A 72,089-nucleotide genomic window follows, 5' to 3' on the forward strand; every position below is an offset into this window, starting at 1 on the left:
CAGAGGAAAAACAAGAGGACATGCAATGAAACTCAAAAAGGACAACTACAGAAGAGACCTGAAAAAGAACAGCTTCCCACACAGAGTGATAGATATATGGAACAAATTGGACGAAAAAATAGTGTGTGCAAACACAATACAAGAATTTAAGAAGAAACTTGATCTTGCGAGATACAAAAACAGATCACAAGCACAGCTCCACTTCCCGCAAAGTGCAACTAGGTAAATACATGCCTGGGGGCCACATTGGCAGTATTTGGATACAAATACCATCCCCCCTCACCACTAAGAAGCAGAATGAAGTCAGGAGACGACCAGTGAAGCCCTGCCCCCCTCACCACTTCTGCGAACTGCTGGATATTCTTTATTACAGTCACATCACTACACAGAAAGAGGAGATTTGCTGACTATCTACAGAATAATGAAAGGAATGGAAGTTTTAGACAGGAACGACTTGTTAGTGTGGGACAACGGTAAAACGAGACAGAAAAAAACTGAAAAAGGATAGTTATAGAAAAAACTTGAAAAGGAACAGTTTCCCACACAGAGCAATAAATACATGGAACAAATTAGACAACAAAACAGTATGTGCAAACACTATACAAGATTTTAAGATAAAACTTGATGCGGAGAGATACAAAGACAGGTCACAACGAGCATAGCTCCCCTCCCATATATTACAACTAGGTAAATACATCATCTAGCCTATCTGCTTCCACCATTCTCATTTGGAAGTCACTTGCACTTGGGCTTGCTAAGTTTCTCCCCACCAAAACAACCACCGATTTGTACTCTCTCATTGTTTCACTTACAGGTAGTTTAGGTATATCAGTTGTTCTTGTCCCCCTTTTCAGTCTCTCATTACCAAGATCTTCATTTCAAGAAGGAACATAAGATGATTTATTACTCCTTTATTGTCAGTAGTCACATTTGTTTAGCTATGGCACATTGCCATTAATGGTTGTTCTCTATGGCTTGCTATTAATTTTGTGTTGTATTTGTCCAATATACTAATAGATTTTCTTGTACTATTATACCATTGCAAACATTTTGAGCACCTCCTGGATCCAACCAAGAGACCGTTCCTAATAATATATACTCATATATTCCTGGATAGGCTGAGAGAACATAGTCCCTTTTTTTACCTTTACAGTTAGGTAGCCAATTCAAGGCACACACCTATTCCCATCCACCACCATTGTTTCCCTTTTATTTTAGCTCTTTGTAGATGAAGGGTCATTCCAGGCATCCATGTCTCCTTCCCACTGCCCAGGTCAGAAGCAGAGCAGCAAGATGCAGCACATACCCAGTAAGGCCACTTCACTTACACAGTGACCCTCCCTCCTTGTCCCCTCATACAAAAAATAGAGAAGACAGAAAGAAATCCTTTTAGGCTGCATCAAAATATCCCAAAGGGATTTCTTCCTGTCTTCTCTTTCTGAATGACCTAAGATGAGAGGGTGATGGATAGGAGTGAAATGGGTGGGAGTGTGTAGGTGCCTTTTTTGGCTACCTCCCTGATATGGGGAAAAAGCCCTTGGTACATAGACAGATGACCATTTCCCTAAGAGAAACAAAGGTTGGTGGATTGGAGTGGAATGGTTGGTGGATGGGAAGGAATGGGTGGTGGATGGGAATGAATGGGTGGAAGTGGGTGCATGCCTTGGCTGGCTATTTCCTTCATAGGGAGAAGAGACCCTTGGTATATAGAGAAATGAGTATAGGGAAATGATGAAAGAAAGTGTATATAAAAAAGGATTTATTTTGGTATCCAGTCATTCTTGACCCATTTATTCAAAATTTTTAAACAATTCCTACAGTCATCAATAACTGCAAGACCACATGGCAGGATAATACTACGATAGTCCTAGGTTCTTACATGTAAACAAAATGGGGTGTTATCTAAGACTGACTCACAAACAAAGTTGCAGATTATAAATAGGGTCATGCAATACCTGACACATCTATGGTAGTTTCTGATTGAGCTTTGTTGATTTCTTCTTTGAAATGGGCAATTGTTTCTTTGGCCAAGTTCAGCTTTTCTCTGAGATCAAGAATCTCAGCAGAAATTTTTTCTTTTCCATTTAAAAGATTGATCATTGTCTTTTCCTTTTTATCTTCAACTGAAAAATAAAGGATGGAAAGTAAAATTATTTTTTGTTTAAGAAAGCTCACATGATGAAAACATTGTACAATATTTCCTGTCTCAAATTTCACAAAGTGGACACCCTGCAGCCCTACAGTGCCTGGCAATTGTTTCAGTGCTTGTGAAGTGAGCGCTGAAACAATTGGCTGTTTCAAGAGAACATGAAATAACTTTATGGATAGGGATGATTTGATTTATGGAATTTTTGGCTCGAAGGCCAAGCGCCGGAGCCGGTAGGCCATTCAGCGCATATTTACCTTTTAGATAAAAATTCAAGTAAAACAGTTAAAACAATAAACATTCACGAACACACATCAACAACACTCACAAGCATTCATATACACAATTTTAAATTTCATAAAATAAATTTGTCTTTTAAAAACTTTAAAACATTCTTCACATGAGCTTCCTCCCCTAAAATGTCTTTAAAAGATAAATCAGTTAAAAAATTCGCCCTGCGCTTATTAGAGAATGCAGGGCACTGAATTAAAATGTGTCTTATTGTCAAAACTACTTGGCAAGTGGGACATTGGGGGGCCAGCCTTTCTGCTCCACTTGCCATTAAAAATTTATGAGTAATGTAGGAATGGCCAATTCTCAGTCTTGTCAAGACAATGCTTGACCTTCTGTCCAAAGGAGGACACTTCCAAGGGTTCACTAAGGGGTGAATCTCTTTTAATTTATAACTACCGTCCAGCCTTGTCCATTGCTCTTGCCACTTCTCCATTGTATAACAATGGATCACTTGTTTCAAGTCCGTATGTGGGACTTTTCGGTCTGTTATATGGCTGAGCCTAGTGGCGGCTTTGGCTGCAGCATTGGCCTTTTCATTTCCAGTGACACCCACATGAGACGGCACCCAGCAAAAGTTTACTTTTATCTTCTTTCTGTTGTTGATGAGAATCAACCATTCCTGTATTTCTTGGACTAAAAAATGATGAGGTAACAAATTATTTACAGAGGATAGAACGATCATGGAATCCGTAAAAACAACAATGTTCCTACCACACGGAACAGAATTAAAAACAAATTTGAGGGCGTTGCTAACTGCCAGCAGTTCAGCAGTAAAAACAGAGCTAAAATCAGGCAACTTTCTCTTTAAAACTGTGCTATCAGATACAACAGCACAACCAACACCATCTTGGGATTTTGATCCATCTGTATAAATAAAAATTGCATCGGCATGTACTGATAAATGTTCTATAAATTCACTTTTTAGCTCTACAGCAGTTCTATTTTTCTTCTTTTCAAGAGGACATATTTCAGTGGGGCATCGGTTCCAAGGAGGGAATCTGGGAGGCATGATCTCAGCAATTGTGTTAGGAACAAGTCCTACCTTCTCTGTCCCAACTTCACATCTCACTTCTAAAGGTTTCGGCAGAGTACTTTTCCTTGGAGCTCTGTCTACCGGCTGCTTTACAAATTTGAAGTTTGGATTCTGTTTGGATGTCAAGACACGAGATATATATCTAAGGCTTAATTCCTCCCTGCGAATATACAGGGGAGGAATTCCTGCGTCCACATACAAGCTATCCACTGGAGATGTTCTATAGGCTTCCGAACAGATCCGTAAAGCCATATTGTGGACTATATCAAGCTTCTTCAGTGAACTTTTACATGCCGATCCATAAATTTGACATCCGTAATCCATTTTGCTAAGGCAGAATGTTTGGTAAAGCCTTATTAAAGTTACACGATCTGCTCCCCAGTTGAAACGAGACACTACCTTTAGTATATTAAGTCACTGTTTAACAGTGTATACAACCTCGTTTATGTGATTTGTGAATGTCAACCTTTTATCCAAAACCAGACCCAAGTATTTTACTTCATCTTCATACGGTAATATGACACCCTCTAAGAATAGTGTTGGTATTTCTTCCTTGCGTCTTAGTCTGGAAAACCTTATGGTTTTGGTTTTTTCAACAGAGAATCTGAAGCCCCTGCAATTAGCCCATGCTGTTGCTAAGTTAATAACCTCTTGAATCTTTTGGCCCGTTTCTAATGTTGTCGATTTGCTGCACACAATAGCGAAGTCATCAGCATAAGCCAATCCATGAACTCCTGTGGGAACTTGCTCTAATAAACTATTAATGGCTATGCCGAAGAGTGTAGGACTCAGAACACTTCCTTGGGGAATCCCTTCCTCTTGGAGATGTGCACAAGAGAAAGAAGAGCCCACTCGGACTTTTAGATAACGGTCAGACAAGAAGTCCTTTAAACAAATGAACATATTACCCCCGATACCCCACTCTGCAACTTGCTTCAGAATGCCTCCCCACCAGGTAGTATCGTAGGCATTTTTCAAGTAAAAAAACACAGCAATGCTAGAGTTCTCAATTGCGAAGGCATTCTGGATCTCACAAGTGATAAAAAGTAAGGGGTCCAGAGTGCACTTATTTCTTCTAAATCCAAACTGACTGTTAGATAGCAGATTTATGGATTCCAAAAACCAAACTAAATGCGTATTAACCATTCTTTCATTGATCTTACAAATGCAGCTAGTGAGAGCAATAGGTCTGTAACTTTGTGGGTCATGAGAGTCTTTTCCTGCCTTTAAGATTCCTATGATGATTGAAGTCTTCCAAGATTTAGGAGAAGATCCAGAAGACCAAAAACCGTTCAGCACATGTAAAAGGAATTTCTTCGACGATATGGATAAGTGAGCAACCATGGAATAAAGAATGTCATCCACTCCAGGAGAGGTTGGGGAGGATAAAGATAAAGCATGATCCATTTCTTCCAAGGTGAAGAGAAGATTATATGCCTCCGAGTTCGTATTGGTAGGAGGAATAATCGTGGTCTTGGCTCTAATTCTTCTGAAATCATCTGACTAATGTAGTGGGCTTGAAATATCAGCATAATGTCTTCCAAAAGCCTCTGCTAATTCTCTTGTATCTGATATAAAAGTCATTTATCTTCAGAATGGGTAAAGGAGATGGAGTAAACTTTCCTTGTAATTTTCGAATCCTATTCCATACTAAGGTAGGGGAAGAGTCATATTTCAATTCGCTAATATATCTAATGAAGGATTCCCTCCTTGCTTTCTTGTAGATTTTCTTCTGCTTTGCTCGAGCTCTTCTGTACGTTATCTTATTGACTAAACAAGGGTATCTCCAATATCTCTTATAGCAAGTTCTTGTAATCTTTCTGCTTAAAGCACATTCATCGCTCCACCAGGGGACTACTGGAAGAGAAAGCACCAGAAAGTATCATGTCTACCAGGTAGTCATATGCATCACAGTTACTACCAAAATCACTAGTCTTATAATTAATCTCTGTGGATCTCCTAAATAATTCCCAATTAGCCTCTCCTGTCTTCCATTTAGGTAAGCAAGAGGAGGAAGTGTTCTTTAAATATTTGATATGGATAGCCCAGTGGTCGCTACCATGTAAATCTTCATCTATTGACCAACTGTAGTCTAATCTTAAGGCTGATGAACAAATAGTTAGGTCTATAGCAGAACCTGAGTTGTGAAAGACATCAAACCTAGTTTTGGAACAGTCATTCATCAAAATGACATCGTTATTATCAATAAATTCTTCAATTATATTGCCCCAGGGGTCACACCTTGATTCACCCCATAGAGGATGCTTGGCATTAAAGTCACCCATTAGAATAAAAGGCTCAGGGAGCTGGTCAACCAAAGATTGTAGGACATTTAACTCAAACTGACGGGGGTGGTTATATATGTCTACGAGTCGATCTTCCAGTTCAGGTTCCAAATACAAAGAACATAAAGTGATCCATTTAGTGGTAAAGATTTGTACTGCACAAGCCTGCAACACCGATTGTAGGTGGACACTTCTGTGGTTTACAGATTTCTTAACAATGATACCAGTACCTCCATGGGCACAGCCCCCAATCATAGGAGATCTGTAAAATGTATAATTAAGTCCAACATTAGGGGATAAATTGCCAAGCATAGTTTCTTGCAGACAAAAAACAGACACATCATGTTCTTTAAAGAGAATCCTAACCTGCTCTTGATGAGAATTAAAACCTTGAATATTCCATTGAATTATGGACATTATACTGTTTTCTTTTTCTTTTCTGGGTCTATTGGTCTGGTAAGAGAAGTCTGGGAGAGAGAGGGTTTACAAGGTGGTTTCTTTTTTAATTTCTTTGCTTTTGCGGGTGGCATCCTCCTCTCTGACAATGGTCCGACAGACGATGTAGAGTCTGGGTTATTAGTTTCTTTCTTAGATTGCTTATCACGATTTGGGGAAGAAGATGGAGATAAGGGTGGACTGTGGAGTCTTTTACTGTGCACAGCTTCAGACTCCATAGCTTTGATTCTGTGCGCCTCAACTGAGTGAGGCACATCAGTCCATGATCCCTTTATTGGGGGGCCCCCCCGAGTTTGGAAGTTTGACTGATTGAGAGGAGGCTTTATTAGAGGAACCCTGTGGGGTTTCAGCAATGAGAACTTTAGGTGCCCCTCTAGATGGGGCAGGAGACATTCCCTCAACTGGGGATGGGAGAACCTCCACAGAGGAGGGTTGAGGAGTACTACAATTTCCAAGTTGTGGAGAAGAACGATTTGGTCTAGTAGTGACTCTTTCATGTTGAGGCTTGGGTTCAGCATTTGGTTGATCCTCATTGCTTCTGTGCACCTCTACTGAGTGAGGCACACTAGTCAGCAATCCCTCTACTGGGGAGTCCCCCAAGTCTGGAAGAGAGATTGCCTGAGAGGAGGCTTCATTAGAAGAAGCCTGTGAGGTTTCTACAATAGAAACCTTAGGTGCCCCTCCAGATGGGGCAGGGGACACCCCTTCAACAAGGGGTGGGGAAACTTCCGCACAGGAGGGTTCAGAAGTATTACAAATTCCTAGTTGAGAAGACGATTAGGTTTCATAGTAACAGTTTTACACTGAGGCTTGGGTTTAGTTTTAACAGAAGAATTCATATTAGCATTTCTATTTCTATTGCCTTCTACAGTTGGCTGATCCACTTTACTATTTGTTTTAACAGCATCACCGTATCTTTTGGAATTACTTAATAGTCTTTTAGCATGTCCTACACTTATATGTTCTGCATGAGCTTTTAGTAGTACTTCCTGTTCCTTCTTATAAATTACACAGTTCTTATCTCTGGCATCATGCTCTTCTTTACAATTTATACAAACTGTTGGGCGGGAACAATCCCCATGCTCAGGCTGAGCACATATCAAACACACTTTGTCTCTTGCACATCTGCAGGAAGGATGGCCAAAACCATAGCAGTTAAAGCACTGAAGGGGACGGGGCTTATACTGCTTCACATAAACAATCTCTTTTTCTATCTCTACATAATGAGGTAGATCTTCACCAGAAAAACTTAGGTGATCATAGAAGAATGAGGGATTTTAGCAACCTTCCAAACATTAGTTGGGCACATTTCTACAATTTCTTCTTCATCAAAGTCATACAGATCTCTATTAAAGATTACCCCTTTGGTATAACTAAAGGTATAGTGGGGTTTGACTTCCTTAATGTCAGATTTCTGTTTCAAGTTAAGCACCATGGCAGCTTGTTCATAAGATTTTACATGAATTAAGAAGGAATTTCTTCCAAATCGTGATACCTGGGAGTTATTCAAATTACCAGAGCCAAGGTGACTCTTCAAGAATCTTCTAATCTCGAACAAGTTAGCACGTTCTTTTGCAAGAGTGACAATAAGCCACTTAGCTGGACTGGGAGGCCTCTGCACACTTTCCTTCCTTTCCTCTACCAGCTTTTCTGGATAAAAGATATCCAGGTTAGGTGGCGCTCTAGCAACAAGTTGGGCCGAAGATTCATTCTCATTGCAATTATTATAATCCAAGCAGGCAGCAGCTGCATCCTGATTAGAAAGAAATGAGATCCACACTAGCCAAGCTTTAAAGTTGTCAGTTAGTTTAACTCTGATCTCTTTAATTTGTCCAAATTTACGGAACTTTTCATACAAGTCTGTATAACTCTTATCAAGAGTTACATATCTTAAATGTAAGATTCTATGACTATTAGGGGCAGTATTTGATTGATTGATTTTACCGAAGTCCTTTTTCAAGCCGGAGTCATCAACTGGGGTTTTTATTTTTGCTGAGTCAATAGCATCAACATTAGGATTGGCAATATTAGGAGAGGGATCGGGGGGTTTAGGAGGAGGATCAGGTAGTGGTGGGGGTTTAGAATAGTCAGTTTGAACAGACGCCATGATCGTGTATATCTGAGGCCACACCATATATTAAGAAAGATTGGGAAATGCATAGAAGCAGATACTGCAGTTGCCTGATGCCACAAGCAATAAAAGAAAAGTCTTTGGAGAATCGGGAGGTTCCAGAAACGACTATTTACACATGCAGGGCCTCGGAGGTGAGTTGGAGACTTTGTCAACCCGGGGTTTGTCCTCTTTTGTTTTGTCCCATTTAGGATGGGTCCAACGTAGTCAATCTGCATGTGTACTGGATAGGGAGAAAGGAAGTCGGTAGCCTAGTACCTGCCTCACAAACATGCATTCCCCAGTCGGTGAGCTTTCGGCCCTCGCAGGGAGTAGTGACCTCGCAGTATACATCCCCACTTGACTGGGTTCAGACATGTAGCTTGGGAGGCACCAAGATACCAGAACCTTCCTTAACAAGTATTAGAGAAAGATAGTGAAAAAGGAGTAGGGTAGCAAATATGAAGAATAGGGATAGGGGAGTTCACAAAGCAAAAGGGTGAGGGACCCCCTATCTATTCACACACACACACACACACACACACACACACACACACACTTTCAACGAACGGACGGCTTGACGAACGCTCTGAAGAAAAGTGCAGATTGTGGATACCAACGCAAAGAGAAGTGCCTTTTTGTATTTGCAGGGGGGGGGGAAATTGCTCGTGAGGTAGTGGGAAAGTAAGGAAAGAGGAGAGGGGGAGGGATTGCTGGGGAAATGGAAGGAAATGAGGATGTGGAGGACTTGGCCCAGGCAGACGGGCGTAAGGTCAACATGAAACGACCACCGGACCAGCTCAGTGATGACGAAATGGCAAATAAAAATGTAAAGATTAGAAGTATAGAGAGGAGCAATACAGAAGAAAGTGACGAGAATATGTTTCAGGGATTTAAAGAGGGTGGGGGGGACACAACCCCCCCCCCCCCCCCCCCCCCGACTGATAAGACTAGAGGAGAGAGTTGATAAGGTGATCGAGGACTTGGAGCGTAAGTTAGGTAACGTAGACTCCATTTTCCAAAGAATTGAAAGGTTGGAACAACTAGAGAAGGCTAACAGAAACTTAACTGAAGAAATAGAGGACCTAAAAAGACAGTTAGGAAATGTAAAGGAGGAGAATGAGAAATTGAAGAAGAATAGTAATGAAAACAGAGAGAAAATAGCTACAGAAGCTAAAAATTGGAGAATAACTCAAGAAGGGAATAAGGTTTCATTCACTGACATAGTCAAACAGCAATTGAAAGAACATAATGAAGACTCAGTTATTAAAGTGATGAGACAGAAGGAGAATATAGTAAGAGAATTAGCTGACAAAAAGAAATGTATAATTATATTAGGAATGGAAGAGAAACATAACCCAGATAGAACCGCAAGAATCAAGGAGGAAAATGAAAGAGTAAGCAGTTTATTAAAATTAGTCCAGGAAGATGAACCAGAAATTATAAAGGAAATTGAGGAAAAATTCAGACTCGGAAAATATAGTACAGATAAGAACAGACCAATTAAGATTAAATTCAGGTCACAAACAACAGCAGAGAAAATTCTATCCAAGACAGGGAAACTAGCAACAAATGATCAATATAAAAAGGTATGGATAAAAAGAGAAATGAATAAGGAGGAAAGAGAGGCAGAAAAGCAGAAAAGAATTGAAGCTAAGGCAAAAAACGAGGAAAGAACGGAGTCAGAGAAAGAGAGATTCTATTGGAGAGTAGTGAACATGAAAATAAAGCAGTTCGACATACTAAAGAAAAACATAAGGGAAACAGAGAATACAATGGAAGTGGCAGAAAACTAAGAGTGTCTTACACAAATATAGATGGATTGATAACAGGATTGAATGAACTGAATGATTATTTGAAAGAAAAAGAACCGGACATAATGGGAATTGTAGAAACAAAATTAAAAGGCCCACTACCACCCAACAGTGTAGGACATGATACATACAATTATTGGATTAGAAACAGAGAGAAAAAACAAGGGGGTGGAGTTATGTTCCTGACTAAGAAGGATATAAACGTGAAAGGTGTCATATATGGAAAGAATACAGTAGAGATGATTATGATAGAAGTGGAAGACCGAGATAAGAAGAGCAGAAAATTTGTGATCAATTATGTGCCTCCGAAAACAGCCTCATGGGAGGAGAGTGAACATAAAAGTATGTTAGAGGACACAAAGATAGCATTAACTAAAATAATGGAAGACGGAGGAAGAATAGTTATGATGGGCGACTTTAATTGCAAAGAAATCTGCTGGGAAGAAATGACAGTAAAGAGTGGTGATGACTCATGGGGAAATGCTCTACTTGAGATGATTACTGACCATTCAATGACACAATGGATACAAGAGAACACTAGGTATAGAAATGAAGAAGAACCATCGAGGCTAGACTTAATAATTACATCTGAACCTAGAATAGTAGACAAGATTGAATATAAAACACCAATAGGTAAAAGTGACCACATATTGATTGAACTGGAACTTAATGAAGAAAAATATATGAAAAGAAATGAACAATATAGAAAAGGAAGAATGATGTATGAAAAAACAAACTTTGATAAAATAAGAGAATTCTTCCAACAAGAAAACTGGGAAGAAATATACAAAGAAGAAACAACAGTGGAAGAGAAATGGAATATTTTGACAAAAATTTACAAAAAAGGAGTGGAAAAGTATGTCCCAAGACAAAAACAAGAAAAAGAATATGTAAAATGCTGGTACAACAAAAGTTGTAGGGAGTTAAAGGACAAAAGAGACAAAGCCTGGAACAGATGGAAAAAAGACAGACCTGAAAAATGGAAAATATATACTGGTTATAGAAATGAATATGTACAAAAGTGCAGAGAGGAAAAAAGAAAATATGAAAAAGATGTTATAGAAAAGTGTAAAGATCAACCAAAACTATTCTACAGATTTGTAAACAATAAACTGAAAAACAAACAAGACTTAGAGAAATTAAGACAAGGAGGAGTTGAATACACTGAGGAAATGGAAATGGCAGAAATTATGAACAAACATTTTAAATCAGTGTTTACAAGGGAAAATATACAACCTGAAGAGATTGAGTGGAAGGAAAAAGTCCCCCCTATGGAAGAAATAGAAGTAACAAAGAATGAAATATTGACACACTTGGGTAATTTTGATGTCAGAAAATCGCATGGGCCAGATGAAATAGCAAACTGGATTCTGAAAGAATGCAGGAATGAACTGGCAGACAAAATACATAGCATAATAAGCAGTTCCTTAAAAGAAGGAAAAGTTCCAGAAGATTGGAAAAAAGCAAATATAGTACCTATATATAAAGGAGGAAATAAAGAAGAACCTACCAACTATAGACCAGTCTCTCTAACAAGTACAATAGCAAAAATATGTGAAAGAATTATCAAAAGTAGATGGGTAAAATACTTGGAAAAAAACAACGTACTAAATCCAAGGCAATTTGGATTCAGACAAGGACGATCATGCGTCACCAATTTAATATGTTTCTATTCAAGGCTAATAGATATAATACAAGAAAGAGATGGATGGGCTGATTGTGCATTTCTAGACCTAAAAAAAGCTTTTGACAAAGTACCACATAAGAAGTTGCTTAAGAAATTAGAATATGAAGGAGGAATACAAGGTAAATTGCTAAATTGGATGGAAGACTTTTTGCAAGAAAGAAAAATGAGAGTAGTGATAAGAGATCAGCACTCAAAATGGAATGAAGTAATAAGCGGTGTCCCGCAGGGAACAGTTCTGGCCCCAATAATGTTTGCTATATATATTAATGATATGGATGAAGGAATTGAAAGCTATATGAGCTTCTTTGCAGATGATGCAAAATTACTGAAAAGAGTGAAAACTGAAGAAGATTGTGAATCACTACAGAGAGATCTAAATAAAGTACAAGAATGGAGTAGGAAGTGGGAGATGGAGTTCAATACAAAAAAGTGTAGTATAATGGAATTTGGAAAAAGCAAAAACAGAATAACAGGATCATATAATTTGGGAGAAGAAGGAATAAAAAAAGTAGAAAATGAGAAGGACCTGGGAGTCATTGTTATGAATAATATGTCACCTGAGAAACATATAAATAAGATTTTTGGAGAAACTTATAATTTAATAAGAACAATCAAAGTGGCATTTACATACCTGGATGAAGAAATGGTGAGGAAAATCCTAATCACCCTGATAAGACCAAGATTGGAATATGCAGCAACGATATGGTCACCAAGTACAAAAAAATGTATAAAAAAACTTGAAAGAATACAAAGAGCAATTACAAAACTGGCACCAACACTCTCAAAACTATCATATGAAGAGAGACTACAAAAACTTAAACTACAGACACTAGAGCAAAGAAGAGAGAGAGGAGATTTGATAGCTATTTACAGAATCATGAAAGGCATAGAAATTACTGATAGAGAGAATCTGATAAAATGGGATGACAGAAATACAAGAGGACACGGAAAGAAAATAAAAAAAGACAGCTATAGAAGAGATTTTAAAAAGAACAGCTTTCCTCACAGAGCAATAGACAGTTGGAACAAGTTAGATGAGAAAGTGGTGTGTGCAAAATCAATACATGAATTTAAAAATAGTTTAGATAAAATGAGATATGAAGACGGGACCCCACGAGCATAGCTCCCCTTCCTGTAAAATACAACTAGGTAAATACAACTAGGTAAATACACACACACACCCCAAAAAAAAAAAAAAAAAAAAAAAAAAAACTTTTGGCTCAGTTTTCGTCTGGTAGCTCGGGGCTGACCTCTCCAGTATGGTTGCATCTAGCTGGCACAGCTCAGCCCGTCCTTACTACACGGAAGCCCCCCCACTACATCAAAGTACTGGGCCTCGGGGGGTGGATAGGGATGACAGGTGGTAACAGACATGGAACTGCCTGGTGTAGGCCTAATGGACTTTGGCAATCTCCTCAATTTCTATGTTCTTATGACCCTATTGATCTCTCTGGGAAGAAACCTTGGACTCTGCCTGTGTTGTATTAGTATGGAACTGTTTCTATATCACCAGTTGAAAGTGGCAGGGAGAGGGGAGCAGTCACTGGTTGTCAGCTCCCCATACATGATAAAAGTATACAGTTAAAGTTGATTGAGAGAAGAGCTTGGACCCAGTCTGAAGATCAAGAGTCAATTCCTCTGGGCTGCACCTCTTATTGAAGGTGAGGAGGTTAAAGAGTTTTGAAAATGGGCAATTTTGCTACCCATCTTGGAGGATCACCACATGCAGGTACCTGTCACTGGTCTTTTGAATGAGGAATGACTAGCAAAAAGAGTGTGGAAAGCATAAATAGGTGGAGTGAACTTTGGATGAAAACCAAGAATTAGGTGGATGGACAGGGTAATGAAGGCACTGGATCCAAGGGAAAGGTTTGTCAAGCAAGGAAAACTACAAAATAGGAGTGATTGGAGACAGATGGTGAGTGGATGCAGGAATAATGAGGCCCATAAGGATTTTCTTGCCTGTTCTGTAAATTTTGGGGGTAGATAAAGAGAGGGTTACCATATAAAAAAGTAGTGGATGGCCAGTTCCAGCAGTTAGATCCTGCCCTGGAGGCACTGCATCTCACTACATTGCTTTCGACATGGGCAGTTTGGTGGGGAATAGGGATGACTCTTCATCCACAAGGTGTTCAGATGGGTGGATGGATTATAATTGTTTTCATGGGTGGGGTGTGTGTGTATTTACCTAGTTGTATTATATGGGAAGGGAGCTATGCTCGTGGTGACCTGTCTGTGTATCTTTCAGCATCAAGTTTTTTCTTAAAATCTTGAATAGTGTTTGCACACACTGTTTCTTTGTCTGTGTGGGAAGCTATTTTTTTCAGATCTTTTCTGTAATTATCTTTTTTGAGTTTCTTTTCATGTCCTCTTGTTTTTCCATTGTCCCATTTCAATAAATCATTATCTAAGATTTCCATTCCTTTCATAATTTTATAGTTAGTAGGTCTCCTCTTTCCCTTCTTTGTTCCAGAGTTGATAATTCTAATTTGGACAGTCTTTGTTCATATGTCATTTTGGAAAGAATTGGTGCCAGTTTTGTTGTTGCTCTTTGTATTCTTTCTAGTTTTTTTTTATATTCTTTTTGGTACTGGGTGTCCAGTGTTGCTGCATACTAGAGTTTTGGTCTTATTAGTGTAGTTAATATTTTTTTTTTTTTATAATTTCCTCATCCAAATAGACAAATGCCACTTTTATTGACCTCAATAAATTGTAGGTTTCTCTATTTTATCAATATGTTTGTCTGGTGTCATGTCTTTGTTGATCATCACTCCAAGGTCTTTTTCCGAGTTTACTTTTTTGACCTCTTCTTCACCAATTTTATAATCTCTTGATATTCTGTTTTTACTTTTTTCCAAATTCAATTACACTACATTTCTTGATATTGAATTTCACTTCCCACTTTTGAATCCATTTCCAGATCTTGTCCAAGTCTTGTTGTAATGAGTTTCAATCCTCCTCCGTTTTTACTTTCTTTAGTATTTTTGCATTGTCTGCAAAGAAATTCATATAACACTCTACTCCTTCATCCATGTCATGTATGTGTATGGCAAACATGATCAGGGCCAGTACTGATCCCTGCAGGACACTTGTCATTTCTTCCTAATTTGAGAATTTATCTCTAATTACTACTCTCATTTTCCTCTCAGTCAGGAAGTCTTTCATCCCTTCCAATAATTTTCCTCTGATGCCACCTATTGACTTTATTTTCCTTATTAGTTTCTTGTATGGTACCTTATCAAATGCCTTTTGTAGGTCCAGAAAGGTACAGTCTGCCCAACCATCTCTCTCTTGTACTATCTATTAATCTCAAGTAGAAGCAGATCAAGTTTGTTGTACATGATCTTCTTTGTCTGAATCCAAATTAATTTGGAATCAGTAGTTTTTTCTTCCAAATGTTTAACCCATCTATTTTTGATGACCTTTTCACAAAGTTTTGCTATTGTGCTTGTCAGGGAGACCGGTCTATAATTTGATGGATCTTACTTGTTTCCTCCCTAATAAATCAGTACAATGTTTGCATTCTTCTAGTCCTGTGGCACCTTTCCTTCTTGAAGTGAGAATTTGATTATATTGTATATTTGATCTGTTAATTCCTCCATGCATTCTTTCAGTATCCAATTTGCAATTCCATCTGGACCATGTGATTTTCTGACATCAAGGGTTGATTTGGTCGCTGATTTCCTTCTGTTACAATTATTTCTTTCATTGAGGGGGATATCTTCCTCACAGTTAGGTGAGTTTTCTATTGTGAATACTGATTTGAAGTGATTTTTCATAATTTCAGCCATTTCCAGTTCTTCTGTATATTCGTATTTACCCTGGTGCAGCTTTTCTATTTCTTGTTTATTCTTCAGTTTACCATTTACATACCTGTAAAATAGCTTTGGTTCTTCCTTGCATTTTTTTTTTTTTTTTTTTTTTAGTTTCTCTTTTCATCTCTGCATATTTTTACATAATTATTTCTTAGTTTGATGTACATTAGCCTTTTACTTGTTTTCTTGTATTTTTTCCATTTCTTTCAAGCTTTGTCTCTTTTATTCTTAGCCTCACTACATTTTTTGTTGTACCAGGTTTTTATGTATGTTTTTTTTTTTTTTTAGGTACGTATTTATTCACTCCCCCATTATAAATTTCTTTTAGTATATTCCTCATTTCCTTCAATTTTCCTCAGTAATCCCTCCCCTTCTCTTTTTGCTTCACCTTCCCACTACACCATGAGTTTTTCCCCTTCCCTACTAATACAACATAGGTACTCCCTCATTGAGATCCACGAAAATTGTATTTTTTTTCTGGAGTCCAATTTTCGCTGTCACTTCAACTGTTGTGTGTGTGTGATGTGTGTTTTGAATCAGCCAACCTCTCTTATCAGGGGAAAAGGTCTTTTATTATGTCTGTATTGATTTCAGTAGTGGGAGGCGACTTGAGTGTAAGCAATACTGATGGCACCCACTCACAAGAGGTGGTCACACAATGAAATGAAGTTGGAAGTAGACCAATACTGTGCTGTGCACAGATAATACTACTATCTTTGTTCAGAGTACACCAAAAACCTCACCTTACTGGTAGCTGATCATTAGAACCATGTGTTCACTACCTAAATTGTTATGTAGACTAGATTCAATGACACCTACAGAAGAGAATAAAACTTTTTATATAACAATGCTTACAATCAGTATCATGTTTATACTCTCCCAAGGTGAGCTGACGGGTATTTGTGAGCAGTTGGTGCATCATGGCTGAAGGGTCCTGGAATATGAGCTCCTCATAAAATTCTGATACAAGTGGTTTCTTATTATCACCAGGAGGCAGAGAAGGCGCTCCACTTGGACCAGACTGGAATAACTTCAAGATGTGGTACAGAGTAACCTGCAAATAGCAATAAAAGCTACATTATCTACCTATATATATATATATATATATATATATATATATATATATATATATATATATATATATATATATATATATATATACATACAACAAAAAATAATAATATTATATTACATACATTAAAATTATATTACCAAGGGATTTTTCCTCCTTACAAAGTAGGTAGCAAGAGTCAAAGGCATAAATCCACTCCCACCTATTTCATCCACACACACCAGCAGTGGTTGAAATAGGACATCCGAAAGGAGCTCTGAAGCGCTACGCAGCACTTCGTTGACAGACAAATTTGAAACAGGTGCAAGTTGTGTTTACAAAAGCAGAAAGGGAGAAGTGTACAATGAGTGACCAAAATGCAATAGTCCTTGTGTCTTTATTTTTATTTATTTATTTATTTTTTTATTGATTACTCTAATGGAAGAAAATAATGGTGTTTTGAAGAAAAAAGAACCAACGAAGAGATGCCTAGATGCAAGTAGGGTGCAATCACCACTGGGGGTGATCCCCAAAAGAACATGCCTGAATGAAACCCTGAAGACGTACCAAAGGTTTGAAAAAAAATTATTTTCAGGTTTTGAGAGAGAAGGTGGAATTATGAATAGAGGGATATAGAGAGCCCAGATATAAAATTATAGTGAGAAATAAGAGAGATCAACGATTTATTAGATGAAATAATTGAACTAAAAAGTGAGCATAGGATGTACAGAGATAGCCCTACTAAGAAAGGCAAATGAAGAGACTAACAGGGAGCTAGACGATTTGAAAAAGGAACTAAATATGATCAAAGGAGAAAATGAAAGATTGAAAAATGAAGATATAGATAAAAATGAGGCATTAAAAAAGAAATGGACCAAATACAGGCAGTGACCGAGAAAGTGGAAGAGATAAAAGAAAAAGATTTCCAAGAAATAAAGAAACAGTGGAGAGTAGAACAGGATAATAAAAAACTATCTTTTAAAGAAATAGTAGAGCAACAAGTCATAGAAAATGCTAAGGAAAGGATAATTAAAGTAATTAGGGAAAAAGGAAATTTGGTCATGGACACAGATAAAAAAAAATGTGCATTGTAATCTATGGTATTAAAGAGAAACATGATGTACATAGATATCAGAGAGAAAGAGAGGAGAAAGAGATCGCTTAAGAAATTCTGAAAAAGATTCAAGAGGAGGGACAAGTTATAAAGAAAGAGGAAATGCATAGAATTGGAAAATACTCAAAAGAAAAACAATATAGGCCACTAAAAGTAAAACTTAGGTCTCAAATGATAGCAGAGGAAGTACTATCTGAAACAACAAAACTAGCAAATAGTGAACATTACAAGAATGTATGGATAAAAAAAGAAATGAGCAATGAAGAAAAAGAGAGAGAAAAGGAACTTAGAAATGAAGCAAATGAAAAAAATGAAAAGAGAATGGAGACTAAAAAGAATTATTTTTTGGGGGGAAGTGGTGGACCTGAGGCTGAGAAAATGGTATATCAAGAAAACAGATAAAAAGTAGATAAAAATGGACAAGAAAGGAAAAAAATTAAAGATAGCTTATACCAACATAGATGGAATGATTTCAGGACTGAATGAATTAAATGACTATCTGGCATTAGAAAAACCAGACATAATGGGAACTGTAGAATTGAAATTAAAAAATCCTCTACCACTGAATACTATGGGACAAGGTCTATACAACTATTGGATGAAAAATAGAAAGGAAAAACAGGGTGGGGGAGTATCATTTTTGGCTAGGAAAGACTTAAATGTGACAAAGTTAACAGAAGGAAAAAACACTGTGGAATCAATTATGATAAAAGTTGAAAACAGTGACATGAAAAGTAGAAAATTTGTAGTAATGAATGTGTACCCCAAAACAGTTTTGGACAGAAAGCAATCATTCCAAACTGTTGGAAGACACATAATATGAACTAACTAATTTACTGAAAGAGTTAATATAGTAATTATGGGTGATTTTAATTCAAAAGAAATTTGTTGGGAAGAAATGACACTGAAGGGTGGAGAAGACCTCTGGGGAAACATACTACTTGATATGACCATTCAATATACAATGACCCAGTGGGTAAGGGGAAATACTAGATACAGAAACAATTAGGAATCATCGTAACTAGATCTAATATTCATGTCAGAGCCTGAAATTGTGGAAAGAATTGATTAGAAAATTCCAATAGTAAAGAGTGACCATGTACTAATAGAATTCGAACTAAAAGAGCAAATTGGCTTGAGAAGAAATGGGAAACATAGAAAAGGAAGACTAATGTACAACAAAACGAATTTTGAGAAACTCAGACAATTCTTTCAAAATGCAAATTGGGATAACTTCCTAAATGAAGAAACAAAGATGGAAGATGGAATATACTTAAAAGAAATTTATGATGAGGGAGTGAACAAACAAAAGCAAGAAAGAGTATATATAAAAAGCTGGTACAACAAAAAATGTAGTGAGGCTAAGGATAAAAGAGATAAAGCTTGGAAAGGATGGAAAAAAGATAAGAAAAACAAAACAGTAAATGGCAAACATATATCAAACTAAGAAATGATTATTCAAAAATATGCAGAAATGAAAAGAGAAACTACAAAAGAGGTATAAGAGAAAAATGCAAGGAAGAACCTAAACTATTTTACAGGTATGTAAATGGTAAACTAAAAAACAATTAAGAAATAGAAAGACTGCACCAAGGGAATTACGAATATAAAGAAGTAGAAATGGCTGAAATTATGAACAATCATTTCAAAACAGTATTCACAATTGAAAGTTCAAACTGTGAGGAAATAGGGAGAGAGAAATACCCCCCAATGAAGGAAATAACTGTGACACAGAAGGAAATCTGACCAAATAAAAAACCTTGATGTCAGAAAATCACACAGTCCGGATGGAATTGCAAATTGGATACTGAAAGAATGCATAGAGGAGTTGAAGGACAAAATATACAAGATAATTAAATACTCACTCAAAGAAGGAAAAGTACCACAGGACTGGAAAATGCAAATGTTGTACTAATATACAAAGGAGGGAACAAGGAAAATCCAACCAACTACAAACTGGTCTCCCTTACAAGCACAATAGCAAAAATATGTGAAAAAGTTATCAAAAGTAGATGGGTTAAACATCTGGAAGAAAAAAATATACTGAATCCAAATCAATTTGGATTTAGACAAGGAAGATCATGGAAGGCAGAAGTGGAAGGAGTGAACATGAGGGGGCAACCTAGGATGAGATGGATGGATGGGGTAAAAGGGGCATTGGGAAAGACAGGAGAGGACAGAGGATAGGGGTGAATGGAGAATGGTTGTGTATGGATGATGCTGTGATGCATAAGGGGGAGTGGGAGGGTGAGGGGGGTGAGGGAGTGTGCGTGAAAAATAAATTGATGCATCCTGAAGGAATTTCTCCATGTCTTCTCCTTTTCTGCACGAGGGGATGGAGAGGGGGAGTTGCTGATTTAATGAAGTGGCCTTGCTGTGGATGTGCTGCGTCTTGCAACACTTATTCTGACCCAGGGCACTGGGTGAGATGCAGGGATGACCCATCAAGATAAGAGGGAGAGAAGGGAGTGTATGGGAGTGGAGTATGTTGGGGATGGAAAAGGTGGGAGTGGTTTTTGTGCCTTTGTTTTTTGGCTACATCCCTTGTAAGGAGGAAGGAGCCTTTGATATATGTATGTACCACAATAACAACAACAACAATAATATAATATTATTATCATTATTATAATATGATGATGATGATGGTGATGATGATGATGATAATGTGGGGAAATTTGGTATTCAGTAGTATGCTGTTGGTGAAATGTATTTTTGCTGTATTCAGTAATCAATCATGGTCATGGTTATATGAGTACATAGGACTAGTAGAATATGGTAGAAAAATATGTTATTTGCAGCACTTGGAAAGAGTTGTGCTGTAACAGTGACCAAGCTCTTTGACTCCAGCTCAGAGCAAACTTTGCTTTCTGTTTGGATGTGTCTTTGTAAGTGTAAGGGACCATTTATTTGTTTTTCTAGGCATTGATGATCTCAAATTAATAAATCAGAATATTACTCTAGGTGCTTTTGATAAGCTCTTTGAAGCTTGGAGCGAACTTTGTCTTTGTTTGGGTCCATTCTTTTTTTATTCAGTAATAATCTTAAAACTAATAAATCAGAATATTATTCTAGATGCTTTTTTAAAGTGATAAATCAACTCATAAATCATTACTCAACTTATGGTTCACCTCACTGTAAATTACTTTTTAAAGAACGCTATAACTGCCAAAATAGTATATAATTTTAAATATGTGGATATATCTAAAGACAACAGTTACTATATAATCAAAGGTTGAAACATGAGGGCTAAATGTACATGCATTCTAGCATATAGAGGCAAAAAGCTAGATGGCTGGCAGATTAAGTCTGCTACAATCAGTGGATGATGACAATAGGAGCATGTTGTCTCAAATCCCCAAGCTCCAGCAAAGGAATGTATGTGTACCCACCTCTAAAATGTTGAAAAAAAGACTAACACCTACTTACAGGTCTTTCATTTGGATCATGGAAAAATATCTTGATAACAATTTCAAATTCACCCCATCCAGTCTCTGTCACTTCATAAGGAGGGCTGGTCAACACACGATTCTGATCTGCAAAACTTTCATGCAGCTTGAGGTGAACCTGTATTGCAAGACCAAATGAGAATGAGGTAAATATTCATCTATGAACAATTTTTTTTAAGGATGACAGTAGTATCAGTAGAGAATCACAATAATCACTAAAAGAATATGTCAACAGCTTTTCTTATGGGAACAGGTGGAGAAAATATAATTTAAGTTGATACAGATTCCCAGCCCAGCCTGGGAATCAAGTGTCAATTGTTTGGGGCTGCATCTCCAGATAGAGGCAAAGGTGTTAATAACTTTTGAAGATGGGTACCAGGAAAATGATTCTATCTGACATCCATTTTGCAGGACTATTACTGTGACTACAGCGTACAAAAGTATCTCCAATTGTGAGAGGTATCATGATGTCATCAGTATTTATATCATGGTTCTGCTGATTCAATGCATTATATACTTCCCTATGCTCTACTTATATACTGGGTCAAACATTTTCACATCCACATACAGTAAAATCTCAAATATCCAGAATTCAGCTATACAAAATACCTAAGTAATCAGACCAATCAGAACAGCTGCATTTACCTAGTTGTATTTTGCAGAAGAAGAGCTATGCTCATAAGGACCTGCAGTTGTATCTTTCCACATCCAGTTCTTTCTTAAAGTCATGTATAATTTTAGCACTCACTGTTTTCTTTCAATTTATTCCATGTATCTATCACTCTATGTGGAAAGCTATTCTTTTTCAGATCTCTTCTGTAACTGTCCTGCTTAAGTTTCTTCTTGTGTCCCCTTGTATTTCTTCTGTCCCATTTAAGTGGATCATCCCTGTCAAGGATTTCCATCCCTTTCATAATTCTATATATGGATATCAAATCGCCTCTTTCTCTTCTTTGCTCCAGAGTTAATAAGTTTAGTTTGTCCAATTTTTTTTTCATATGTCAACATGCTGAGTGTTAGTGCTCTTTGAATTCCTTCATTTTTTTTTTTTTTTTTTGTACTGGGTGTCCACAGTGATGCTGCATACTCAAATTTTGGTCATCAGTGTAACTAGGATTTTCTTCACCATTTCCTCATCCATATAGTCAAAGGCTACTTTCATTGATCTTATTAAGTTGTTGGTTTCTCCAACTATTTTGTTTACATGCTTGTCTGGTGTCATGTCATTTGAAATGATCATTCCTAGGTGTCTCTCTGAATTTACTTTCTTAACTTCTTTTGTTCCAATTTTGTATTTACCAGATAATCTTTATTTGCTTTTCCCAAATTCCATTATACTCCATTTTCTAATGTGAAATTCACTTCAGTCTTTTTACTCCAATTTCAGACTTTGTCCAGATCTCCCTGAAAAGATTTAGTCTTCTTTGTTACCCATTTTCTTCAATAGTTTTGTATCATCTGCAAAGAAGTTTATGTAGCATTTCATTCCTTCATCCATGTTGTTTATATAAATAACAACCATTATCGGAGCCAATACAGTCTTGGGGTACTCCACTTACCATGTCTACCCATTTTGAGTTCTTTTCTCTAAGTATCCCTCTCATTTTCCTTCCTTTCAAGAAGTCTTCCATTTCAATAATTTTCCTATTAGTTAAATTTTTCTTAGTAGTTTTTTGTGCAGTACTTTGTTGAAAGCATTTTGTAGGTCCAGGAAGGCACAATCTACCCAGCCATCTCTTTCTTGTATTATGTCTAGCAATCTTGAGTACATGATATTCCATTTTTAAATCCAAATTGGTTGGGGTTTAATATTTTGTTCTTTTCCAAGTGTTTAGTCCATTTGTATATACACACACATATGGTAAAAGAATGAAAAAAATAATAATAAAACAAACCAAATAAACAGAGTAAAAATAAATACATGCATACCCATCTGGGGTATTGGCTGCATGTTATTGTGGCAGAGTAGCATGCAGTTGATACTTTAGGGTCTATATGGGCCGCCCCTACAGACCAGAGCCACACATAATTTTGTCTGTGATTGAGGAAAACTCTGTTCATAGAGAAATTATGACACTTTTATACTATGACTGTCCTTCTGTTATGCTCTCCCCCAACCCCTTTTCCTTTTTTTGCCTACCCTGTGGTGGGGAAAGAAAATGCTACCACCAAGTCTTTCCACTTGAGTCATAAGAGGCAACAAAAAATGGGACAGGGGATGGGATTAGGAGTCCTACAACCTGTAGCCCCAAAAGGGGATATTCCTAAAAAAGAAAGCAAAGGCATAAGAGGGTCTGGGAGTTTTTCAACCAGTACCCTAAGGTTTGGGTCTTTTAATGTGCATGGATGTGGTACAGATGAGAGTAAAAGGGAAGAGATAGGCAGTATGTTTGTGAGAAGAAAAATGGATGAGCTGGCTTTGAGTGAAACTAAAATGAAAGGGAAGGGCAAGTGTGAGTTTGGGAGTGTAGCTGGGAGGTAGTCAGGAGTGAGGAGGGGACGAGGGAGAGAAGTAAGCATGTAGTGGAGTGGAAGGAGGTTTCATCAAGGTTGATGTGGATGAAGGGGAAGCTGGGAAGGGAGATGTGGGTTTTTGTAAGTGTATATGGGCCTGGTAGTGAGAAGAGCATAGAGGAAAGGGAGGCTTTTTGGGTAGATATAAATGAGTGCATAGAGGGATTAGGAAGAAATGTCAATGTAGTTGTATTGGGAGACCTTAATGCTAGAGTAGGAAACGAATCAACAGACGGAGTGATTGGGAAGTATGGAGTTCCAGGTAAAAATTGTAGTGGAGAATTGATGGTGGAAATGTGTCTTGAAAGAGTTGATGATAGCAAATAGTGTTTAAGAAGAAAGTCGAGCATAAGTACACATGGGAGAGGGTGGTGGATGGAAGGGTGGTAGATAGAGCATTAATGGACTATATAGTGGTGACCAGGAGTATGATAGGAAGAGTTAAGGATGTACATGTTCTAAGGGGAGAGAGTGGGGGAATATCAGATCATTTTTTGGTGGAAGGTAAATTGAGAATGGAGAATAGGTGGAGAAAGAGGAAAAGGGCAGAAGGTAGGGAGGTACTTAGAGTGAACTGCTTAAATGAGAAAGAAAAGGAGGAGTATAAGAAGAAGCTGAGAGAGGAGTGGGAGGGAGTGAAGGATAGAGTAGAACTAGGAGTGGAGGAATGGGGATGGTTCAAGGAGGGAGTCATAAGGTGTGCAAAGATGGTGTGTGGAACAAGGAGGGCGGGAGGAAATAGAAGGAAGGATAGTGAGTGGTGGGATGAGGAAACAAAGAAGGGTGTAGAAGAGAAGAAACAGGCATTCATAGATTGGCTACAAATTAGGATGAGGGAATTGTATGAGAGGTACAAAGTAAAGAGAAGGGAAGTTAAGCATAAGATAAAGGAAGCAAAGAGGAGGGCAGTTGTGAAATGGGGTATGAGTATGACAGAAAATTTTGAAAGTAATAAAAAGATATTTTGGAAAGAAATCAAAAGAGGAAGAGGAGGCGAATCAAGTAGAGAAGAAAAGGTAAATGGTACAGATGGAGAAGTGATAATGGAAGAGAAGGCAGTTAGAGGAAAGTGGGCAGAGTATTTTAGGGAGTTGCTAAATGTGAAGGAGGATAGGGAGGGAAAGGTTGTTGCAGTGGGAAGCACTACAAAAATGAGAGTGATGAGTGAGGAAAATGGAGGAGAATTAGGGAAAGATGAAGTGAAAGTAGCTGTTAAGACAACGAGAGCAGGTAAGGCACCTGGGTTGGATAGATGCCATGCAGAATGTCTGAAAAGAGGAGGTACAATTATAGTGGACTGGCTGGTGAGGTTATTTAATGTTTGTTTAAGAGAGGGTAGAGTGCTGGAGGACTGGAGGAGTGCCTGTATAGTTTCCACTTTACAAGGGAAAGGGGGACAAGTGTGAGTGTAGTAGTTTCAGAGGGATCAGCTTGTTGAGTGTACAGTAGTTGGGAAGGCTTATGGGAGGTCTTGATTAAGAGACGAACAGAGGGAGTAATTGGTGAGGAACAGTGTGGTTTTAGGACAGGTAGGGGTTGTGTAGATCAGATTTTTGTGGTAAGACAGATATGTGAGAAAACTATAGGAAAAGGTAAGGATGTTTTTTGGGCTTTTATGGATCTGGAAAAGGCTTATGACATGGTAGACAGGTAGAAACTGTGGGAGGTACTGCAGATATATGGGATAGGAGGAAAGCTGTTAAGAGCAGTCAAGAGTTTTTACGAGAGTAGTAGACCTTGTGTTAGGATTAGAAATGGAGAGAGTGAATGGTTTGAGGTAAAGGTGGGACTTCGTCAGGGGCGTGTTATGTTGCCATGGCTATTAAGGAAGGACGAGAGAGGACAGAAGATAGGGGTGAATGGAGAAGGGTTGTGTATGGATGATGCTGTGATGCATGAGGGGGAGTGGGTGGGGGATGGGGATAAGTATTAATAAAAAAAAATAAAATAAAAAGTTTATTTTTCTCTACAAAATATTTTCCCATTCTGTAAATTTCTTCATATCCCTTCTCAAGTCCTTGTGGCTCCTCCTGTATTTCTTTTAGTATTTCCATCACTATTTTTTCCTCCTCTTTTTCCCTTTGGAACCTAATTAGTCCATGTTTCTCTTTGATACCATAGATTACAATACATTTTTTTGTCTCTTGTGTCTCTTACTCAATCTCTTTTTTCCTTTATTACTTCTACAAAGTATAAGGGGAGAGAGTGACAGCAGGCTGGAAGTGAGCATTAAGGGTGAGAGACTAGAGGAAGTGGATAGTTTTACATACTTGGGTGCGAATGTGGCAGGAAAGGGAGGAGTGGGGGTGGAGGTAGAATGTAGATTGAGAGAAACAAGTAAATGCCTTAGTGGATCAAAAAGTGTAATGAGAAATAGACATCTGGGAATGGATGCTAAGAGGTTATATGAAGGAGTGATTGTGCCAACAGCACTGTATGGGGCAGAAACATGGAACATAAGAGAGGAAGAGAGGAGTTTGAATGTGTTTGAGATGAAATGTTTGAGAAGTATGATAGGGGTTAATAGGCTAGATAGAGTGAGAAATGAGGAGGTGAGGAGGAGAACAGTGGGGGAAAGGGAGCTGGGAGATAGGGTTGATGAAAGAGTATTAGGATGGTTTAGACATATGGAAAGAATGAGTGAAGAAAGATTAGTAAAAGAGGTGTGGATGGCAGAGGTGGAAGGAGTGAATATGAGGGGGTGTCCTAGGATGAGATGGATGGATTGGGTAAAAGGGGCATTACAAAAGAGAGGAATGTCTGTTGAGGAAGGACAGAAGATAGGGGTGAATTCTGAAGGGTTGTGTATGGATGATGCTGTGATGCATGAAGGGAGTGGGTGGGGGATGGGGGGTGAGGAAGTATGAGAAAAAATGTGATGCAGCCCAAAGGGATTTCTCCCCGTCTTCTCCTTTTCTGCATGAGGGGACGGAGAGGGGGGGGTCGCCGAATTTATAAAGCAGCCTTGCTGTGGATGTGCTGTGTCTTGCGACACTGCTTCTGACCCAGGGCAGTGGACAGGATGCAGGGATGACCTGTCATCCAGGTGTCAAGCTAAGAGGGAGGGAGGAGGGTGGAGGGGAGTGGTATATATAGGGAATGAAATAGGTGGGAGTGGTTTCTATACCTTTTTCTTTTTGGTTACCCCCCCCCCCATGTAAGGGGGGGAAAGCCTTTGGTATATGTATGTATGAATTGTAATAATAAAAAAAAAATCATATTTATCATCAATAGATGAAAGTATGGTGCAGTGACACTGCTTCTGACCCAGGGCAGTGGACAGGATGCAGGGATGACCTGTCATCCAGGAGGTGCCAAGCTAAGAGGGAGGGAGGAGGGTGGAGGGGAGTGGTATATATAGGGAATGAAATAGGTGGGAGTGGTTTCTATACCTTTTTCTTTTTGGTTACCCCCCCCCCCCATGTAAGGGGGGGAAAGCCTTTGGTATATGTATGTATGAATTGTAATAAAAAAATATATATATATTTATCATCAATAGATGAAAGTATGGTGCAGTGAAATCAGTTATTGGAACATGCTTTACTGACATACATGATTGGTTTGATAAGAGTTAAGTCTGGGTCTAGAACAGGAGAGATCAACAATTGAAGAGATATGGAGAAAGTTATACACCCAAGTATTCCACATCTTTGAAGTTTTACTGTCATAGGAATAGGAGAGTTTCTACCAGTTGTCAACTCTCCTTATGTGAAGAGGTGGAGGGAATACAATTGAAGTTGATATAGAGAGCCTAAGTTTGGTCCAGTGACCAAGTGTCACCCCTTTGAGGCTGCACCTGAAGATGGAAGTGAGGGTGTTGATGGGTTTTGCAAATGAATGACAATGAGATTATTCTATCAAACATTATTCTTTCAGGAGCAGATACATATTGCTGGTCCCTACCATCTATCACTAATTGTACCAAAATACAAGAAATCACAACTTTTAACTTATGCTAGAGCTCTTTACATCATGCCACTCTTGCAGTAACATTTTTGAAGGATAGTGTTACTTATTAACTCTGATGTCAAAATACATGATCTCATACCTTCTTTACATAGGTGGACATATCCTCATTATGGTAAGGCTTCACATATACGGTCCACTCATGAGTGTGGCCGTCTTCCTCCCGCTTTTTGCCAAAATATCGAGCAATGTTGCCATATACAACAGGCTTAATGATGGTAAGACCCTGAAACAATACATCGTTCAAATGAATTTTCTTTTATATTCCACAACTGAGTTATCTCACAATGCTATAACAAATACTAATAAAAAAACAATTAAAATGTGCACAAAAGTCATCAACAAGGGATTATTAATTTAAACACCAATATAAATCATTGCAGGATGAAAAAAAAAAAAAAAAGATAGAAACAAAAAAGGTGATATCGATAACTCCTAACAATCACTGCATTACCTTTATTCTACCTCCACTATCTGGTCCAAAATCAGCTGTTTGCTGACTCTTTTGTTGTTGTTGTTGTGCTGTCTGTTGACTAAGAAGTTGCTGCTGATGATGCTGCTGCTGTTGGATCTGAGCTTGAGCCATTTTGAAGGCTCTAGCAGAGTTCTGGTTATAATAAAATATCAAAAAGAGGTTTTACTACTACACCATTACAAATATGTTTGCTTCCTATCATTCACATAAAATCCAATTTACGAATTAGGATTCAAAATGAAGATGGTAATCACCTTCGGGTACAATTTCAGAAACTGCTATGTTAAATCTAAGAATTCCAGCTACAAAAATAAATAAATCAATTAATAATAAAAAAGTGGAACTAATGGCATATATAAAACACTCAACACCTTGAAGAATGGAAGTAAACTAGATCACAAGACAAAAATGATGTTAAACTTCAAGACCAAAATATGTTAAATTAGATTAATATGCATGAAAAATCTTACACAAGAATACTAATTGTTCATAAGGGAGACAAAAAATAGCTAGGCAGCAAAAGAAATAAAACAGAGAAAAAAAGCAATTTCTTTTACACTCATCCAACCCTAAAGGCTTTCAAATTTACCTGAAGAGTTGCATCTTGAGAAAGCATGACATGGGTGGCCTTAAAGGCACTTTGCTGAATTGGATGAAAGATTTCCTGGTGGGAAGGCAAATGAGAACAATGATCAGAAGAAAAGAGAGTGGAAAGGGGTGACAGGTGGTGTGCCATACAGTGCTGGCATTAGTCATGTTCCTAGCCTATATCAACAACCTGGGGGTGGGAACAGACAGTAGTCATAAATACATATGATAATCATCCCAAGATATAAATATTAATAAAACATTATATGTCCAGAATAGTGTTACAATAGGATCAAAAGAAGAAATAACAATAGACTAAAAAATGTATGGAGCTTTCAACACCATCAAATACAGTCATGGAATCAGATACGATTAAATGAAAAGAAACCAGATGACCTGATGCTCCCAAAGTTTTCTTTCACTCATTACCAACCTATCGGCTCATAATTTTTTTTCTTTCATAAGGTCAGTACTCTGGTGCCTACTCTCCCTCATTCCTTTTAGCCCTTACACATATCATACATGCACAAAACCCCAAACTTTTCACATATCAAAATCAATGTGAAAACCACTGGCAAAATGTGATTTTCACAAAATCATAACCTAACCAGACCAACCTGAACTAACCTGATCCACCTTAACTAAACTTAGCATAACCTATCATGGGGAGCATGTTATCTAACTGGGTAGCTTTGTCCCCAGACCCCACAGTGGGGTATGTGCTACTCAGAACAGGGTCAGAATAAGGTCTGATTGATTAATCTAACCCTGAACAGTAGACAATACTATTGTCATCAATGGCAATTCCTATTACAAAATCCACTAGAAACATAAGTTATATGCTACAGTTTTGTTCCATCATGACCACAGCCTGGCAATCATGTTTGATCATGCTGTTTGTAAAACATGCAAAGTTTTGGAAGTTCCAATGATGAAATGTTCATGATTAGACTGAAAATATTTCTATTCCATGAGTGTTTTGACAAGCTTTTATCATTAAATTGTATAAATTGTAACTAGATTGACAGAACTACTTTGTTTTTATCTAACATGGGGCCACTAGAGCATCATCAATGGAGCTGGCTTTGAGGTAGTATAACCTATCCTATCCTGATCTAAAATAATCAAGCAAATATTACCAAAAAATTATACCTGGCCTTTCACCACCAAAAAACCAATGTTGTATGATGAAATTGCATTCCTCTATATGGTTACCTGGTATCATCCAGTGAAAACAGTTACTATGAATAAGAAAAAAAAGAGAATTTGATTATTAACCAAAAATAAAGCCTTTGACAAAGTCAATCATGGCAACTTCCTGCAGATTTGGGACAAAGGTATCATTGGTTCAGTGGTAAGATGGATACACAGTTTCCTGATGGCAAGAATTCAATGGGTCTGTCCACGGGGAGTTCTCAGAGGCAGGCAAATCCAGAGTAGTATGCCCCAGTTGATGGTTCTTGGTCAATTGCTCTTCATCCTAGATGTTAGTAACATTGACAACAACTTAGAAAGGTCCTGGTGTGGCAGCATCTTTGTTGCAGGACCACCCTCCAACCCCAAGAGTTGGGGCCAAACCAGCCACAGAATACCCTTCAATAGACTCGCACAGGGAAGAGAGTCAAAGAGAGTTGAAGGCTTCAGTGGAAAAAAAAAAAAAAAAAAAAAAAAAAAATCATCTTCTTTAACTATGCAATAAGAAAAATTGTGTCAGCACACAGATTGGACCACTAATAGACAATAATAACAAACATACCACAAACAAATAAGATATAGCAGAAGCTCTTAAAAAGTAATATGAAAAGAGCTTCAGCACACCAATGCAAAACAAGAAAGTTGATAACCTAGCATGCTTCTTTCTACCCAGTATGTTCGAAGATAGCAGAGAAATGATGGTAGACATTGACTTCACTATTGAGAATGTGTTATCAGGACTCAATACAATATCAGCAACAGGTCCTGATAGTATCCCAGCTATACTGCTTAAAAATTGGGGGAAAAAAAAAGGCAATTCTACTGCTCAAGATTTGGAGGACATCACTTAATGAAGGCATAGTCCTGGAATCCACATTACAGGCTCATCACTCCCATAAGGGTGGTAGCAGGAGTGATGTAACCAAATACTGACCTGTTGTGCTAACTTCCTCCATTATGAAAGTATTTGAACAGATAATCCGAAATAGACTAGTAGACTTTTTCCCCCACCATGGACTTTTCAACAATGGGCAAGATGGATTTTGCAAAGGAAGATTATGCCAGTCATAATTAATGACACATTACAAATTTCTATTGGACAATTTAGAAGAAGGAAACAATGTCAATGTCATCTACCTTGATTTTACTAAAGCATTCAACAAGGTAGATCACTGCTTACTGCTGCAAAAGGTATCAGCAATAGATGTCAGAGGCCAACTGGGGAAATGGATCCACAGATTTCTATATGGGCACATCTAGCAGGTGACAGTTAACCTCTTGAATACGATGATGTATATGTATGAGTTGTGAGCCAGCAATAGGCTATACAAGGATGTTGGTGTCAGCTTCCTGATTATATTTATTTTGTAGTTGTAGCCGAGTGACCCCTGTACTCTGTGAATAGGCCTGATTACATTTTCTGTGATGCTATATTTATACAGGGTGAAAGAGAATGAATATAACAGCAGTAACTTTATATTTTGCAATGTACATATTGTGATGCATCATTGTACATCAAGCAACCTGATGTGCATGAGAATATTTGACTTGTATTGAAAATGTTAATGGCAACCTGTCAGAAAGGTCCCCAGTAGCAAGTGGAGTTCCCCACCCCATTTCTTGCACTCATTTCTGACATTGACAAGGATGTTAAGCACTCCACCACTTCATCCCTTCCAGATAACACAAGAGCAGCCAGAAAAGTTAATATATAGGAAGATGTTGACTTTCATCAAGAAGCCCTCAACACTGTTTACACATGGGCAACTAATAGTAATATGTTCTTCGATGAAAGCAAATCTGAGGTTTTATGGTATGGAAATAGCAGCATAAAAGACCACACCAGCTATGAGACTACCCAAGGCATCATCAGTGTCAAGACCAATCTCTGAGATCTGGGGGGGGGGGCTGGTGATAGTAATCAGTGACTGCAAATTCACTCTTCACATACACAACATCACAAAATCTGTAAGGAAGATGTCTGGCAGGATACGGTATTTTTTTTTAGAAGTGAACACCTACGTGGTATAGCATTAGAAAATTAAATATCAATTTTATAAATTATAATATATCAATGCAATAAATATTTTTCTTGGCAGATATCAATATAAAAAACATTGCTAAAACCTATACAGAAATGAATGAAGTCACTTCGACTCCTTTAGATGCCATCTTTATTTTGATAGATTCGGAGGTCAGAGATGAAGAAAACAATCCTGATGACCTCTAGAATTACAAGTACTGCATTACTAAATGTAGGTTAGGTTAGGTAGGGTAGGATAGATTAGGTTAGAATAGACGAATTTATCATACTTTAATTTCTTCAGCCTCTGCCTCTACCAAAACAAAGATGGAGTCTCAGAAAACCAAAGCAGCTACATTTGTTTATATCTTTTAGCAACCTTTTCTATTATCAATTTCTGCCAAGAATAACGTATATTACACTGGTGTATTATAACTTACAAAATTACTATTTAATTTTCTATTGCTATATCACAAAGTGTGCACTTCTAAAAATTTACCCTGGATACTAAGAATTTTCAGTTTCAGAGAGGAAGTGCTTGATGACACTCTGGAAAAGTTTTATGTCGTCAAAAATGAAGTATTGCTGTAGGCTATGAAGTCCATCACCCACTAGAGAAATTGAGGGGCCAGAATCAGTACTAAGAAGCTTCAACAAAATTGCACTGATGACTGGCAAAAACTAATGGCAATGCTTGAAACACCTCAAGCTTTACTCCCTCCAGAAAAGAAGAGAGTGCTATAAAATTATCTACACCTGGATAATACTAGAGGCTTACATACCTTACATCAAGATAAAGCCAAACAGGATATGAGATCATGCTACATCAGAGGTCCCAAAACAAAATGCCAATCCTAAGATTAATCTGGGCTAGCAGCTTCAGTAGGATGTGACCAAAACTGTTCAACAGTCCTCCTCAATGTCTGAGAGACATGTCAGCTTGCAGCGTAAATAACTAAGGTAAATTTGTAGTTTCGACCATGGACGCAACATAGCAATAGAAAATTAATCATTAATTTTGTAAATTACAATGTATCAACATAATATGCAATTTCGTGAGCGAAAATGAAAAACAAAAAAGGTGCTAAAACAGATTTCATAAGTAACGAAGTCGTGTCAGACAAATGGTACGCCATGTTTGTTATGATAGATGCCGACATCAAAGAAATGAAAGGATGATAAATTTGTCTAAACTAAACTAACCTAACCTGTGTTTAATAAATCATCACCTGCAAATCAAATGTCATCCGGCTCATCCTCATCATCGTGAGAGACGTTGGTGGGCTTTTCAACCACTCTCTCAGCTTGCGGGGTATACAAAGTTCTTGCAGCTTGAAGGAATGCATATATCTCCGCTCCATAACATTCCTTCAAGAAAATGTAACTGGGGAGGGTACTGTTGGAAGTACAGAGGCCGTCAATTGACAGAAGACAAGATGGCGTCCCGATCCTATGCTACCGACTTCGTTCATTAGCATATTTGCTTGTAGTAAGGTATTTTTCATTTTCATTTCTGCCCACAAAATTGCATATTACATTGATACATTTTAATTCACAAAATTAATAATTAATTTTCTATTGCTATATTGTGCCCATGATCGAAACTATAAAAATAACGTAACTAAATGTGGTAAATTTTTAGTTTCGACCATGGGCGCAATATAGCAATAGAAAATCAATTATTAATTTTGAAAATTATAATGTATCAACATAATATGCAAATTTGTGAGTGGAAATAAAAAACAAAAAAGGTGCTAAAACAGATTTTGTAAGTAACGAAGTTGTGTCAGACAAATGGTACGCCATGTTTGTTATGATAGACGCTGACGTCGAAGAAATGAAATGATGATAAATTCATCTAACCTAACCTAACCAACCTGTGCTTAATAAATCATTACCTGCAAATTAAATGTCATCCAGCTCATCCTTGTCCTCACTCTCGTCGTCATGAGAGATGTTGGTGGGTTTTTCAACCACTCTCTCAGCTTGCAGGGTATAAAAAGTTCTTGCAGTTTGAAGGAATGCTTGTATCTCCGCTCCATAACATTCCTTCAAGAAAATGTACCTGGCGAGGTACTGTCGGAAGTACCGAGGCCATCAATTGACAGACGACAAGATGGTGTCCTGATCCTATGCTACCGACTTCGTTCATTAGCATATTTGCTTGTAGCAAGGTATTTTTTATTTTCATTTCCGCCCACAAAATTGCATATTACGTTGATACATTTTAATTTACAAAATTAATAATCAATTTTCTATTGCTATATTGCGCCCATGGTCGAAACTAAAAAAATACCCTAAATGTCTTCAAGGGACACTTAGACATGTTACTGCAGAAGATTAAAAGCTTGCCAACCAGTTTGGCCCATCGGCTACTTAACCACTTCCATATGGTGACGCCTACGTAGGCGTCATGAGGAGCAAGTGGGTATGCGATGATGCTGACATCGGCGTCTTGATTATATTTATTGTAGTCGTACCTACGTAACCTCCATTCTCTCTAAACTGGCTTCATCATTTTTTCTATGGCTATCAAATTTCACGGATGAAAGAGAACGAACGATTGAGCACTGACTTTATTTTTTATAATCCAATTATTATGACGCGACATCGCACATCAGGCAGCTAATGCTCTAGATGTGCGATGTGCCCCAGAGTGAGGGAGTTAAGACAACATCTTTGTTTTAATAGATGCAGAGGTCAAAGAAATTAAAGTATGATAAATCTAACCTACTCTTACCTAACCGTAGTGGGCTAACATGATTGAGTAGATGGACCAAATTGGCAAGGGACTGAGTTGACCTTACAGTTACACCAATAAAGGACACTCCTCTGCTGTCTTACCAGACCTGGCCCCACAACAAAAAATTAGACCATCGCATTTTGGCCTATCTTCAGGAGAGAGGAGGTTACAGCGGCAATTCTTATAATTGAGGCCGATCGGCCGAAATCTCCACAAGGTGAGGTAAGTGGCTTGACATGCCACCAGATGAACCACCCATACCAGGATACCCTAGCCTCCACCGCAACTCCCTGAAGCCACAAGAATGGCAGGGATGTCGAAAGCATCTTGAGTCAGTGGAAGTTTACCTCTGCTGTATCATTAATAGGGAAAACCTTCCAAAGTATCCAAATATAACAATCAATGAATGGATTATCATTGATGATTGTGGACATAGTTACTAGTATGATAAGTAGTAAGGTTTATATAATAAAAAGGCCAATACTTGTAAAACACTTACGTTAGCCTTGATGATTTCAGTTCAGACAATTTATCATGATCAATATTAGATCAGACTGGTCATATCATGAGTTACACTGTTAGAAGTGTGGATATTATCGCAAGTTATTGCTTTTGCTTTACTTTTGCTTGGAGTTGTACTTTTGATATGAAGCGTAAACATAAACACCGTATTTTCAACCTTTGTATCAGTTTTTCGCTGGAATTTTTACAGAAAGCGCTAGATAACTTTTTCTTGTCAAATTTGCGTTTAATTTATACATAAATCAGAGATAATATTAATACCATCGAGGAGGCGAATTATATTTTTCTATTCTGATATCATGTATTTCGTATTCGAATCTCTTACGATTTGTGACGAGAAAAATAGAAAGACATTACATTATGTTAGTAGTATGCTAGAATCACTGGTGGTAAAGATTCTATTCTCCCGGGAAGCAACATGTTATAATGATATTATAGTAAATCAAAGGAGGATATTCCAACGAAATAAAGAACATAATAGTGAGCTATAGGCAATGGGACCTTTCGCAGTCAGGCTCGTAGTTTCCTATTAGCGCTAGAATTTTCAATTGTGTGGGAATTCACGGGGCAAAGGGGTGACTTAGCTAATTTGGAAACCGATATGAAGAAAAAATACGACATAAATTGCTGCATAAATGTATTTAAAATTTAAAACATGACTCTTAATGTTATAATTTTTACTTACTGGTGTGTGATAAGGCTTTGTTAAATCTAATTATAAGATAAAACTAAAAATAGGTAATTATTTATACTGAAGTAAGTGTAAGCAGTAAAAATTAGAGGATGTCGATTTCGGTTTGTGGAATTTATCTAAGAGTGTCGAAAAATAATGGATATCACTGTCACGTCCTGTATATGAAGATAGTCAGTGAGATAAAATATAACAACAGTGGTGGCGGACGTACGAGTATTTGATGCGCTATGTATTGAAGCGATGAGTTGAAAAACGTCGCAGCGCTGCGCAGTGTGTCAACAGTTGAAGGAAAAGAAAGTACGCGCTCTGCTTCGCTCTTCTAGTTTCATACAATGGCACAAGCAACTTCCGCAAAGCCTTTCGAGTGGACGAAGACTATTATCTTACATTACATTAAGCTACTAAAGCAGTACCCAGCCATTTGGAATATCAAGTGCAAAGAATATAAGATGAGAATTTTAAAAAGTACAAACATCGAAAGCTGACTTCTTTTCTTTAACAAAATGTAATGTGCGGAATGAAAGACATTACCAAAAAACTTTCTACCCTGAAAACACAGTTTCACAGGGAAATGACTGCCATCAATGCATCAAAGAAGTCGGGTGTTGGCACGAAAAATGTATACACTCCAAAGCTGTGGTGTTTTAATGATTAAATGAGTAGAGCGTCGGCAGACATTCTCGTCCCGTGAAAGCCAAATGATGACTGAAATCTGGTTGTTCGCGTAAGGTATTCGCAGTGGTGCAGTTCGTCCGTACGTTAGATTTAAAGTATCAACACGACTACTGCATCAAATCGCTGATGCGTGATGGTACGTGTGGACGGGGCTTTAGTAATCGTACCGGAAAAAAGTCTTCGATACAAAAATATATTTTCTATACATTACATAGATTTGAGTATTGCTTGTGTGACGCCTATGGGGAAGGGCCAGGTTCAAAACTAGAGTTCTGTCTAAGAAATATTATTTCCTTAAAAAAAATAAAGATACAAATAAACAATGATCGAAAAATAGAAGTCGCCAAAACTAGCGAAAAGTACAATGTCCGTAACACGTAAATTCACAGAACATAAAAGGCTAGTATTGCCAAGACACGCAAATATACAAGTGTCGATCAAATATCGACAATCAATAACAATCAAAAATAGTCTTAAAGACAATAAGTGGTAAGGTCGAGAAATATCGACCATCAGAATGGAAACTAAGTCCTACGTAATAATTTACGTAAAGAAAATAGCAAAGTCGAGAAAATTTCTACGACTAAGTCCGACAAAATTGACACGAGCAATGAGGCTCTGATAAACAGAGTCCACAAAGATTCGAGAATAGAAAAAAATATTCTAAGTCCCAAAACGTAGGGGAACCAGTGCAATGGGGGGCTCTGAGAGGCAGAGTCTGGAATTCTGGAATTCAAGAAAAGACCACCTCGCCTGCGCGGGATCGGGTTTTGTGGGAGGGGAAGAACGTCTGTTAGAAAATGAAAAGATAGTAGTGTATAAAAGAGGGCTATTGCCACCGGGCGAATCGCGAGCAATTAGGGGCTAGATTGTTGTCATGGCATAGGAGGACTTGACCAGGAGCTTGGAGGGAAGCGCCCGACGCCGGAGGTTAGGAGGTTGGGATTACCAACGGGGTTAGGATTAGGATCACCAACGAAAGTTTAGAAAATGGTAGGAGGCGTAGTAGTAGAGAAAGGTGGAAAAACGGAAAAATCTTTAGTGGGAGGTAAACTGAAATGAGAAGATGTAGTAGAAGAGAAAGTTAGAAAGGAAGCGAATTTTAGTCGAAGAAAAAGTAAGTGTTTATGTTTGTGCGTGATTTGTGGCTCTGTTCGTGAGAGGTGTGTGTGTGTATCTTACGAGAAGTGAGTTGATTTCACTTTCCGCGTGTAGAGGGCGAACCTGATAAGCCACAGGTGGGGCGAGCGTCCCCTGATTATCCCCAGGTTTTGGGTTTGAAGTCCTTTTAGAGCTGATCAAGGGGCGGAGCGAGGGGGGGCAGACGGGTGGTGTACACCCGCCTGCCGACGTCAACGAGAGATCAGTGACCAGAACGGGAGCGGCAAGGAGATAACTCCCCGCCGCCACCGCTGGCGAGGGCGAACCTGATGAGCCACAGGTGGGGCGAGCGTTGTCTGTTTGTCCCCAGACTGGGTTTGGAATTCGGAAGAGCAGATTCAGTGGCGATGCGAGGAAGGGGCAGACGGGCGGGTGTTGTATGGTCTCTTTCCTTCCAATCACGACTCTGAAAACAGAGAATTACGCGATTGGGAATTGTGTGTAAATGTCAGAAGTGTAAACTCGCTCACCAGCGTCAGCGAGAGGCCAGCGTTTGGTTGCGGGCCGGTCGGACAGAAAGGTGTCCCAAGTCTCTCCGTCAACCAGCCTGCGGTCAGATTGGGCGTACTGAGAGAGACGATTGGACCTCTGCTTTGCTAGCGAGAAAGTGTGCATGTGCCTCTTTTCTTCCAAGCACTACTCTGAAAACAGAGATTTACGTGACTTGGGAAATGTGTGTGTGTATTTGTATTGGTGTAAACCCGCCTGCCGACGTCAGCGTAGAGGTCGGCCATGCCAGACCGGCGGCAGCCAGGAGATGTATCTCCCAGCCACCACCGGCCGGCGATGATACTTGGAGCTTGTTGAGAGAGCTGGTTGAAGAGACGTCCGACCTCTAGGAGCGCTGTGTTGAATCTCAGAGTTCTGGAATTCTGGAATTCAAGAAAAGACCACCTCGCTTGCGCGGGATCGGGTTTTGTGGGAGGGGAAGAACGTCTGTTAGAAAATGAAAAGATAGTAGTGTATAAAAGAGGGCTATTGCCACCGGGCGAATCGCGAGCAATTAGGGGCTAGATTGTTGTCATGGCATAGGAGGACTTGACCAGGAGCTTGGAGGGAAGCGCCCGACGCCGGAGGTTAGGAGGTTGGGATTACCAACGGGGTTACCAACGGGGTTAGGATCACCAACGAAAGTTGAGAAAATGGTAGGAGGCGTAGTAGTAGAGAAAGGGGGAAAAACGGAAAAATCTTTAGTGGGAGGTAAACTGAAATGAGAAGATGTAGTATAAGAGAAAGTGAGAAAGGAAGCGAATTTTAGTCGAAGAAAAAGGAAGTGTATATGTTTGTGCGTGGGATGCGGCTATGTTCGTGAGAGGTGTGTGTGTGTAATTTACGGTTAGTGAGTAGATTTCACTTCCCGCGTTTAGAGGGCGTTCCTGATTAGCCCCAGGTAAGGCATGAGGATTCCTGTTTTACCCCAGGTCAGGTTTGAGTAACGATATTATTATTATTATTATTATCATTATTACTACCATTACCATTATTATTATTACATTATCACCAGTCAAGCTGGTGAAGGGGTGTGTTACTTGTTGGTGCGGTTATACACGTTTTATCGTGTACACCGCACGTGGGACGGGCGCAGCTGACAGATAGTCTGTACGGTGTGGTCTAGGTGTAATATGTTGTATCAGATGTTTGTGTTTGGCGTGCAGTTTTTCTAGGTGTCTTGAGTGAAGTTTGTGTTTGTGTTGGTTGAGTGGACGGATGTTGGAAATTTGGTGTAGAGACTCAGTGGTTCTGAAGTCGCTCCATCGCGAGCCCGTGATGAACTGGACAGCGGCATTCTGAACCTTCTGATGCTCGTAGTTATTGGTGGCACATGTCAGCTGGCTTAGTCCCGGGGACTGGCACAGAATCGGTCTGACGAGGGCTAGGTACAATCGTCGTTTGGTTCTTAGTGTTGCAGTTTTGAAGCGTCTGAGCCTACCCAGCACAGCCCTAGCCTTCGCTCCCTGCTTGCGGAAGTGTGGGGTCCAGGTAAGGCCACTATCAAGTGTGCTACCCAGCACACGGGTATGGTCCTTCGCTGGGATGTTTGTGTTGTTTATTTTAAGAGGAGTGTTTGTGATTGTTCTGTTGGTTCGTTTGCAGCGGAAGTGTACAGCATTGCATTTCGACGCGTTGGTCTTAATGCGCCACTGTTGCTCCCACGCGTGTGCCCCGTCTAGGATGTTTTGCATTACGTGTAACGCTCCCTGCAGCGTTTTGTGTCTGCTTATGTGGTTAGTGTCGTCCGCATACGAGAGAGTTAGAGCCTGGTTGCGAGGATAAGCCGGCTCTGGCAGGTCATTCGTATATAGATTGTACAGAGTGGGGGCAAGGACTGACCCTTGCGGCACTCCAGCCTTCGGCACAAAAGGTTGGGACAGACAGCCCCGCCACTTTATTCTAATTGACCTGTCGTCCAGGTAGTTGCAGAGCAACCTTGTGAACGGCAGGGCAAAGTCGAAGTTGTGGTACAATTTGTACTTCAGGCCTTCGTGCCAGACAGCATCGAATGCCTTCTCCACATCCTTACAAACCAAAATGGCCTTACCAGGGCGACCGTCTGGCGGTCTTTGAACCCATTGAGTGATTATGGATATTACGTCTTCTGCACCGCGCCCCGGCCGAAAACCAAACTGGCAGTCCCTCAGCACATTCTCCGTCTCTAGGTACACGGTCAGGCGGCGGCTTAAGACGTGCTCGAACACCTTTCCAAAGTACTCCAGAAGGGAGATGGGCCGATATGAAAGGGGGGCGGAGGCGGGTTTCTGGGGTTTAGGAATGAGGATGGTATGGGAGGCCTTGAATAGTTGTGGGAAGTACCCAGAGGCTAGTGAGCTGTTATATAGTGTCGTCATGTGTGAGATTATGTTGTCTGGCATACGTTTGAGTATGTGTGCATCGATGCCTGAAGGGCCAGGGGATTTTAGTTTTAGTGCCGAGATAACCCCCTTTACCTCCTCCAAGACTATGGGGCAGATAAGGGGATCATCTTCATCTAACTGAGAGAGATCAACAGTCTCGTCGGGAATGAGGTCACTACAGCTGTTCATAAATGAGTTAACACTGTGCAAGGTGTCGCTGACCGTTACAAGCAATGACATATATATAGACTCTTCTCCGTCAGATCCGGAGAGTTGCCAAGTATCGCTAGACGCGACGATTAACAAGAGTGTTTAATTAAGAATATTTCCAAGTACATACACGGATATTCTTTACATCAATGAATAGATAATAATATTTGATGAAGTTACCTTGTCAATCTTAGATAAGCATAAACTTAATAGTTTTTATATGAATATCTATACGTACGTAAATGTAAGTTAGGGACGCAGTTGCCACAAAATTAGTTCACACGCCAATTTCTTTAGCGCGCGCTTAAGCTAGCATGCCCACAACGACGTTACAGCATCAGAAAACGACGAAAATGTGCAATTACTTTAATCCTACGTAAATCAAATCCTAAGATTGACAAGATAGATCCGCAAGGTAATACACATACATAAATTCATATGCAAAGTATGGAATAGTTTGTCAAAGCACAAAAAGGAACGAAATACAATCCGATGAATAGAAATCATCACTTTAAGAGTCTTCAGACGTGAATACACCTCACGTAGGCACAGAACTTTCTCACCGGAGTCCGAAGATTAAGAGAATATGTAATTTCTCTTATCTTACGTAAATCAACTCGTAAGATTGACAAGAGAGTTCCACAAGACAATAGACATACACAAATCTATATGTAATGTATAGAATTTGGTTAACAGTGTACAAAAGGAATGGAATACATCATATAAATATAATTCATCACTTTAACAGTACTCTTACAGTTGGATATCGAGAAGTCCACCAAGCCTTACCGTGGGAACGGCCGGCATAGTCCGAGTTACACATACGTACATGCGCTCATGTGCGTCTGAATAAAAATTTTCACTACGACGAGCCTGTAGTCGTAACTCTTGGTGCATTCAATTGAAAGTATATATCAGTATATGTCCATTGAAGTCGGTAGAAAATGACAAATTGCTTGGCTTGATACAATTATAGGCTGTTTTACGAATATCATCTGTAATTATAAATAGAGGCTCAAGCAATGCTATATGCCGTTTGCAATCATGAAATTAATTGACTTGAATTTTAGACACAATAATGTGCAACGATATACCTCTGTAAGTCTATAATACTTGCCCCCAAAAGTAATTATTTTTCGGCAAGAATTACAAAATCTGGCGGTGTCTGGTATCAAATCTCTCACTGCGAAAGGTCCCATTCGCTCAAAGAATCTCAGGCGGTCCTGCGTTCTCGGTTGGCAGCCCTGCTCACTCTTCCCCCGCTGGACTGGCTGAAACCTCAAATTTCCTTTAAACATATTGATATTTCTTCACTTAGCTCAGTGACTATATGAGTTACATGAATTTCATGTACATCTATTGGGATGAAGCAGTCCTTGTTCACCTATTTCAAAGCTTTTCCGTCTCGATAGTGCTGTCCCGAAATCCCTGGACAGTGGAAGGAGGAGGTGGTGGTTGGGGGGCATGAGAATTCTTATACCTTGGGGAATTGGCAGTGGGAGCCAAGATCTAGGAGATTTGAGTCACCAGCCGGGACCACGCGCGCTCTCTTCTAGGTGGGCGTGTATTAAGAAATAATAATAATAATAAAAGGGGAGGGCAAGTTATGAAGTAGATCACAATCCTAAGCTAATCAAACAGAACATACTACTGTACAGTACGCTGAGTTTTTAATGATCAATATAATTTCTACAATCGATCGCTACTGACATGCAACTTGAATCTTTAAGAGTTCCACCTTAATTAGATGTTCCAATTTCACTTAAGATTTACGTATTCTACCTGGCTAGCCCTGCACGCTGGTCCTTCTTTAGGTAGGATGCGGCTGCTAGCGATGGATACGCGGAGCGTTGAGGGCGGCGGGAATCATGGCTGTCCTCGTTTAGAAGTGGCACACCTCGTGGAGGGAAGCGGATCCGTTCCGGAGACTTCCTTTTCCAGATCTCACCTCACTGGCTAAAATTCGGTTCTAGTCATGGAGTCCCGAAAGTGGGTTCGGCATACACCGATTTAGTTTTATGATCACTGAACGCGAAACTCGTCGCGACACCGATCAAGCCCGTTCCCAGGGGGTCGGGGCGTCACTTACACTCGTGCCCCCTGGCCTCGATTCAATAGGCTTCAGGGGCTTCAGTTAAATGAGTCACTATTGTATGGCTGATGGTGATTACACGGGTAGGGATTGAGGTGTAAAATCCTCGATAGCCACCCTATGGGAGAGTGGGACACGTTTTGTTCTTCCGAGAGCACGTGTGGACCACCTCACCCTGTGTGAACCCGAGGTTAACTGCCTGGTGCCAGCGGGCGTGGGTCAACTGCCTATGCCCATACATTGTTGCCGGTGCTCTTAATTTCAAATCACCAGTTTCGAAGGGAATTTAGTGTAACGTTTATGTTGGAGTCGAATAATTTCTAGTAGTCCTTTGAGGTAGTCACTAGTCACGAGAGAGGATATGATCCTAACTAGCCTTATTATCTAGTCTATACGAGAAGTGGCAAGCGCGCAGGGGGGGGGGTTGAACTGTTATAGAACTAATTCGAACTGTAACACTTAGTTGAAATACATTAATCCTAATAATAAAGTAGCAAGTTACAACTACAACATGGCGAAACAGTAAAACTGAGAGGTTGTGATATTCCAATCATAACATTAAAACATTCATGATGTCTTCGATCATAGACATACGAAGAGACACCTTGAACGAAAAGGGTGAGGAAATTCCTGAGTAGATAGGAGACTCTCAAACTTGTTAAGGCAATGCAAATGACTGCTAAATTGGCACGACGGTTAATGGAGATAAGGAGAAGGAAAATATCAAGAAGTAGTTGCTAGAGGCCTTAAGAGCTCCAGCAATTCCATAGAGTAGAGGAAAGTAATAGCCGAAAAGGGCTGAAAGGAGAAGGAAAAATATGAAGCCTACGGTGTCGGTGAGTCCCTTGAGCGAAAGTATTTGGTAATTGCGGTTTGAAAGCAGACGAAAGAAAATAAGAAGAAGTAATAGGCCGTGTGTCACAACTCAAAGTTGTGACAAGTGCAAAGAAAGTAATTATAGCGAGTATAAGATAAGGAATATAATTTTAATGTTTATACAACATTTTACTCATTATTGCTGTATCCAGTCATTATGGGGTTAGTTGTAAAATTTAACATGTCTTCTATGATATAATATAGTCATGAATATGACTGTGCTTTCACATATCCCATAAAGTGATACATAAAAGAGAAAATGAAAGGTTTATATGATTATCTTTTGATACTAGACAGGTGGCGGGAAACACAGCGTCTTGCTCCCTCCTCGATCCCTCCACCCCAATCAATCTAATGAGTCAAAATTGAACATGACTTGGAAGCTCGAACAGGTCATCCGGCTGTCTGTCTGGGGACTCCCATTCCCGTAGCAGGTACATGCTTCCAATTGTGTTTATTATCAATTTGCTTGCTACCTTCGATAAACATAAGAAACCTTCCCTATCATTGGTATTTTCAAACGTGTTAATATAGGCAGCTTCAATAGTTTTTCTCATGTCTTTAATCCCGTACCTCAATGGGGCAAATGTCCAGATTTGTCAGCGTGCTGAATGAATGAGTTGAATGTTCTGTGTGACCTCATGTCCCTCTTATGCTCGACTAGGCGCTACTCAATGTCTCGACCTGACTCTTCGTAGTATGTAGAGGTGCACCTGCTGCATGAAATGCGGTAAATATTACTGAGGACATTTTGGGGTAGGATTTTTTTACTCTTGGCCTTGACAGTTTTTCCTATATTTGAATCGGAAGCTCTTGCTATTTTCACCCCACCTTTCCCAAGAAATTTGTCAATGACTTCGAATTTCTTGGAGTTGGGAACTGAAATGTATTGTATTATATCCCTCTAAGATAATTGGTCACTTGGTTTAATGAAGATGTTCTCAGCTTTTTCTTTCATTTTGCTAATTGTTCCCTCCCGGATAGTCAATTCTTTTTAAAGGTATTAGTTATGTACGTTAACTCATCTTCCAAAAAAGCCTCACATCAAATCCGAAAAGGTCTAAGGAAGAAACGTATGAGCACGTCGATTTTTACTCACTCAGTTTCCTGAGAAATAGTATACAAAGTCGTCCCTGTTAGTGGGTTTTCTGTACACTAAAAATCTTACTCCTTCACCCCTCCTGTGCACCAACGTGTCAAGGAATGGTAACTTGTGGTCAACATCCATCTTTACAGTGAACTGTATATCCTTATTGACATTATCTAGTCTATTTAACTTATGTTCAATGTTGGTATTCTCTGGCATTATCACAATAACGTCATCCACACGTGGTGCCTCTGCCCATGATCCTTATATATTCATCTACCTCCAACGCTTCCATAAAAAGACAGGCCAACACTGCAGAAAGAGTTCCTATGGCGAGACCTCTGTATTGTCTATATTCCTTCCCATTGAACGTAAAAATGCCGAATTTGACACACAGGGATATAAGTTTAACATAATCAGTTCTGGGAACTGGTAACTCATCATCATTAAGAATGTCCATGATCCTCTTGGCGGCCACTAATGCCTCCTCCACGTTCACATTTATAAATAAGGCCTTCACATCATAACTAGCAAATTTCTTACCATGGAAGTCTAAATTGTTCAATCTGTGGATAAGGCCAGAGAAATTTCTTAAACGTGCGTCACTTATAGACCCAAGAATGCCAGAACGCGGTTTGGCTAGACACTTACCCAGCTTATGCGGAGCACTCCCGATCCCTGAAGTTATGACGCTTATTTAAGAAATTCCTCTGGGATGAGGTCGAGGTTCTGCATACGGGATTAAAGAGAGACATGAGAAAAACTGTTGAAGCTGCTTATATTAACACATTTGAAAATACCAATGATAGGGAAGGTTTCGTATATTTATCGAAGGTAGCAAGCAAATAGATAATAAATACAGTTGGGAAGCATATACCTGGTACGGGAATGGGAACCTCCAGACAGCCAATGGGATGACCTGTCCGAGTTTCCAACTTCGAAGTGTGTAATTGTAAGGTTCGAACTATTTGTAGTCAACACCGAAACCCTCTTTTATACACAACTATCTTTTCATTTCCCCTCCTACGACTACCGATACCGCTCGAGCGGGTGGTCTGTCCTAGCTAGTCCACAACACCGACTCTGCAGAGGTCAGACGTCACTCTTTGATCCAGCTCTCTCAACAGCGCCCATCAACCTTCGCCGGCCGGTTGCGGCGGAGGAGACTTTTCTCCTTTGCTGCTACCGGTCTGGCACAAGGCTGATCTCTTCGTTGACGTTGGCAAGTGGGTTTACACCTAAGACAAATACACACATTTCCCAAGTCACGTAATTCTCAGCTTTCAGATTTGTGCTTGGAAGAAAAGAGAGATACAAGCACACTTTCTTGCTGGCTTAGCAGAGGTTGGTCGTCACCCTTAATTGAACTTTCAGTCAGCGCCCTTAACTCTTCACCAGTCGGTCGTGGGGGAGGATGTGCCGGGACTCTCGTGTCGACCGGCCCACACACACGCCTGGCCTCTTCGCTGTCGCTTGCTCGCGACTTTACACTTCTGACAATTACACAATTCCCAAGTCACATAATTCTCTGCTTTCAGGGTTGTGCTTGGAAGGAGAAGTATAAAACAACACTCGCCCGCCTGTCCCCCCTCGCACTGTCATCGGATCCACTCTCTTGACTACGCTTCCGATATCGCCCATTCAACGCTCAGGCCTCACCTCGGTTTAATCAGGAACGCTCAAGCCTCACCTGGGGTCAATCAGGAACGCTCAAGCCTCACCTGGGTCAATCAGGAACGCTCAAGCCTCACCTGGGGTTAATCAGGAACGTGCTACCTACCTGAGGTTAATCAGCAAAGTCACACGTGGAAAGTGAATTCTACTCACTTCTCGTAAGATACGTGCACACACCTCTCACGAACATAACTACGCCCCACGCACAAACATCTACACGTACTTTTTCTTCGACTAAATTTCGCTTCCTTTCTAACTTTCTCTTATACTACATCTTCTCATTTCAGTTTACCTCTCACTAAAGATTTTTCCGTTTTTCAACCTTTCTCTACTACTACATCTCCTACCATTTCTCAACTTTTGGTGGTTTTAATCATAGGTGTCGGCGCCCCCGTCCAAGTTCCCTACTCGTTTCTCACGAGCCACCACCATTAACCGCCCCTTAATCGCCCACGAAAAAGCGCTTATTGGCAATAGCTCTCTTTTCATTCTCTTACATTCTTCCCCTCCCACACAAACCTACCCCGCGCGAGCGGGTGGTCTGCCCTAGTTAGTCGACAGTCGACAGCTATTGATAACCAACACTGGCTCAGCAGAATTCAGACGTCGCTCTTCGCTCCAGCTCTCTCAACAGCGCCCATCAACCTTCGCCGGCCGGTTGCGGTGGAGGAGACTTTTCTCCTTTGCTGCTACCGGTCTGGCACAAGGCTAATCTCTTCGTTGACGATGGCAAGCGGGTTTACACCTAAGACAAATACACACATTTCCCAATTCACGTAATTCTCTGCTTTCAGAGTTGTGCTTGGAAGAAAAGAGAGATACACGCACACTTTCTCGCTGGCTTAACAGAGGTCGGTCGTCACCCTTAATCGAACTCTCAGTCAGCTCCCTTAGCTCTATGCTGGCCGGTCGGGGGGGGGGGGGTGCCGGGACTCTCGTGTCGACCGGCCCGCACATACGGTTGGCCTCTTTGCTGACGCTGGCGAGCGGGTTTACACCTCTGACAATTACACAATTCCCAAGTCACATAATTCTCTGCTTTCAGGGTTGTGCTTGGAAAGAGAAAGATAAAACAACACTCACCCGCCTGTCCCCCCTCGCACTACCATCGGATCCACTCTCTTGACTACGCTCAAGCCTCACCTGGGGTCAATCAGGAACGCTCAAGCCTCACCTGGGTTTAATCAGGAATGCGCTACCTACCTGAGGTTAATCAGCAAAGCCGCACACGAAAAGTGAACTCTACTCACTTCTCGTAAGATACACACACACACCTCTCACGAACATAATCACGCCCCATGCACAAACATCTACACGTACTTTTTCTTCGACTAAATTTCGCTTCCTTTCTAACTTTCTCTTATACTACATCTTCTCATTTCAGTTTACCTCTCACTAAAGATTTTTCTGTTTTTCAACCTTTACTACTACGTCTCCTACCATTTTCTTAACTTTTGGTGATTTTAATCTCAGGTGTCGGCGCCGCCGTACAAGTTCCCTGCCCGTTTCTCCCGAGCCACCACCATCATCCGCCCCTTAATCGCCCACGAAAAAGCGCTTATTGGCAATAGCCGTCTTTTATTACATTTAGTAATTACATTTAGTATTGGTCATTAGGTACCCCGAAGGGTAATAAGACCATATACCAAGGTTGGATGCTGTAGTGGTGTTAGTGTGCAGGTTGCAGCCCCTATGCACCGAGAGGACAGCAGGAAATGTTGTACTTGTAGAGGTTTTCTCTAGTAGACAATTCTTTAGCGATTTTACTTTTAAAAGATTCTACGGTTTTGGCACCAATTGTTTCTTGACTCAGCTTGTTCTATGGTTCTGTAATTTTTGCTGGTGGGAAGGTTTTTCTGTAGCTAGTTTGGTGTTGTAATTGTAGCTTTAAGTTGTGACCTCTGGTCGCTGTACTAAGTGTTGGCTTGAACATTGCTCTTCCACAGCTGTTGCATTCCCTCCTGTAGTCTACCTGATCAATATTCTTCATAATCTTGAAAGCTTGTATAAGGTCCGCTCTATGCCTTCTAAACTGGAGTGTTGGGAGTTGAAGACTAGCAAGTCGCTCTGAGTAGGATAAGTGAGACAGTCCTGTAACCAATCTTGTTACCCGTCTCTGTACTCTTTCAAGTGCATCCTTGTCTCTTTTCAGCTTTGAGAACCAAATTACCGAGGCATACTCGAGGTGAGGGCGAACTAGGCTTTTGTACAGGTGGAGGAAGGCAATTTTGTCCATGGGCGTAAAAGTGTGTTTGATTGCTCCAAGTACTCTATTAGCCTTGCTGACTTGTGCTTGCATATGGCTTGATAATTGTAGCCGCTGATCCACCGTGATCCCCAGATCCCTTTCTTCCTCCACTGACTCCGGCGTGTGTGGTGATCCATCAGATCCATTCATTGTATATTAATATAGTAGGTTGTTTGTTCCCAGATGTATAATCATACATTTCTTTGGGTGAAATAGCATCTGCATTTTCTGTGCCCATGATTCCAGTCTTACGAGATCTTCCTGGAGACTGCCGATGTCGAGTTCTTCTATTGTTTGATAGATTTTTGTGTCATCTGCAAACATAGATGTATGGTTCTTGAGGAGATCGGGAACATCAGACACAAACATCGTGAAGAGGAGGGGGCCCAAAACAGAACCCTGAGGAACTCCACTGGTAACCCTGGACCAGTTGGGGAGAGTGCCATTGACCAGCACCCGCTTCTGCCTACCTGTGAGGAATCCCCTAACCCACACTTGAATATTCCCCTTGATTCCAAGTGTGCTCAACTGTGCTAGTAGTCGTTCATGAGGTACTGTGTCGAAGGCTTTGGCATAATCTAGAAATATGATGTCGACAGGTAGGTTATGGCTTAGCGCTTCAGTCCAAAGGTCCATAGCTTCCAGGAGGTTAGTTGTTGTGGATTTTCCTGAGGTAAAGCCATGTTGCTGAGCACAAAGGAGGTTATCTGTTTTTAAGTGCTGAATAAGATCTTCGGCAATAATGCGTTCAAGGGTTTTACATACAACCGATGTCAATGAAACTGGTCTGTAGTTGGGCGGGTTTGATTTATCGCCCCTCTTAAATATAGGTGTCACAGTCGCAACCTTCCACTGCTTTCGTAATTCCCAATGTTTAAGACTGGCGTTGTAAAGGATGCAGAGGGGTGTGGCCAATATTTCTGCCAGTTCTTTGAGTATTCTTGGGTGCAGTGAATCCGGTCCTGGTGATTTGTCCATTCACAGGGCTTGAAGCTTGGTAAGGACTATTTTCCTGTTGATTGAGATCCTTAGGTTTGATTGCAGTACCTTGTCTTCAAATGGTGGAAAGTTGACAATGTCCTCTATTGTGAAAACATCTGTGTATTGTTTACTGAGAACTTCTGCCTTGCCTTTCTTTTCACTTTCTTACAGACATTCTTCCCCTCCCACACGAACCGATCCCGCGCGAGCGGGTAGTCTGTCCTACCCAATCCAGATCCAGATCCAGCTTATTGAAGAAGACCGATTCGGTCGAAACGTATAAGCAATTAAGGAGTTCCAGCCCATCTTCGCTTGTTTTTTCTTCACCCATGCTCTCATATATCTATCTATCTATCTATCTATCTATCTATCTATCTATCTATCTATACATACAGTATATATATATATATATATATATATATATATATATACATATATATATGTATATATACATATATATATATGTATACATACATATGTATATGTATATATATATATATATATATATATATATATATATATATTGACAGATTGAGAGCTCTTGATTCAGTGGGTGGTGGTGCATGGCCGTTCTTAGTTGGTGGAGCGATTTGTCTGGTTAATTCCGATACCGAACGAGACTCTAGCCTGCTAACTAGTCGACGGATCTCATACCATATGTGTCCGTCGCACCTTCTTAGAGGGATAAGCGGCGTCTAGCCGCACGAGATTGAGCAATAACAGGTCTGTGATGTCCTTAGATGTTCTGGGCCGCACGCGCGCTACACTGAAGGGATCAGCGTGTCCTCCCTCTCCGAGAGGAGTGGATAACCCGTTGAAACCCCTTCGTGATAGGGATTGGGGGTTGAAATTGTTCCCCATGAACGAGGAATTCCCAGTAAGCGAAAATCATCAGCTTGCGTTGATTACGTCCCTTCCCTTTGTATACACCGCCCGTCGCTACTACCGATTGAATGATTTAGTGAGGCCTTCGGACTGGCGCCCCTGGTGGCTCACGGGTCACCCCGGGCTGCCGGAAAGATGTCCAAACTTGATCATTTAGAGGAAGTAAAAGTCGTAACAAGGTTTCCGTAGGTGAACCTGCGGAAGGATCATTACCGAACTGCTCGGAGAGAGCAGAGGAAAACGCACTCGAAGGGTGATGCCCGTGGCCTGGCCTGGCTTGGCCTGGCCTGCCCCGGGCATGCCAGTCACCCATGGGGGGATGGTTGTGGACCTGCTCCTCCCCAGTAGGTAGGTAGGTGGTTAGGCAGGCAGGTAGATGGGCACACCGCTTGCCCTCTGCCGCCGCCGCCGCCGCCGCCGCCGCCGCCGCCGCCGCCGCCGCCGCCGCCGTGCCAGAAAGACCGGCCGACCTGGTTTTCTTTCTTTTCCAGGCTGGCCGGCCGAAGCCGTTCGCTCCAAAAGGCGTCGCAGGAAGCAGCCGCAACCGCAGCCGCAGCATCAACAGCATCAGCAGCGTGTAGCAGGCTTCCTCCTCCGCCGTTCCGAGGGCTCTCCTCACTCTAATCTTAATCTAAATCCCAAGCAGATTACGGGTTCCGGGAGGCTCAACGGGGCGGGGCCATGGAACCTAGATGCCCTCCAGTTAACCGGAGACACAACTCTTAACGGTGGATCACTTGGCTTGTGGGTCGATGAAGAACGCAGCAAAATGCGCTTCGGCGTGTGAATTGCAGGATACAATGAGCATCGACCTGTCGAACACACATGGAGGCCGCGGCCAAGAGTGCCGTGGTCCAACCCGATCGAGGGTCGGTTCCTACCACAACCATCACGACCCCCGACTTGAGAGGGGGGAAGGAACTCTCCCAAAGGGGGCCAGCCGGGTCCGGGAGCGCCGATGGCCGGCCAGCCATCGGCGTTTCTCCCGTCGAGCGAGGCGCCCCCGCTGGTCCCGGCAGACAGATAGATGAATATCGGAAGCCGGGGCCCTGGGCGTGTGTCCTGGGGTCTCGCCCTCCGCCGACTGGCGAAGGAGCGGGCCGGACGGGAGTGATGGAAAGCAAGGCAAGGCAAGGCAAGGCGAAGCGAGGCGAAGCAAGGCAAGGCAAGGCAAGGCAAGGCAAGGGATAGGAAGGGACGGATGACTCCCCCCCCCCCCCGCCGACCCTCCTCGATCTCCCCCCGCCCCTTTATTCTTATTCCCTCCTCCGTTTGCCGGCCGTCTGGTTCCCCGCAGTTGCAAGCAGTCGGGCGGTGCGTGGCCTCAAGGTGAGAGGATGGCATGGCAGAGTGCAGGGCTCTGCTCGTCTGGAGGGCGGGTAACCCCTCTGGACGGACCAGGACGGGTTCAAGGACTTGACCAGCCTGCGTCGTAAACGCAAACGAGGGGAAGGTGCCGCTGCCGGGTCTGAAAACGAGCGCCCTCGCTGCTGCCGTCATCCAGCCAGTACTACTCTCGGGAAATGGAGGGAGATGGGTGGACAGACAGATAGACAGGGAGGGGAGAGACGACCGACCGCCCGCTCAACCCGACCGACTCTGTAACAACCAGCTCCCGACCGAACTCTCAAGCCAACAATGCCGACCTCGATGCGGGTGAGAATACCCGCCAAATTTAAGCATACTAATGAGCGGAGGAAAAGAAACCAACAGGTATTCCCCCAGTAAGGGCGACTGAACGGGGAGGAGCCCAGCGCGGAACCTCGCGCGCCTCGCCGGCTGCGTCTGAGGAATGTCGCGCTCTGAAGGGGCCTTCTCCGACCACACCTAACCCCCCCAAGTCCGCTTGAACGCGGCCACTGCCCACGGAGGGTGCGAGGCCCGTACGGGGATTAGGAGTCGGGCGGTCGGACGGCCCCGTCCATAGAGTCGGATTGCCTACTAACGCAGCCCAAAGCAGGTGGTAAACTCCATCTAAGGTTAAATATGACCACGAGACCGATAGCAAACAAGTACCGTGAGGGAAAATTGAAAAGAACTTTGAAGAGAGAGTTCAATAGTGTGTGAAACCGTTAAGAGGAAAACGGGTGGAACCTCGAAGGTCGAACGGGGGGATTCAGTCCGACGGCGTCGGAGTGCAGTGGTGCGGCGACCCTTTTACCCGGGGCGCTCCCGCTGCTCGACCGGTGCCGACGGGCGTATTTCCCCCATAGTAGGACGCCGCGGCCCGTTGTGGGGTTGCCGAAGGCCCGGGCGGGCGGAACCATTGCCACGAGATGGGGACCCCTCGGTGACCTGACCGACCCCGCGACGGTCGTAACCGCAAGTGCCCGCCCGCCGACTCTCGGGTCGGCGGGCGCCTACTTCGCCGGGGCAGCGGCGCTTTTCAGCGGCGTGTAGGTCGGCGATCCACCCGACCCGTCTTGAAACACGGACTAAGGAGTCTAACATGTGTGCGAGTCATTGGGCGCACTAAACCCAAAGGCGAAATGAAAGTGAAGGGTCTCCCCCGAGGGGGCCCGAGGGCCGATCCGCCTCGCGGCCGGCGCAAGCTCGGGACTTGCACACCCCACCGTGGGTGGTGAGTACCAAGAGCAGACATGTTGGGACCCGAAAGATGGTGAACTATGCCTGGCCAGGACGAAGCCAGAGGAAACTCTGGTGGAGGTCTGTAGCGATTCTGACGTGCAAATCGATCGTCGGAGCTGGGTATAGGGGCGAAAGACTAATCGAACCATCTAGTAGCTGGTTCCCTCCGAAGTTTCCCTCAGGATAGCTGGTGCTCGCTACAGAGTTTCATCCGGTAAAGCGAATGATTAGAGGTCTTGGGGACAAAACGTCCTTAACCTATTCTCAATCTTTAAATGGGTGAGAGGTCGAGCTTGCTTGACTGAAGCCTCGACAGTGAATCTGGAGTACCTAGTGGGCCATTTTTGGTAAGCAGAACTGGCGCTGTGGGATAAACCAAACGTCGAGTTAAGGGGCCTAAATGGACGCTCATCAGATCCCATGAAAGGTGTTGGTTGCTATAGACAGCAGGACGGTGGCCATAGAAGTCGGAATCCGCTAAGGAGTGTGTAACAACTCACCTGCCGAAGCAACTAGCCCTGAAAATGGATGGCGCTCAAGCGTCCTCCCGATACTCAACCGTCGGGGCAGTACCGGCCGACCAGGGTCTCGAAGTCCCGACGAGTAGGAGGGTCGCAGCGGTGAGCATAGAAGGAGTCCGGCGCGAGCCGATCTGGAGCCGCTGCTGGTGCAGATCTTGGTGGTAGTAGCAAATACTCGAGCGAGATCCTTGAGGGCTGAAGTGGAGAAGGGTTCCATGTGAACATCAGTTGAACATGGTGCAGTCGATCCTAAGCCCAAGGAGAAATCCGCCTTCCATAGTCCCGCCGTGCCGAACAACGAGTTGGCTCTGGCCGGGAGGGGCGGGCAAAAGGGTCGTCGGTCTGTCGGTCGGCGTCGGCATCGGCGTTGGTAGGCGAAGGGGGGAGGGGGCGTTTCTACGCTCCCTTGAGCCCACGTAAGTCCACCTTCACCGGGCCAGACAGACAGCCGGTCAGATAGGTAGGCAGGCAGCCAGCTAGCCAGCCAGCAGCGGCCCCGGTACCCACCCAGCCACCCCCGGCCATGCCTCTTCCTCCCCAGTAGGGGAGGAGGCTAGTGTGACCAACTACACTCACTCTCACGATGTCTATGCGGCCGGAAAGTTGTGGGCGAAAGGGAATCCGGTTCTTATTCTGGAACCTCCACCCGGAGACGGTGTTACCCCTCGCCTAAAGGTACTCCTGGCGACGAGGAAACCTGCTGCTGCCGGCCGCGGTCCAGGGAAGAGTTTTCTTTTCTGCTAAGAGAGTTTGGCCCTGGAAGCTACTTGCAAGGCAAGAGGGCCTTATCAAACACGTAGAGCGTCGCAGGTCTTGCGGTGTCCTGAGTACCGCGATCTTTTGCCGGTCCCTGAAGCAGCGGGGGAAGGGGTCAAATTTTCGGGGGAGCCCGTACCCATATCCGCAGCAGGTCTCCAAGGTGAATAGCCTCTAGTCGATAGAATAATGTAGGTAAGGGAAGTCGGCAAGTTAGATCCGAAACTTCGGGAAAAGGATTAGCTCTGAGGGTCAGGCCAGTCGGGCCTGTGGGGAAGCGGGCACGGGCTCGCCGTCTGGACTGGGCGAGGCCTCCTTGCCGCCCGCCCGCCGTCCCCACGGACGGTCGCGGCGGCACGGTCGGGGCCGGCCGAGCCCGGACCGGATTGGCGTCCCTTCCGTGGAACTCCCAGGCTAACGCGGGCAGGGCTTTGTCGCCCCGTAACGCTTCGGCTGGCGCTAAGCGACCGACTCAGAACTGGCACGGACTAGGGGAATCCAACTGTCTAATTAAAACAAAGCATTACGATGGCCGTAGCCGGTGTTGACACAATGTGATTTCTGCCCAGTGTTCTGAATGTCAAAGTGAAGAAATTCAACCAAGCGCGGGTATACGGCAGACTCGAGCTGTCGGAAGATCCAGTAAACGAGGCCTTGGTGAAGATTCGGTTCTTCACCCAGCACCGGGAGAAGTTCCCTGGTAGTGTGAACTACCATGGAACTATAGTCCGGAGCAAGAAAGAGGCTATCGCGTACTAGACTCACCGACTTCACGAGTCAGTTGATGGGGTTGGCCTTAGGGAAGCGGAGCTTGAACCTAAGGTACACTCCTGGGTGTCCGACGGGACTACGGCGCTACCAGGCAATATGTACGTGGATGCTGTGAAGATCCGCGTGAACTCCTTGCCCTCTAAGGTGAGGTGCTCACGCGCAGCGGCTCGACGTGGACCTGACACTTCAGGTAATGTGATGTGCGACAAGGAGTGTGCTAGACCGGAGACGCTTAGGCATGTTTTGCAGGTCTGCCCCGCCGGCTACGGAGCTAGGATCGCGCGCCACAACTTCGTGGTTAGTCGCCTGGCCTCCCTGTTATCTGCGCGGAATGACATTGATAAAGTACTTGTTGAGCCCCACCTCAAAGTATCTGCAGGGCTGAGGAAGACCTGACCTGGTGGTCAAACAGGGAAATATCGTACATGTCATAGACGCCCAGATAACCGCAGGCGCTGGGTCCACTACCTTGAGCGCATCACATGACCTTAAGAAGCGGTATTACAATACAGACCCCATCAAGAGGGAGGCCAGAAGGAAGATGGGGTTGGTCGAAGCCGAAGGCCCAGGGGTGTTGGTAGAGTAATCGTGTCATTAATTAGATGACGAGGCATTTGGCTTTTTTTTTTGTCCCCCCTAGGGTCCAGTTACTCTCATACTAAAGAGAAAACCGGAGCACCATGGAGGGTGAGTGATGCCATAAAGGCTTCACTCTATCTTTATTCGCCTTTTTTTTTCGTGGAGGCTTAACCACATTGGGGTCGACCCGAGCATCAACGGATCACCCATCGAGTACCTCATAAACATATAAATAAATAAATTACAGCATAACACTCGATATAATAATAATAAAAGAAAAGTCATAACATACCACTTCTCTGTGGAAGGGATAAACAGGCTTTAAAAAAGGCCAACGGGCCGATAGCAGAAGAAAGTTGACAGGAGTTAAGCAGTCGGAGTTATATACATAGAAGAGAGGGCTTAGAAAAACAAGAAGGAAAGGTACAGGTACCTCATGAAAGACTATCCGGTAGCCACCCGGAGGCGGGGCGCCATCTACCCTCAAGTCACATGACCCACACCACCGGTGGTCTTTCGCCATGTTCTCCAAATGGAGACCTCGCCTCGGATCGGAGGGTGTTGGCAGATTCATGTGCCAAGCAGCCACGCCAGCCGGGGCATGTCGGCCAAAAGAAGTGGGCACCCCATCCCCAGCCAACGTGGACAGACAACATCAGTCGACCAACATCACTTAGCCAGTCCGAAGGGATGCTCCGCCACGGTCCGCGGCCGGGCCCTATCGGCCGAAAGAAGTGGGCACCCCACCCCCGGCCACCGTGGACAGACAACAGCTGTCGGTCGGCATTATTTAGCCCGTCCGAAGGGGTGCTCCAACACGGTCCGCGGCCGGGACGGACCGGGGCACCTCATCCGAAAGAAGTGGGCAACCCCCTCCACTCCCGCCCCGGACCACCGTGGATCAGAAGTCAGCCGACATCACTTCGCCCGTCCGAAGGGGGTGCTCCGCCACGGTCCGCGGCCGGGGCACGTTGGCCGAAAGAATTGGGCACCCCACCCCTGGCCACCGTGGACAGACAACAGCAGTCGGCCGACATCACTTAGCCCGTCCGCTGCCGGGACGGGCCGGGCCAGGGCACGTCGGCCGAAAGAAGTGGGCACCCCACCCCCGGACACCGTGGACAGACAACAGCAGTCGGCCGACATCACTTAGACCGTCCGCGGCCGGGCCGGGGGCACGTCGGCCGGAAGAAATGGGCAGCCCACCCCCGGACACCGTGGAAAAACAACAGCAGTCGGCCGACATCACTTAGCCCGTCGAAGGGGTGCTCCGCCACGTTCCAAGGCCGGGGCACCTCGGCCGAAAGAAGTGGGCACCCCACCCCCCGGCCACCGTGGGCAGACAACAGCCGGGGCACCTCGTCCGAAAGAAGTGGGCAACCCCCACTCCCGGCTCCGGCCCCGGCCACCGTGGATCAGCATTCGGCCGACATCACTTAGCCCGTCCGCTGGGTGCTCCGCCACGTTCCGCGGCCGGGTCACGTCGGCCGAAAGAAGTGGGCACCCCAGCACCGGCCACCGTGGACAGACAACAGCAGTCAGCTGACATCAGTTAACCCGTCAGCGGCCGGGGCACGTCGGCCGAAAGCAGTGGGCACCCCAGCCTCGGCCACCGTGGACAGACAACAGCAGTCGGCCGACATCACTTTGCCCGTCCGCGGCCGGGGCACGTCGGCTGAAAGAAGTGGGCACCCCACCCCCGTCCACTGTGGACAGATAACAGCAGTCGGTCGACATCACTTAGGCCGTCCGCGGTTGGGGCACGTCAGGGTACTCCGCCACGGGCCGCGGCCAGGCCGGGCAGGGCCGGGGCACCTCGTCCGAAAGATGTGACCCCCCCCCCGATTGGGTGCTCCGCCACGGTCCGCGGCCGGGGCATGCCGGCCGAAAGAAGTGGGCACCACACCCCTGGCCACCGTGGACAGAACAGCAGTCGGCCGACATCACTTAGCCCGTCCCATGCCGGGCCGGGGGCACATGGGCCGAAAGAAGTGAGCACCCCACCCCCGGACACCGTGGACAGACAACAGCAGTCGGCCGACATCACTTAGCCCGTCCGAAGGGTTGCTCCGCCACGGTCCGCGGGCGGAGCACGTCGGCCGAAAGAAGTTGGCACCCCACCCCCGGCCACTGTGGACAGACAACAGCAGTCGGCCGACATCACTTAGCCTGTCCGAAGGGGGTGCTCCGCCACGGTCCGCGGCCGGGGCACGTCGGCCGAAAGAAGTGGGCACCCCACCCTCGGCCACCGTGGACAGACAACAGCAGTCGGCCGACATCACTTAGCTCGTCCGCGGCCGGGACGGGCCGGGCTAGGGCACATTGGCCGAAGAAGTGGGCACCCCACCCCCGGACACCATGGACAGACAACAGCAGTCGGCCGACATCACTTAGCCCGTCCGAAGGGGTGCTCCGCCACGGTCCAAGGCCGGGGCACGTCGGCCGAAAGAAGTGGGCACCCCACCCCCCGGCCACCGTGGACAGACAACAGCAGTCGGCCGACATCACTTAGCCCGTCCGAAGGGGTGCTCCGCCACGGTCCGCGGCCGGGACGGGCCGGGGCACCTCGTCCGAAAGAAGTGGGCAACCCCCCACTCCCGGCCCCGGCCACCGTGGATCAGCATTCGGCCGACATCACTTAGCCCGTCCGCTGGGTGCTCCGCCACGGTCCGCAGCCAGGTCACGTCGGCCGAAAGAAGTGGGCACCCCATCCCCGTCCACCGTGGGCAGACAACAGCAGTCGGTCGACATCACTTAGCCCGTCTGAAGGGGTGCTCCGTCACGGTCCGCGGCCGGGACGGGCCGGGGCACTTCGTCCTAAAGAAGTGGGCAACCCCCCACTCCCAGCCCCGGCCCTGGCCACCGTGGATCAGCATTCGGCCTACATCACTTAGCCCCTCCGCTGGGTGTTCCGCCACGGTCCGCGGCCGGGTCACGTCGGCCGAAAGAAGTGGGCACCCCATCCCCGTCCACCGTGGGCAGACAACAGCAGTCGGCCGACATCACTTAGCCCGTCCGCGGCCGGGGCACGTCGGCCGAAAGAAGTGGACATACCACCCCCGGCCACCGTGGACAGACAACAGCAGTCGGCTGACATCACTTAGCCCGTCCGCGGCCGGGCACATTGGCTGAAAGAAGTGGGCACCCCACCCCCGGCCACCGTGGACAGATAACAGCAGTCAGCCGACATCACTTAGCCCGTCCCCGGCCGGGTCACGTCGACCGGAAGAAGTGGGCACCCCACCCCCGGATACCGTAGAGAGAGCAGTAGTCGGCCGACATCACTTAGCCTGTCCGAATGGGTGCTCCGCCACGGTCCGCGGCCGGGGCACACCGGCCGAAAGAAGTGGGCACAGCACCCCTGGCCACCGTGGACAGACAATAGCAGTTATCCGTCATCACATGGCCCGTCCACGAGGTGCTGCGCCACGGTCCCCGGCCGGGCCGGGCCGGGGTACTTCGTCAGAAAGAAGTTGGCACCCCCCCACACCCCACACTCCCGGACACCGTGGACGGATAACAGCAGTCGGCCGACATCACTTACCCCGTCCGCTGTGTGCTCCGCCACGGTCCGCGGCCAGGCCGGACTACTTCGGCCAAAAGGCGCGGCCGGGGCACTTCGGCCGAAAGAAGTGGGTACCCCACCCCTGGCCACCGTGGACAGACAACAGCAGTCGGCCGGCGTGCCCCAGCCGCGGACCGTGGCGGAGCACCTCTTCGCACGGGCTAAGTGATGTCGGCCGACTGCTGTTGTCTGTCCACGGTGTCCGGGGGTTGGGTGCCCACTTCTTTCGGCCGGCGCCCCCCGGCCGCGGACCGTGGCGGAGCACACCGCGGACGGGTTAAGTGATGTCGGCCGACTGCTGTTGTCTGTCCATGGTGTCCGGGGGTGGGGTGCCCACTACTTTTGGCCGACATGCCCCCGTCCCGTCCCGTTCCGTCCCGATCTCGGACCGTGGAGGAGCACCCCGCTGACGGGCTAAGTGATGTCGGCCGACTGCTGTGTTCCACGGTGGCCGGTGTGTGTGTGTGTTTGTGTGTGTGTGTTTGTGTGTGTGTGTGTGTGTGTGTGTGTGTGTGTGTGTGTATGTATATATGTGTGTGTATGTATATATATGTATATATATATATATATATATATGTATGTGTGTGTGTGTGTGTGTGTGTGTGTGTGTGTGTGTGTGTGTGTGTGTGTGTGTGTGTGTGTGTGTGTTTGTATTTAAATACTTAGTTGTATTTACCTAGCTGTATTGTACAGGAAGGGGAGTTATACCTGTGGTGACCTGCCTGTCTTTGTATCTCGCAACATCTAGTTTGTTGATAAGTGAAGCAGACCGACTGCTGGCTGCCCCACGGTGGCCGGGAGCTGCCCGCGGAGCTTGTAACTCAAATACTCTTGACAGGACTTCGGAATTTGAACTCCTCAAATGACTCCTTGGCATGGCCGCGTACCAGCACCGGTCCGCGCGGACCATCACTTTGAGCAAGATCGAGAGAATACAAGGTCTACTCAACAGCTATGCAGTATTTAGGTCGTTTGCGCATTGACGTCACTAGAAGTGCTTGGCCCAAAGACTATATAGGAAAGACGGGAAAGCGCACGGAGAGCCGCATCGTCCATATACATTTTATTGTACGGCTCTCTCACTAGATGGCGTTTACGTCAATCACCAGTTTTGACTGCATCGTCTGTTTCTTTATTGAATATGTCAAAGATAAACCACAAGAACATTTTTCCAAAATGAAACCCCCATTTTAACGGTTGCAGAACATGAAATAGGTAAGTCTCCCAGAAACTCTGTGGTGCCTGTACGTTTTCTCTCTTACCTAACATTTTTCACTTACGTTTTCACCATTTTCTCTGTGGGCTCCCCTTCAGATGACGTCACAACATGCGCGCGAGCAGACCTTGTATTCTCTCGATCTTGACTTTGAGTATCACTGGTGTAGACCGATTGCTGGTCTACGTCACCGTCGCGGGGTGGGGCGGGGCGGGGTGGTCCGGGCCGGGCCCGACCGACCGTCCTAAGTGCACAGGCAGGGGGATTGTAGATTGGTGTGGTCGGCATATTATTTAGACGCCAACCTTGGGAAGTTACAACCCAGAGGTTGATTCTACTTTTTCATATTTCGCGTGCACTACCCCTAGACTCCTCCGTGGCCGAGAACTCTCGAATGGGCTAAGTGATGTTGAGCGAGTGCTGGGTAACGGTGGCGGGCACACCTCGAAAGTTGGCGGGCGGCCGGGAACGTGGCGGGGGAGTGGATCGAAGCTGACTCAGCCGGCTCGTTCCGACGTGAGCCTCGCTGGTTCCAATTTTGGGACCGTTGACCAAGGTTGGGATACGGAGAGCCGGTTAAGCCCAACTTCTCGGCGTGACGGAGGACGAAGTGGAGGCGAATTTCCTCTTCATATGAGGTGAGCAAGGGAAATCCGGGACCCGACACCCGCAACTCTGGCATCTCGCGTATACAGTATAGGGGGTGGGTATCCCCGGCCGGGAGGCCGGGTGCCCCCCACCCCCGCCCAACCCGGGCATGAGCGCTGCGGGGTAGGGCGACAGCGTGGCGGCTACCGCCACGCGCCAGGAGGCCCTGGTAGGCGGCCGAGAGGCCCAAAAAAGCTGTCGCCGCCCGCTCACGTTCCCTTGCCTTGCCTTGCCGTCTCGGAAGTCTAGGTCTCGAGCAGCAGCATCAGCAGCAAGCAGCAAGCAGGAAAGCGCGGCAGCATGAACGGTGGTGGAGAAATCGGATAGAGGACGGAAAACCAGATGTAGGAGTAAGTAAAGGAGGGAGAACTGTCCGCCTGTACGTACGCACGGCCCAGTCCCGAGTTCCCGCCCGCCGCCCGAGGTACGTGGAGGAAGGGTCATCCAAGGGTTCGCCCCCCACGGAAGCGCCCTCGGAGCGGCGTCTAGCCTTTGTGCGGTGGCCCAGGCCGGGTCTTTCGAAGCGGCCTGCGTGTGTCTCCCGGCGCGACGAGCCTCTCCCTACCCAAACTACCTACCTGATCGTCCCCGGCCGTATACCAGACGGTAGTACCCGCCACTGACTTGCCGCGACGACTGACTGGCTGACTGACTGAAGGTCTCGAGCAGCAGCAGTATCAGCGGTAGCAGCAGCATCGGCAGCAGCAAGCAGGAAGGCGCGGCAGCATGAACGGTGGTGGAGAAATCGGGTGGTGTGTGTGTGTGTGTATGTGTGTGTGTGTGTGTGTGTGTGTGTGTGTGTGTGTGTGTGTGTGTGTGTGTATTTACCTAGTTGTATTTTAGTACGATTTAGTACGTTTTTTTCCAAATCCTTACCCATTTAATTTTGATCATTCTTTCACAAATTTTAGCTATCGTACTTGTATGAGAGACCGGTCTATAGTTAGTAGGGTCTTCCTCGTTTCCCCCTTTATATATTGGTACTATATTTGCTCTTTTCCAATCTTCTGGAACTTTTACTTCTTGCAATGAACTGCTTATTAGACTATGTATTTTGTCTGTTAGTTCATTCCTGTATTCTCTGAAAATCCAGTTTGCCATTTCATCTGGTCCATGCAATTTTCTGACATCGAGATTACTTCTAACATATTTTTGTGTTATTTCTCTTTCCGCGGGGCCGTTTTAGGAGGCATATAATTTACTACAAACTTCCTGCTCTTCCCATCCCTGTTCTCCACTTCCATCATAATCATCTCTACTCTATTCTTTCCATATATGACATTCCTCACATTTATATCCTTCTTTGTCAGGAACATAACTCCACCCCCTTGTTTTACCTCTCTGTTTCTAATCCAATAATTATATGCACCATGTCTTATACTGTTGGGTGGTAGTGGACCTTTCAATTTTGTCTCTACAACTCCCATTATGTTCGGTTCTTTTTCCTTCAGATAATCATTCAGTTCGTTCAAGCCTGTTATTAAGCCATCTATGTTTGTGTAGGATACTTTCAATTTTCTGCTACTTCCATTGTGTTTTCTATTTTTCTTCTGTTTTTCTCTGCTATGAACCATTTCCTCACTTTCATATTCACTACTCTCCAATAGAATTTCTCTTTTTCTGACTGTTCTTTTCTCGTTTTTTTCCCTTAGCTTCTGGTATTTTTGTTTTTTCCTCCTTTCTTTCCTCTTTATTATTATTATTTTTATCCATACCTGTTTATATTGATCACTGTTTGCTAGTTTCTCTGTTTTTGCTGAGATATTCTCTGCTGTTGTTTGTGTTCTGAATTTAACCTTAATTGGTCTGGTCTTATCTGTATTTTATTTCCCTAGTCTATATATTTCTTCTATTTCTTTTCCTGTTTCTGGTTCATCTTCTTGAACTACTTTTATTATATTATTTACTTTTTCCTTTTCTTCCTTTCTTCTTGTAGTCTTATTTCGATTATACTTCTCTTCCACTCTTAATATAATTATACATTTATTTTCATCCGATAAGTCTCTTCTTCTCCCTCATCACTTTAGTAACTGTGTCCTTAGTTTGTTCTTTCATCTGCTGTTCCATTATACCTCTAATTTCCATTTTATTGTTCTCTTGTACTTTTTTCCAACCACTTACCTCTTTTGCTATGGAATCTTTATTCTCTTTATTACTACTCTTCAATTACCCATTCTCATTCTTTACTTCTCTTGACTGTCTTTTTATTTCTACTATTTCTTTAGTTAAGTTTTGATTCTCCTTCTTTAGTTCTTCCATTTTATCTACTCTGAGTAATCAACTTTATTTGGTTAAACTTAGCTTCCCAATTTTTATTCATTTCTTTTAGTTTCTCCTCTAGATTTACTAGTCGGGGGAGTTTGTCATTTCCTCCCTCATTAAATCCATGGAAATAGTTTTCTTCACTTTCCATTGCGCTGCTCTTATTTATATTTCTAATTTTTACATTTTTACTAATCACATCGACTTCATCACTATCGTCAGGCCGTCTTTTGCTGACATGCCGTCTGACTTCCTGGTCCCTATCTTCCCCATCCTCATTTCCTTCCGTTTTCCTCAGTAATCCATCCCCTTCACCTTTTCCTTCACCTTCCCACTACACCACGAGTTTTCCCCTTTCCTATTAATACAACACAGGTACTTCTTTGCCGTTGTGATCCTCGAAATTTGAAGATATCACCGGAGTGCAGACTTCGCTGCCACCCCGATCGACGTGTGTGTGTGTGTGTGTGTGTGTGTGTTATGGTTTAACGTCACAAACTCACCCCTATCAGAAGGCTAGGACGGTGCCCCTCTCAGAGGACTTTGTAGCGTGGAATTTCATTAACTATGCCCTTGGTTCTACTTCGCTGGTGGTAGGACTCAAACCACCGTCCCATCGACCTTCGCCGCAAGTAACGACGCCCTAACCTGCTCAGCCAGCGAGCTTCCAAAAGTCTCTAACCTTATAATGAAAAACAATCCGACTAAAGACAACTCTCTCGTCAAACAGATTAACGTTGTGTTCCTGTTCACTTGATCCCCAAGGAAGAAGGTTGGAAACTTCTCTCTAATGCTACTTATATTGGTGTTACCACTACCTCTGTGAGCATGAAGAAAGTATACGCAAGCACATGATACAAACAAGATTTAGTTAACAACACAAAAATACTTAAACAATGCAACAAGAATCTATATATATATATATATATATATACATATATACATATATATATGTATATATATACATATATATATGTACATATATATATGTGTATATATATACATACTGTATATTTATATATATACAAATATATATATAAATATATATATATATATATATATATATTCCCATATATGTAAGGCGGGAATAGTTTATTACTTGGATAACGGCGCCTCGCGATTACGTGGGGTGTCAGATTACAGGACGAGTACTGGAGGACGCGTGGGAAGAAAAACCTACTCAATGGAGTATTTGTTCTAGTTTTTGCGCAACACTCAGCCTAGAACGAAGTAGAACGTTTTAGTTAATTGACCAATCAGGTTCAATCTCCATAGACGCAATTCCTATGGGCCAATCAGAGGATTTTTGTAGAAAGAACCAGAGCGCCTTGGGCGTCAGAAGAGTCAGTTTAGGAGAAGTGGGTGCGATGTAAAGGTGTGTTGCCTCGGGGCGGATTATTCGGCCGTAGTAAGTCCTCTGTACTTCACCTATATTAGTCGTAAGATAATTAACTCAGCTAGTGTTTCATGTAGTGGTGTGAAATGTCTATGGTAGTGACCCAGACAGTGTTTTCGTTGGTAAAGTACTAATTATCTAATTAATTTTCTTTCACCCCGTTAAAAGTTTTCGAGCTGGAATCTTCTGTTTTGATACTTATTTACTCATTTGTTAGCCGTGATTGTAATCACTTATGTAAACCTATTAACTTTAATGAATAGTGTAAATGTTATCTGTGCTTTTTATTTTTCTTGATTTTTATGATACTACAAAATCAAGTGGCGGGCTTGTAATTTCTATTGGAGTTATACCAAAGACATGGGGTCTTGGGAACTCAGACACCCATCACTCTTAATGTGTGTTACGAGTCGGAGAGCCTTGTAATTTCTATTTGAGTTATCCCAAAGACATGGGGTCTTGGGAAATCATTTCACATACTCTAAATCTATCACAAGTCAGATATGTAAGCGAGATTCGTAACATATAAATTGGCGACCTTGCCAGGATTTTAACGGTAAAGTGAAAGAATTACCAACGAAAATATTTAGTATTGAATAGGATCAATAGTGTGAGAAAATGAAGTTGACAAGTGCAGAGGAGGTATTGGAGTTTGTACATAAACAACCTAGTAAAAAGGAGATACAGAGCCTTACTGCTAACGACTTGAGATTCATAGTACAAAGTCTAGGGGTTGAGCACGCACATGATGCGAATAAAACTGAATTAATAAGAATTGTTGTAGAAATGGTGCATAATCGAGATGAAAGTGGGGGTAATGAGAGATGAAGGAAGGCGCAGATAGAGAGTCTGTCACTTCAGAATGTGAGGAAGAGGAAGAAGTGGAAGAGGAAATAGAGAAGGGTGAATCTCAAAACACTGAATCTCGATTAAGCGAATTACGGTTGAAGTTAGAGATAGCTAAGATAGAAGCTGAAGTAAAAAGGGAAGAAAATGAGAGAGCTAAGATAGAAGCTGAAGTAAAGAGGGAAGAAACTGAAAAGGCTAGAGTAGACAATGAAAACGTTAGACTTCAAGTTACCTTGCAAGAAAGTAGACGAGTGCTATCAGAATCTCAACTCGTGAATAGGAGGCTCATTTTTGATGTAGTACATAACGCTAAATTGCTTCCTGAATTTGATGAATCACAGGTGGATACTTAGTTTAGGACGTTTGAAGGAATAGCGGAAGATTATCAGTGGCCGAAGCAGTATTGGCCTGCATTGTTGCGAACAAGCCTCAGAGGCAAACCGCTAAGAGTTTATGGTGCTTTAGAGGATTCACAAACAAAGGATTACGATGAAATCAAATCAGCCATCCTACGAGCCTGTGAATTAGTGCCTGAATTTTATAGGGTAAAATTTAGGAATCTAAGGAAGCAATCTAATATCTCACACGTTGAATTTAGTAGAGAGAAAAGAATGTTATGGGACCAATGGGTAAGATCCCGTAACGTAAATGGAGATTATAGGAAACTAGCTGAGTTAATGTTGATGGAAGAGTATCTGAGATCCATCCCTAAAGAGGTGTCATTGTACCTTCAGGAGAAAGAAGTCTCGAAGTTGGAAGAGGCTGCAGCATTAGCAGATAAATATGAAATACTTAAACCTACTGCAGGGAAATTCTCAGTAGGGGGGGGGGAGAGGAACAGCCGAGAATCCCACAATCAACCTCCTCAGGTGGACCTACAAAATCCCTAGAGGTCAAGAAAGGTGACTATAGTAAATCATCACAAATAATTTCATGTAGCTATTGTGGAAGGGTAGGCCACCTGATGAGGGATTGTTGGCACAGGAGAAGGGAAATAGAGGGGGTTAAACCCATAGTATTATTAAATAGATGGGACACCCACATAGAAAGTAAAGTCCGAGAGGGGGAGGACGAGGAGAAGACCACCAAAGTAGTGGCCCTCATGAGTAAGGTTGCCACAGACGGCATGGAGAAGGATGAGATGAAACCTCACTTGAGAGGTTATGACCCGTTCCTTTTTCAAGGAACAGTCACCATAAAGGGAGAAAAGAGAAAAGGGGTGACCATTCTGAGAGACTTAGGAGCCCTCCAATCAGTAATGCTGATTAGCTTAGTTGAAAAACCTGTATCAAAAGGGAGAGTAGTTATAGGCTTCCTAGGAGGCCTAGCCAAGGTGCCACTGGTAGAGGTAGATATGGAATCGCCTCTATATGAGGGACAGGCAAAAATAGGCATAGTAGATCAGTTGCCAGTGGAAGGAGTTGAAGTCATTCTAGGAAATGACTTAGTGGGTGGGAAGATGTGCCCCACACCTACATGGGAGAGAAGAGAGAGAGAAGGGTCTAAGGACCAAGTAAGGCCAATAAAGGTCTCGAGAGGGGAAGGCTGTGGAAATCCTAAATGTAAGGACAGTCTGAATCCCGAGGGAAAAATCCCTAGTGAAAAGACTCAAGTCGAGACAGAGGTGGACTTGGGGTTTCTGTTCCGTGAGGAACGAGGCAGCGAGTCGGAAGTGTTTGACGTGACTCGTCTGTTTATGGGAGAGAAGAAGGGAGATGGAGAGAGTCCAAGTGACTCACACAGAAAGGGAGAGAAGAAAGGAGAGAAATGGAGTCTAAGTGGCTCACACAGAAAGGGAGAGAAGAAAGGAGAGAAATGGAGTCTAAGCGACTCACACAGAAAGGGAGAGAAGAAAGGAGAGAAATGGAGTCTAAGAGACTCACACAGAAAGGGAGAGAAGAAAGGAGAGAAATGGAGTCTAAGCGACTCACACAGAAAGGGAGAGAAGAAAGGAGAGAAAAGGAGTCTAAATGACTCACACAGAAAGAGAGAGAAGAAAGGAAAGAAATGGAATGTAAATGACTCACACAGAAAGGGAGAGAAGAAAGGAGAGAAAAGGAGTCTAAGTGACTCACACAGAAAGGGAGAGAAGAAAGGAGAGAAAAGGAGTCTAAGTGACTCACACAGAAAGGGAGAGAAGAAAGGAGAGAAATGAAGTTTAAGCAACTTACACAGAAAGGGAGAGAAGAAAGGAGAGAAAAGGAGTCTAAGTGACTCACACAGAAAGGGAGAGAAGAAAGGAGAGAAATGGAGTTTAAGCGACTCACATAGAAAGGGAGAGAAGAAAGGAGAGAAATGGAGTCTAAGTGACTCACACAGAAAGGGAGAGAAGAAAGGAGAGAAAAGGAGTCTAAGCGACTCATACAAAAAGGGAGAGAAGACAGGAGAGAAAAGGAGTCTAGGTGACTCACACAGAAAGGGAGAGAAGAAAGAAGATGGGAGGAGTCTAAATGACTCACATAGAAAGGGAGAGAAAAAAGGAGATGGGAGGAATCTAAATGACTCACACGGAATGGGTGAGAAGAAAGGAGAAAAGAGTCCTAATGACTCACAAGGATTTGGAGAGAAGAAGGGAGAAACAAGGGGTCCCAGTGTCTTACAGGGAATGGGAGAGAAGGAGGTGGAGGCAATGAGCCCTCGTGGCTTACCTGAGTTGGCTCCGATTTGAGAGACCGGAAGGAAGGAGTGGTGAGTGAGAGTGAGTTGTCAGAGGAATACTCTTTAGAGTCGGGAGTACTATTCCGCAAGTGGGTGGATACTACCTGCCCTACTGATGACGCAGTATGGTCTGATAGGCGACAAATAGTGTTGCCGAAGGTCTACAGGGAAGGAGTTATGCGATTAGGGCATGATAATTCCTTTGCAGGACATAAAGGTGATCCAAGAGTGATGAAGTCGGTGGAGGCAGTGAGAAGTAGGTTGACCTCATGTTGGCAGTGTTCAAGAGCGAGTGAAGGCGAAAGTGCGAGAGTTTAAACGAGGAGCGAGGTTCAACGACCCATACGACGTGACAACACGAGTGAGGGAACTGAACAAAGTGGTTGTCACTCCTGGTAGGAGACGGAAGCAGCAGTTGTGTCACCTCGGTGTGTTGAAAGCGTACCAGGAGAGGGACAAAAGTGATGTGGGTGTGTCTGGCGGTAGTGTGCATGCCGTCTCCATCGGGCATAGGGAAGACGAGGACTCGACCTTCCCCACCTTCGAGATGACGTGAAAGGCAAATGCAGAGGTGTGGCCACAGGTGGTGAGCCGTTGGGTCATCTTTCGGCTGAGCAGCGGGAGGACCCACCTGACGCTGCATGACGTGGACGGGAAGATGCGACGCCCATTAAGCAAGCCCCGTATCTTGTGAACCCGCAATAAGTGACTATCATTGAGGAAGGAACAAAGTTCCAGTGGACTAAGACTTATAATTCCGTTGTGTTTAAACTAAGAGTGTTAAAGAAAAGGATTTGCCTTTAATGATCGCAATTAAGTATTTGTTGTGCATGTCCATATTGGTGCCCAGGTAACGGTTTTCACAGACCACCATCCATTGAAGTACCTTAACAAGTTTAAAGATAAGAACCTCCGCTTAACCAGGTGGAGTTTGTTTTTGCAGGAGTATCATTTAGACGTTCGTCATGTACGAGGGAAGACAATGTGGTAGCCGATTGCCTGTCGATATTGTAAGTATATTCTCCCTCAAGTAAACAAAAAAAAAAAAAAAAAAAAAAAAAAAAAAAAAAAAAAAAAAAAAAAAAAAAAAAAAAATCAAGATTTTTTTTTTAACCTTAAAGAGGGAGGTGTCACATATATTCCCATATATGTAAGACGGGAATAGTTTATTACTTGGATAACGGCGCCTCGCGATTACGTGGGGTGTCAGATTACAGGACGAGTACTGGAGGACGCGTGGGAAGAAAAACCTACTCAATGGAGTATTTGTTCTAGTTTTTGCGTAACACTCAGCCTAGAACGAAGTAGAACGTTTTAGTTAATTGACCAATCAGGTTCAATCTCCATAGACGTAATTCCTATGGGCCAATCAGAGGATTTTTGTAGAAAGAACCAGAGCGCCTTGGGCGTCAGAAGAGTCAGTTTAGGAGAAGTGGGTGCGATGTAAAGGTGTGTTGCCTTTGGGCGGATTATTCGGCTGAAGTAAGTCCTCTGTACTCCCCCTGTATTAGTCGTAAGATAATTAACTCAGCTAGTGTTTCATGTAGTGGTGTGAAATGTCTATGGTAGTGACCCAGACAGTGTTTTCGTTGGTAAAGTATTAATTATCTAATTAATTTTCTTTCACCCCCGTTAAAAGTTTTCGAGCGGAAATCTTCTGTTTTGATATTTATTTACTTATTTGTTTGCCGTGATTGTAATCACTTATGTAAACCTATTAACTTTAATGAATAGTGTAAATGTTATCTGTGCGTTTCATTTATCTTGATTTTTATGATAGTACAAAATCAAGTGGCGGGCTTGTAATCAGTCACCCATCACTCTTAATGTGTGTTACGAGTCGGAGAGCCTTGTAATTTCTATTTGAGTTATCCCAAAGACATGTGGTCTTGGGAACTCATTTCACACACTCTAAATATATCGCAAGTCAGATATGTAAGCGAGATTCGTAACATTATACATATATATATATATTTACGCACACACACACACACACACACACACACACACACACACACACACACACACACACACACACACACACACACACACACACACACACACACACACATATACATATACGTATGTTTTTGCAGAAACCACCGGGAAATTGAAAAACAGATACCGAACGTTTTCGTCTATTTAGACGTGTTCAAGGGTACAAAAAAAGCAATACAGAAAGAAACAAATACATAAGAAGACAAGGATACTCGGAGAGGTCCCATGTTACATTTTATCACACACAATTTTGTCAATAATAAAATTGTCCAATTTAAATAAACCCAAACTCAAGTTCATGTTATTTACAAAATGTATTTTTATAAAACAAGATTCATTAATATTTCTTTCTATAATATAATTACAAGAAGTAATTATTTTAGAATTTTCCCAGTCAATATTATGAACATAATCCTTTTGGTGGACAAATAATCCACTGGACACTTGCCCCGTTCTAATACTATATTTATGTTGGCCTTTTGTTTTTTTCTAAGCCTTTGCCTGTTTGGCCTATATAAATAAAATCACAGTTTTTACATGGTATGTTATAGGTACATCCTTCTTTACTTCTTGGAAAATTTTTAATTAACAGACTCTTAATGTTATTATTATTTTTGAATACTATCTGGAAAAGAATAGGCCAACATAAATACATTATTAGAGCGGGGCAAGTGTCCAGTGGATTATTTTTCCACCAAAGGGATTATGGTCATAATATTGACTGGGGAAATTATAAAATAATTACTTCTTGTAATAATATTATAGAAAGAAATATTATTGAATCTTGTTTTATAAAAAGAAATTTTGTAAATAACATGAACTTGAGTTTGGGTTTATTTAAATTGGACAATTTTATTATTGACAAAATTGTGTGTGATAAAATGTAACATGGGACCTCTCCGAGTATCCTTGTCTTCTTATGTATTTATTTTTTCTTTCTGTATTGTTTTTTTTGTACCTTTGAAAATGTCTAAATAGACGAAAACGTTCGGTATGTTTTTCAATTTCCCGGTGGTTTCTGCAAAAATAGTCTATAATGTGTGTTTTGTGATTTCTTTGCATATACGTATATATATATATATATATATATATATATATATATATATATATAGATATATATACATGTATATATATATATATATATATATATATATATATATATGTATGTATGTATGTATGTATGTATGTATAACTAATTTTCCATGGAAAACTACATTACAACGCACACGAACGAACACCTTACCCACGCCCTAGGGCGAAAAACTACCACGTGATCAATGCATGATAATAACTGAGTAGACAGGAGCGTATTTCAAAGCGCGCATTTACACTACATCCCCACATAAACCTGAACACAATTTAAATCACAATGAATAACCACATAAGATATCTAACTGTATCATAATATTCTAAGTATGTTAAACCCTGAATTTGTAACATAGAAAACTTTAGATTTTGTAAAAGCTGCAACCCCCCGTCTCCGGAAGCTGAGGTCAGCATTAACTTGTATAAAGACTCAGGCCGGGCCTCGGGACGAACAGTAGCAGGTGAACGTAGACTCGTGGAGAAT

At 42.9% G+C, this 72,089-nt stretch overlaps 2 protein-coding genes and 1 non-coding gene across 6 annotated transcripts; 1 reads left to right on the forward strand and 2 right to left on the reverse strand.

Moving 5' to 3' along the window:
- Window positions 1–1,742: 1,742 nt before the first annotated feature.
- Gas41 (YEATS domain-containing protein 4 Gas41) lies at window positions 1,743–35,439 on the reverse strand. Of its 4 annotated transcripts, XM_076213493.1 has the most exons (8): window positions 35,254–35,439; window positions 28,796–28,870; window positions 28,461–28,508; window positions 28,186–28,338; window positions 27,814–27,957; window positions 21,232–21,369; window positions 16,496–16,694; window positions 1,743–2,123 (listed from the first exon to the last, which is right to left on the reverse strand). In XM_076213493.1, exons 4-8 carry the CDS (start codon window positions 28,315–28,317, stop codon window positions 1,945–1,947), a joined length of 792 nt encoding a protein of 263 aa, XP_076069608.1. In that variant the 5' UTR covers window positions 28,318–28,338; window positions 28,461–28,508; window positions 28,796–28,870; window positions 35,254–35,439; the 3' UTR covers window positions 1,743–1,944. The 4 variants fall into 4 exon arrangements, with proteins under 4 accessions (XP_076069608.1, XP_076069606.1, XP_076069605.1 ...); XM_076213491.1 differs by lacking the exon at window positions 28,461–28,508; XM_076213490.1 differs by lacking the exons at window positions 28,461–28,508; window positions 35,254–35,439 and adding an exon at window positions 33,910–33,951.
- A 12,977-nt stretch (window positions 35,440–48,416) lies between these two features.
- LOC143041598 (uncharacterized) lies at window positions 48,417–48,995 on the reverse strand. The gene has a single exon (XM_076213606.1). The coding sequence runs from the start codon at window positions 48,993–48,995 to the stop codon at window positions 48,417–48,419; it is 579 nt and encodes a 192-aa protein (XP_076069721.1).
- A 2,433-nt stretch (window positions 48,996–51,428) lies between these two features.
- LOC143041735 (5.8S ribosomal RNA) lies at window positions 51,429–51,584 on the forward strand. Its single transcript, XR_012967813.1, has one exon. It is a non-coding gene; the product is annotated as a 5.8S ribosomal RNA (ribosomal RNA).
- Window positions 51,585–72,089: the final 20,505 nt, after the last annotated feature.

Source organism: Oratosquilla oratoria, chromosome 31, assembly GCF_046742065.1.
Source record: "Oratosquilla oratoria isolate Oo_2021 chromosome 31, ASM4674206v1, whole genome shotgun sequence".
In the NCBI taxonomy this organism is placed as follows: Eukaryota; Metazoa; Arthropoda; class Malacostraca; order Stomatopoda; family Squillidae; genus Oratosquilla; species Oratosquilla oratoria.

Bases quoted from the DNA above. Each gene is read 5' to 3' on its own strand.
- LOC143041598 (XM_076213606.1), bottom strand. From the start codon at position 48,995: ATGAATGGATCTGATGGATCACCACACACGCCGGAGTCAGTGGAGGAA.
- Gas41 (XM_076213490.1), bottom strand. From the start codon at position 33,936: ATGAGCTGGATGACATTTAATTTGCAG. The intron at 28,339-28,795 runs GTAAATTTGAAA...TATTATAACCAG, and splicing joins CTCAAGATGCAACTCTTCAG to AACTCTGCTAGAGCCTTCAA. The intron at 21,370-27,813 runs GTATGAGATCAT...CTTGCAATACAG, and splicing joins TGTCCACCTATGTAAAGAAG to GTTCACCTCAAGCTGCATGA.